The 63,318-nt window shown below is 37.1% G+C and overlaps 3 protein-coding genes across 3 annotated transcripts in view; 2 read left to right on the forward strand and 1 right to left on the reverse strand.

The window, feature by feature from the left end:
* The window catches only part of LOC108665489, a 21,720-nt gene extending 8,667 nt beyond the window's left edge, over positions 1-13,053 (reverse strand). Inside the window, exons 1-9 of the mRNA XM_047880754.1 lie at positions 12,831-13,053; positions 11,875-12,015; positions 11,510-11,631; positions 11,140-11,292; positions 9,404-9,655; positions 7,288-7,291; positions 5,773-5,952; positions 5,408-5,529; positions 5,050-5,202 (exon numbers count right to left, since the gene is read on the reverse strand). Coding sequence (XP_047736710.1) covers positions 5,050-5,202; positions 5,408-5,529; positions 5,773-5,952; positions 7,288-7,291; positions 9,404-9,655; positions 11,140-11,292; positions 11,510-11,631; positions 11,875-12,015; positions 12,831-12,960 — 1,257 coding nt within the window. The 5' untranslated portion in view covers positions 12,961-13,053. The remainder of the gene's footprint in view (positions 1-5,049; positions 5,203-5,407; positions 5,530-5,772; positions 5,953-7,287; positions 7,292-9,403; positions 9,656-11,139; positions 11,293-11,509; positions 11,632-11,874; positions 12,016-12,830) is intronic.
* Positions 13,054-28,916: 15,863 nt separating this feature from the next.
* LOC108665490 lies at positions 28,917-30,471 on the forward strand. Its single transcript, XM_018152246.2, has 3 exons — positions 28,917-29,267; positions 29,613-29,765; positions 30,286-30,471. Exons 1-3 carry the CDS (start codon positions 29,259-29,261, stop codon positions 30,469-30,471), a joined length of 348 nt encoding a protein of 115 aa, XP_018007735.1. The 5' UTR covers positions 28,917-29,258.
* Positions 30,472-47,935: 17,464 nt separating this feature from the next.
* On the forward strand, positions 47,936-57,791 carry LOC108665491 (the record flags this gene model as incomplete). The annotated part of the gene is made up of 4 exons (XM_047880762.1): positions 47,936-48,157; positions 48,402-48,523; positions 56,931-57,074; positions 57,597-57,791. Coding segments are annotated over exons 1-4 (591 nt in total), but the record flags the coding sequence as incomplete, so codon positions are not given.
* Between the last annotated feature and the right edge of the window lie 5,527 nt (positions 57,792-63,318).

The raw sequence follows: 63,318 nt of genomic DNA on the forward strand, positions 1-63,318 counted from the left end.
TCAGGTGGCAGAATTTTATCAGGAGGGTATTCAAAAACTGGTGCCACGTTATGACAAGTGCCTCAATATTTACAGAAATTATGTAGAAAAGTAGATTAAGGTACAGACTTTCATGTAAAAATAAAATTATTGCAATATCTTTGAACGTCTTTTTTAACTCTATAATGGTCCTTACCTTAAAAACATGACTCATATCTAACTTGAAATTTTTTTCACTTTTGATTTATAACATAATATAGGGAACCTCTCATATTGAGAACCCACTATATGAGATAACGAATGGGCAACAACCATAGGTAGAAGAAATTAAAAGGAAAAAACTGCACAAATTCTCAGAAAATTTCATCTGTGCCCATGTATCATAATGACAAGTTATGCACAACAGGCATGGAATATATCTACTAGGCAAGCCGCAATTGAATTTTTTGAGCCATGGTTTTATGGATTTGCCAGCTGTGATTCCATTTTTTCGAGCCATGAATTCCATATCTTGGCCATGAAAAACCATTTACAAGGCGCAAATTTATTTACAAAGTCCATGCACGTGTTACCCTAAATCTCTAATTTTACCCTAAAACAGTCAAACGGCAACAATAAAATTTGTCTTTACTGTAAGTTGAGCTGCCTTGAGCACGTGTAAATGCAGTCTGACCGCTTTGACATGACTGCAACAATGTGCAATCTTCCACAAAATTCCATGATGCTTTACTTGTCTTCTAATAGGACACAAAAAAGAGCAAAACTAGTCTCTCGTTTACCACTATGCGAGTTTATTGTGAAGGAACAAACTTAATTGGATGAAACTTATGACCAATTAATAAAAATGCGCCGCTGGAAGTATTTTGGAAAATTTTTAGTCGGATTCGTATTCGATAAGCCAAAATAAACTTCTAGCCTTTTGAAATTCATTTCAATAAGTAAAATGGTAAAGTAAACCAATTACGATGGTAAATATACTTTAAATTTCCTCCATTTTATTCAGAATCATTGAAGAGGCGAGCTGAGAATTTAAACAAGTTTCACAAGGTTCGCCGCCTTGAACAAGAATACGCGGAGAAGAAAAGTCGCTATGAAATTAATGATTTTTACTTCATCCTCTGCCTGGTCTGCGTTTCACACAAAAAACACTTCCGTCAAAAATAAAATTTGAAAGCACCTGGAATAACATTTGTTATATGAGCCCTGCCAGTGGCAGCACGGCAAAAGCTAACATTTAAACAGAACTAAAACGGAAATATATCCGCGAAAGTACAAAGTTACAGTGAAAGAGTTTTCCCTAAGCAAAAATTTGCAATAAAAGTCAAGCCAGGATGGACAGAAGGCGGCAACCACCACCGCAGCAGCTGCAACAATTGATGCCAGGCTGACAATCCCCAAGAGCCGCCAGTCCCTCTGACAGTTGGTGGGCAGAGCAACAAATTTACTCTCACTTCTCCCTCGAAGCTGAAGCTTTGTATGCTGTAATCCTGCCCCTAAGTTAAAGCCTTGTATGCTGTAATCCTGCCCCTAAGTTAAAGCCTTGTATGCTGCAATCCTGCCCATAAGCTAAAGCCTTGTATGCTGCAATCCTGCCCCTAAGTTAAAGCCTTGTGCTGCAATCCTGCCCCTACGTTAAAGCTTTGTATGCTGCAATCCTGCTCCTAAGCTAAAGCCTTGTATGCTGCAATCCTGCCCCTAAGTTAAAGCCTTGTATGCTGCAATCCTGCCCCTACGTTAAAGCTTTGTATGCTGCAATCCTGCTCCTAAGCTAAAGCCTTGTATGCTGCAATCCTGCCCCTAAGTTAAAGCCTTGTATGCTGCAATCCTGTCCATAAGTTAAAGCCTGGTATGCTGCAATCCTGCCCCTAAGCTAAAGCCTTGTATGCTGTAATCCTGCCCCTAAGCTAAAGCCTTGTATGCTGTAATCCTGCCCTTAAGCAAAAGTCTTGCATGCTGTAATCCCACCCCTTAGCCGGGTCCCTGTATGCTGTAATCCAGTCCCTAAGCTGAGGCCTTGTATGCTGCAATCCTGCCCCTATGCTAAAATCATATAAGTTGTAATGCCGCTTCCAAGCTAAAATCTTGTATGCTGTAATCCAGCCCTTAGATGAGGCCTTCCACAATGTAATCCTGCCTCTAAGCTAATGTCTTGTATGCTGTACTCTCGCTTCTAAGCTAAAGCCTTGCATGCTGTAATCCTCCCCCTTAGCTGAGGCCTTCCATGCTGTAATCCTGCCCTACGCCATAGCCTTGTACGCTGTAATCCTGACCCTAAGCTAAAGCCTTGTATGCTGTAATCCTGCCTCTTATCTAAAATCTTGTATGCCGTACTCCCGCTTCTAAGCTAAAGTACTGTATGCTGTAATCCTGACTGTAATCTAAAAACTTGTATGCTGTACTTTTTCTAAGCTAAAGTCTTGTATGCTGTAATTCTGCTCCTAAGCTAAAGCCTTGTATGATGTAGTCCTGCCCTAAATTAAAGCCTTGCATGCAGTAATCCTACATCCTGCTCACGAATGCATACGGAGAATATGTCGATCGAGAAAGCGACGTTGGACGCAAGAATATTTACACTTAGTGCAGCCAAAAGGTTTTTGTGCTGAATGCTTGGAAAGAATGTGTAAATTTAGATCGCGTTTTTTGACGCAAGCATATTTACAATCAGGACAGTTCAGGGGTTTCTCTGCTGAATGTTTATAAAGAATATGTTGCCTGAGATCTTTTTGTGTGACACAGGCAAATGAGCATTCAGAGCAGGTGAAAGGTTTCTCTCCTGAATGTTTGTAAAGAATATGTCGACTTAGTTGTTGTTGCGTGATGCAAGCATATATACAGTCAGGACAGTGCAGAGGTTTCTCTGCTGAATGCTTGAAAAGAATATGTCGACTTAGTTGCTGCTGTGTGACGCAAGTATATGAGCACTCAGAGCAGGAAAGAGGTTTCTCTGCTGAATGNCTACAAAATGTTCCGATGATTCTACAATAGCTTTAAGCCCCAGTAATAATAAGTAATATTATTCAGTAAACCATTAATAAGAGAAAGCTAAAAACCTTCCCACGCGGCTTTTGGCAACATCGGCGATCGAGCTTGAGAACCGTTACAGGTTCTATTCAAAATTAAGGCGTGCTGCTGTTCGGGCAACTCTAAAGATACTCTAGGATATCTTTCATATAACCACTGGGTGAGTGTAAAATTATCATTAATGATGTAACCTTGTTGTTGATAAATGTTCTGTGTAGTTTATCCTAGCATTATATTCTAAATTGAGCTATAGGATAACTAAGAAATGTGTCCTGCTGACCCAAGTACCTATAGGGGCCAGACTAGCTGAACCCTCTGATGACCCAATCTGGCTTAGCCCTTAGTTCAAGATGAAGGAAGAGTACCTTAGAGTATCACAGTATTAAACTTAGTATTACTAAATATCAATTTAATTAACCAAATAGTAATCCCTTTTAGCTCCTTTGATGTTGAGCAATTCTCATGTTAATAATCTTAATTCTTCTGATGCCCTCGTGAATATGTAATGCAATGCTGTTCCATATTATTAGGACTATTATCAGTCTAGAGCAGTTGAGTGGACTGGATTTGCATAACCCTTGTGAGACCTAATGTTCTATTTGACTAGAGTAAAGATCAGCAAAAATTAGGGTTGCTTAATCAGAAGGAAAATAAATGTAAAACATGCCAAGATGAATCAAATCACAGACGCATAAAACATTGAGTGGCAGCACTAGATTCAGTCATCATTGTCACTGTTGATGGAAAGTTTTGGAACATGCTTAATAGTTGATGAATTGAAGAATTACATGAATTTTGATTAAACTTAAATTGTTTATTGTTGAGGAATTTGACTTGATTGAGTTTTAACAAGAGGAATTTGGATTTGATAGAATGAACTGTAATTTAGACCGTGATTTGGAAATTGACATAATTAGGAATAATAACTATTTAATTGTATTTTGAATTGATAATAATTATATTTGGCTATATAATTAAATTATATTTCAAATTGATATGGAGTTGTGATATTTTGGATATTTAACTAATAATAAGTAAATTGAGCATAAGCCAACCATTGAATACCACTTTAATCGGATTTATGCGCTGGAATGTGAACAGCATAGATTTTCTATTTTGAAGATGTTGATAAAACAACTCCATGTTATATTCATAATTGGGAGACTAATTAATCTAGGTTTGATTCATTGTATATTGAAATTTTGATCTATTTCGATTTTTGATTATGTAATATTGATTGCTTATTGATTGATATTGATAAATTGATTATTGAGCGATTACTGATTATTCAATCATTAGTTGTTTATTTATATAATTATTCGATTAGTGATTTTGATTCAGTTAGATTCATTAATATTGAAGTCATAATATTCATTAGTATTGTTCAAATGAGAGATATTCAATTAGATAAACTTAATTGGGAAACCTTAGGAAACACTAAATGGAATGAATTTTTGGGTTACTGATTGAAACATTAATGATCTAAATTATTGTTTTGATAAAATGTAAAGATAAGTTGGTCCACCCTAATATTAATTAAAATAACTTATCATGAATTTAAATTATGCGGATTTGAATTTAAAATGCAGATTATGAATTATTTAACCCATGTCATGTACTAATGCTCAACATTGTTCACAGACCTTTATTATCATACCTTATTTATACAAAGCAAATAAACCCTCAAAACCTTGGACTTGCACACTTCTATTATCCTACGATCCTCAAGGAAAGTAACTACCAGACAATTAAATCGCCAGCTAACTCAATAACGACCCCAGTACAATAACCTTCCCTTAAACTTATTGTGGAGCTGGCGTGCTTTAAGAAGATTAGCTTGACAGAGATAATTTTCATGGGTATTATATATATGATAATAAAATTTCAACACAAGTCAAGGATTGAGCAGCTAAGAGATCCACAGAGTCACTAATTATATTCCTGATCTTCATACAAAATTCACTCAAAATAAGTTTTAATTTCAATTCAACAACACAGGAGATGCACCCAACACAATTAAGATTTTACCCCCTGACTAACACTACCCACCCGTTTTTTAGTAGCCCCTGCCAGAGCTAAGGGTTGTTGGGGGGCGTGGAGGGCCTCATGAGCCTCAATTGGCGCTTTTTTCTTGCAGGGCACACACAGTGGGGAAGGGGGGACTGGCGGGTCCCCACAACCAGGGCTGGGCAGCTCATGGGCCTGCCAAGAAAGATAAAGAAATATTTCTGTTATTAGGAAAACCAAATTTCTGGAAAATCTTGTGTTTGACACTTAGATTCATTAGTATAAAACATTGTTCTGCAAGATATATCTTATAATATATCAAATTTACATTTCTTACATTCAGGACTTTGTTGCTTATAACAAAAGTTAAAAGTTTTCAGATGACAGCTAACATGTGTACCTTTTCATCATAATTGAATGGTTCTTCCTTTACACTTATAATCTCCATTGCATCCAAAAGTTCCTCCTTGATGTTCTCCATTGGAACTTCAGGGGCTGAAGAGGCAGCCCCAGCATCCAAAACTGCAGAAAGGAAATAGAGAAGTTAGACAAAAAATGTTCCTCAGATATAAATGTTTTCTGAATATAGAAAATTTGTATTAATTTCCAAAATAGGTTAATGCTACATATTATTTGCAATGGAAATTGTCTGGAAATATGTTAATTACATAACCACGGATTCAATTTACAACCATGAACAGAGCTACTACATACAACCATGCCAATTAACTGTAAATGCAGGATGCGGCAAAATGCCAAGCTCACCTTCACACTTCACGTGTACCTCTTCGTCACAATTGAATGACTCCTCCTTCACATGAACTGGCTCCATGGCTTCCACTAACTCCTCCTTCACATGAACTGGCTCCATGGCTTCCACTAACTCCTCCTTGACGTACACAATTGGAACTTCAGGGGCTGAGGAGGCAGCACTAGCATCCAAAGCTGCACAAAGTAAATAGTGAAGCAGGGTGTAAAATGTTCCTCAGAATATAATGTTTCATCCACATAGAAAATCATTATTCATGTTCCAAAGAGGTTAGATGTTACATTGTAAGTTTCTAATGGAAATTTCTGTCTATCCATAGCCTGTTTGTCCGAGAACCTGTAATTTTCAAATATTATCTGATTAATTTACAGTCAGGTAATCGGAAGTTACTAATTGTTGATAGTATCAATTAAAAATGTGTCTTGGACTTGGTGCAGCAAAACCCGGCACTTGAATGCATTGCTTGCCATGATAGTACCATATGTGATGATTGTAGGTTTCCAATAAATGATAAAAATGAAATCTTCAGGCTATGTGACACTTTATTGAGAAAATCTGTGTATATAAATATATCTGCACAAAAAAATCATCAAGCAGTTACGCTTTTAAAACCTCCCAGGGAAATCCATTAGCTGACAAGTCCTTTGCTGCGTAAGTTTAAATGGGTAAAGTTTGAACCCTTCTTGAAATGGTTGTCAAATGCTCTATTTTATAGAGGCCAAGCAAATTTAAACTCAGACCTTCCTTAAAAACAAGAAAAATCTTTTGTCATATTGCATCAAAAATTTGTTTTCAACTGAATGATGTTGCTTTTAATTAATTTACATGAAATGGCACAATCAAAAACAAGTGTTAGGAATAATATTTTGGATATCATAATTTTAATGCAAAAGAGAATCTATCTACAAATTTTATTAAGCCATGCCCTAGTTTGCATATCATTAGTCATAGTAATAGCAGTTTGGGCATTGATTTGACTATTAGATCTGTCACCAATTCTCAACATTGCAGTATAGATTCACAGCCTGTAGTGGTCTCATACATGTAACTCGCTGCTCTAATTCTGCTGTGCTTAACGGCCAAGCTTCCTTGCTGATTTTGACCAGAAACTGTCATACAGAGCTGGGATTGAACCCGCACCTCACTGCCACAATCCTGGTACACTGAACTGTAACCAACCCACTTTATTAGTTATGACTAACTCTCACTACAATTTCTAGTTTTGGGAATATTTTCCAAAACTGCAGGTAACAGCAATCATTTCACAAGTGATTTTTAAAAACTGCTAGCAAAATAACAATTTTTCGTCTTATATTTAATATCATCTTATAATTAACCCTTTATCAGGGAAGTCCCCACATATAGTCACTTATAAGCTCCTTCCAAAAAGCTTATATAATTGCCTGTGTGCACAGGCAATTATTTTCCAGTTTGGCTCTCACTCACATTCTGAGTAGGAGAGGTTGCTCCTGTATTCCCATTTATGGGAGGCCAGTAGATATATTTCACACCTCCCTGCAATAAAATGGATACAATTTGTATCCATTGCTTTACAAGTTGGCATGTACTATATATATCTATCCTCTGAGGCACTATTAGCCAATTCTCAAAAAAATTGGGCAGAAGACACCTATCAATGAGACAAAAATGACTGCTTGCACTCAATGTCGCCCATTTTTGTGGCTTTTATCTAATTTATTCCATGATAAATATTCAAATTTGCCATATTTTGCAAGCAATTTTTCAAGAATGACCATAAATTAATAGCTTTTACCTGCAATTTTTGAAAATGTCTGCTCAATATTACAAATTGCTATTAGAGCTTTTGTACCATTTTTGGAGCAGCGAAATTCTGAGTAGATGAATTTTCTTCTATATACTGAGGTGGGCAGTAGCGCGCTACATGAAGCGGCCGCTACATTTTCAGTAGCAGTAGCGGCACTACATTTACAGCAATGTAGTGGTAGCGGTAGCGCCCACTACATATTTAAGTAGCGATGCGAGGTTTTGCGAGGTACAGCACTACTGCTACAGCACTACTGCTACATTTATAGATAAAGCCTTTAGATTTTACTTAAGGGGGGTATACCCTCCAGAAAAACTTCCACATTTACTAACGGATCTTTCTGAAATTTCACACATATATGTAAAACCCAAATACAAAAAACATTTGTTTGTATGATTTTTTTGGAAAAATTGAAAGAAAACGTGAAATTCATAGAAAACGGACAGAAAGGGATACTGCAGAAATCTATCTCCTCCTAGGGTTTTCAAGCTACAACATTGATACGCATACCATTCGATGCGTAAAGACCATACCTGTTGAGTTATTGAGCCCTTTTTTGATTTTTGCCTTAAATTTTTTACACGCATTTTTCCATTTTCTTCTCATTTTTTTCAAAATTTCCCCCCTCCCTCTCTTTTTAAATCCAAACTATGCACAAATCTAAAAAAGGCTCGATAACTCGATAGGTATGGTCTTAACGAATCGATACAAAACTAAACTTTATAGGAAATTGACTCCAGTCAAGGATGGTGGGAGCGACTGCATGCACACCTCCTCATACGATGCCAGGCGGGTAACTAAGGTGCACCTCAAGCCGACACTCTATTTAAAGTGCTCGCAGCAAATTTCCTCCTATTCTATTTGTTAAAGAACTCCCCCACCCCCCTCCCTTTCATGATCTGTCGCGAACGCATAAATCAATTTACAGAGATGGTAATGGTACCATTGAATAGGGTAGAATGTCAGCTTTAAGATGAGACTAAAAACCGGAAAAGCCAAATCCAAAAACTTTAGGGTAGACGCCCCCTTAAGTTGTTACCAGTTACCACTTACAGGTATTTTATCATGTTTTCATTTGCTTACAGTTATTTTTATGTTTCACCTTCCCTACATGGATGTCTACTTGAATCTATATATAAAAAATCAGTCTTTTATTTGTATATATATGTGGATACTTTTTGAGATTGGTACATTAAAGTAGACATCCATGTAGGGAAGGTAAAACATAAAAATAAGTAAATAACTAACTTCTATTTACTGTGTCTAACCACAGTAACCAGTACTAGTTTGGTTAGGTTAATTGCAATAAAGTTGAATTGATATGTTTTGAAAATGTTTTATTCTCATTTAATGTTTATGAGTAAATCCCAATAGCAGAACAATAAATATTAAGAGATTTCTAATAATTTTGGCCATTGTAGCGGCTAATATCTGTCTCTTATACACATCTAGATGTGTATAAGAGACAGCACATAAATATTCTGAGGGTCTTGCCTTGCATAAATATTCTTCTCTCTAACTACTCTTGGGCAAGTGTCAGGGAAAATACTTAGGAATTTAGTCATGAACATATCAAGGTCTTCAAATATGAAAGAAAAGAACACATTGTGGAGCTGCTGGGCTTTAAGAAGACTTTCACTCAACAGAGAATTTTCATGAATATTATGTACCGATATTAAAATTTTAACACAAGTCCTGGATTGAGCAACAGATATATCCTGGATTCAGTTATTAAATTTTCTATCTTCACAAAATGTTCACTCAAATTAATAATTTCATTTAAACAACACAGGAGATGCACCTTACAAAATAAGGAATTTTTTTTGGCAAACCCTCCCAACCTGTTTTTCTGTCACTCTTGCCATGGCTGAGGGTTGTTGGGGNGCTGCTGCAGAGACGAGGCCACCGCCACCAGCCGCTGCTGCAGAGACGTGGCCACCGCCACCAGCCGCTGCTGCAGAGACGTGACCACTGCCACCAGATGCTGCTGCAGAGACATGGCCACCGCCACCAGCCGCTGCTGCAGAGACATGGCCACAGCCACCAGCCGCTGCTGCAGCTTCCCCAGGCGTAGACAACTCGCCGCTGCTGCGCTGCTCACAACAAGACACGTCACTTCAACCCAAATAACAGCAGCAATTACCTTATTATTTATAAGCACAAAATTTTTGAGACAAAAACTTATTGGTAAAGTCTTAATTCATACTCAAATTGTAATTTTGAAAATAAAATGAATGAACATTAAGCCTTTCGTGGGCAAGTTACCAAAAGCCCAGCTTGTCCCCTGGTTTATGTATGATGCTACATTATCACGATACATTATGATACATTATCAATATCCAATCATCAGTTCATCCATCCATACAAATTCACCCCTGCCATGCCTTGGAATTCAAACATGAGCATATAAATTAAAGTTTTGACTCGGACAATAAAATTGACGTTCTTACGCATTTTTTAAAAAATTGGAAGCAGCAATAATAATTTGTTTACTTTAAAGTAGCTAGAGAAAATTAAATCAAAATGCAGCTTGATAATTTCCATTTGCTTTTGATGGAATATAATAAGAAAATTCCAATTTCTTTTAGGGTAGTGACCGATTTTTATGAAATTTTTGTTGGCAATTTCTCCAATATAATGGAAAATTTCTAGAAATCCATACGCGTAAATTGATTTGATAATTCTCTATAATTTTTAGTAGTGGCTCCACAAATCTGAATTTCTGCATGTTTCTATGCTTCCTGAAACAATTCCTGAAACAATTTTTTTGATATCAATTTTGCCATCAGCATCTACAAAAATAATAAAATCAAATAATGGCACAGAACAGATAAGAAAATATAAGTAACAAAATAAGTAGCAAGAAAAAATGGTACAAAAGTTTAACAGGAATAAAGTGTGCTAAACAAACAACCATACAAAATATGCACGCCAACACCCCACACTCCTGATGCACTGATGCCCATGACAGCCTCACTGGGAACATCCTTCCAAGGAGCTCATGGCTGACCAAACCCACTAACAAACTAGATTATAAGTTAATGACTGCAGGCATAGAAAAACAGCTTTTAAAAATAAGAAAAATGTGGTCATAATATTTTTTCAATAAATATTGTCCTGCTGAATGCAAGAGTCAATATGTGGAATGATCTCCTAAATATTCTGAGGGTCTTGCCTTGCATAAATATTCTGGGAGTCCTGCCTCAAATAAATATTCTGAGGGTCTTTCCTTGCGTAAATATTCTTTTCTTCAACTACCCTTGGGCAAGTGTCAGGAAAATTACTTAAGAATTTAGACATGAACATATAAGGTCTTAAAAAATGAAAGAAAAGAACTCATTGTGGAGCTGCTGGGCTTTAAGAAGACTTTCACTCAACACAGATAATTTTCATGAATATTAAATACTTGATATTAAAATTTTAACACAAGTCCTGGATTGAGCAACAGATATATCCTGGATTCAGTTATTAAATTCTGTATCTTCACAAAATGTTCACTCAAATTAATAATTTCATTTAAACAACACAGGAGATGCACCTTACAAAATAAGGAATTTTTTTGGCAAACCCTCCTAACCTGTTTTTCTGTCACTCCTGCCATGGCTGAGGGTTGTTGGGGGGCGTGGGGAGCCTCATGAACCTCACTTGGCGCTTCCCTCTTGCAGGGCACACACAGCGGGGGAGGAGGGACTGGCGGGTCCCCACAACCAGGGCTGGGTAGCTCATGGGCCTGCCAAGACAGATGAAAAATATTTCCATTATTATGAAAATGAAATCTCTGGAAAATCTTGAGGTGTTTGACACATACATCCATTAGTATAAAGCATTGTTTTGTAAGATATATCTCAAATATGTCAAATTATACCTTTCTTTCATTCAGGACTTTGTTGCTTTTAACAAAAGATTACATCATAATCAAGTTTCCATATGCCAGCTAACATGTGTACCTTTTCATCATAATTGAATGGCTCTTCCTTTACGCTTATAATTTCCATTGCATCCAACAGCTCCTCCCTGATGTTCTCAATTGGAATTTCAGGGGCTGAGGAGGCAGCCCCAGCATCTGAAACTGCAAAAAAGAAATAGAGAAGTTAGACAAAAAATGTTCCTCAGATATAAATGTTTTCTAAACATAGAAAATTAGTATTAATTCTCCAAATAGGTTAAAGCTACATATTATTTGTAATGGAAATTGTCCGGAAATATGTAAATTACAAATCCACGGATTCAATTTACAACCTTGAACACAGCTACTACATACAACCATGCCAATTAACTATAAGCTCAGGATGTGGCAAAATGCCAGGCTCACCTTCACACTTCACGTGTACCTCTTCGTCACAATTGAATGGCTCCTCCTTCACATGAACTGGCTCCATGGCTTCCACTAACTCTTCTTTGACGTTTACAATTGGAACTTCAGGGGCTGAGGAGGCAGCACTAGCATCCAAAGCTGCACAAAGTAAATAGTGAAGCAAGGTGTAAAATGTTCCTCAGAATAAAATGTTTCATCCACATAGTAAATCAGTATTCATGTTCCAAAGAGGTTAGTTGCTGAGTTGTAAGTTTCTAATGGAAATTTCTTTCCATCATTAGCCTGTTTGTCCGAGAACCTGTAAATTCTAAATATTATCTAATTCATTTACAGTTGGGTAATTAGAAGTTATTAATTGTTGACAGTATAATCAAAAATGAGTCTACACATGAAAAATTTCTATAAGCTAAAGCAGGTTACTTTTTACAACACTTCTCTTTAACTTCACTTCTTGTTGTTTGTCTGTTTGTCTGTCTGCTACAAATCTTATAATCAATATTTAACACACACTTCTAACCGTCCAATCGATCCAAAATTTGTCACACTTGCATAAAGTCAGAGACTATGCATGAATCAGTTGATGGAATAAATAATTTTGATAATTTACAAAATTTTGATTTAAAAAAAAATTGTGCAAAATACTTTTTTTTATATTTGAAAAAAAAAATTAAAAATTCATTGTACATGCATAACATCCAAGGATTCTTCAGAAGTGTTGTCTTTAAAAAGTAATTTTTAAATGCATATTATTATAGAAGAGGTATGATAGAAGACCTTCTTATTCATATTATTTGTCATTTATTTTCATTTTCTGCATTAAATTGACCATGACATCTGTTAACAATCAACAAATACATAACATCTGTTATCTATTTTTGATCAAAGACAGCACTTCTACATACAACCATGCCAATTAACTATAAGTGCAGGATGGAGCAAAATGTCAGGCTCACCTTCACACTTCACACTGCCAGCATCAGCACACACTTGAGCGAGGCTTGGCATGGCACACCAGCCCCTCCCCACGGCAGCTGCAGGGAGTTGGTGCAGCAAGACCCGGCACTTGAATGCATTGCTTGCCATGATAGTATGTGATGATTGCAGATTTCCAATAACTGATAAAAATGAAATCTTCAGGCTATGTGACACATCATTGAGAAAATCTGTATATATAAATATATCTGCACAAAAAATTCATTAAGCAGTTACAATTTTAAAAACTTACCAGGGGAAATCCATTAGCTGACAAATCCTTTGCTGCGTAAGTTTAAATGGGTGAAGTTTGAACCCTTCTTGAAATGGTTGTCAAATGCTCTATTTTATAGAGGATAAGCAAATTTGAACTCAGTCATTCCTTAAAAACAAGGAAAAATTTTTGTCCTGTACTTTTTGTTTGATGTATTGCACTCAATATTAGTTTTCAACTGAATGAGGTTGCTGTTAATTAATTTACATGAAATGGCATGATCAAAAACAAGTGTTAGGAATAATATTTTGGATATCATAATTTCAATGCAAAAGAGATTCTATCTACAAATTTTATTAAGCCATGCCCTAGTTTGCATATCATTAGTTATAGTAAGAGCAGTTTCAGCATTGACTTGGCTATTAGATCTGTCACAAATTCTCAACATTGCAGAACATTCACAGCCTGTTGTGGTCTCATACATGTAACTCACTGCTCTAATTCTGCTGCGCTTAACAGCCAAGCTTCCTTGCTGATTTTGACCAGAAACTGTCATACAGAGCTGAGATTAAACCCGCACCTCACTGCCACAATCCTGGTACACTGAACTGTAACCAACCAATTTTCTTAATTATGACTAACTGTCAATACAATTTATAATTTTGGGAATACTTTCCAAAACTGCAGATAACAGCAATCATTTCACAAGTGATTTTGAAGAACTGTTAGCAAAACAACAATTTTTCATCTTATATTTAATATTATCTTACAATTAACCCTTTATCAGGCATGTCACCACATATAGTCACTTATAAGCTCCTTCCAAAAAGCCTAGCTTGTCCCCTTGGGTGTGTGTGAGGCTTTGTTGGCTTGCCTCCATACACCTTCACCCTCTTCCATGCCCAAGAATACGCCTGCTCGTCTATAACGTCAGCGCCCGCACGTCATACTATATAAATAGTATATATATACTTTACTCAATTAAGCTAATTTAGGCCTCTAATTGCTAGTTTTTATGATTGTATCCGAAATTGTTAGACGAAAATAGCCTGCATGCCGAATTTCAGATCTCTAGAGCAATCAAAAGTGGTTTAATTTTCGTTGTCAATTTTAACAACAAACAAACGCGAAGCTAAGCTAAGAAAAACGTTTTAAAATACAAGCATTAAAATGAAAGTTTTGACTCGGAACAGTGAAATTGATGCTTCTTCCACATTTTTCTGAAAAGATGGAAAAAGAAGCAATAAAAACTTCAGGAATTTAAAGTAGCCAGATACATTAAATCATATGGCTGCTCTATAATTTGTCATTGCATTTGAATTTACAAAGGAAAACAATTTAAATTTCTTTTTGCGTAGTGCCTGCTTTTCATGGAATTTTCATCTGCAATTTACTACAATTTGTGCAAAATTTTGAAATTCCACATGAGTAAATTTATCTTATAGTTATCAATACTGCCTCATAGCGGCTCTAAAAATTCAAATTTCTGCATATTTTTATGCTTGTCTGCGAAAGGGTTCAATTAGGAAGGGGCTACGAGATAAGGTACCATCAAACGGGGTAATAAGGGACAGGCAGGGTAATAAGGGACAGTCCTCAGACATTTTGTAGAAATGTTATAGCAGCAAAACTAATGAAAATATTGCAAAACCAAAAATATTGGCATCAAGTTCAACATTTTCTCTATCTATGTAGCATAAAGCAAGTTGAGAAATCATACATTTACTACCTCTAAGAATCCTTGAAAAAAAGTGTGAAAAGTGAGATTTTGGAAAGTACCTCTGTTAAGGTCTGTAGCAAAAAACATTTCTCCGTATTAAAAAATTTTACTTACATAAAAGTCGCACACAGGTGTTGGCTCAAAAATGTGGTTGACAGAATTAGATTATCTCATTCCAGAAAAAATTGCAGCTATTTCCACACGACGGGGTAATAAGGGACACCAGGTAAAAAAATATATGAAACAACAAGGTATACCAAGTAAAAATCGCTGAAAATCTCATTTATTCTACATGTACATCATCTACAAAGGAAGAGGAAGTCTTCAGAGTACTGTTAGTAATGTATGAGCACACTTTGCATGTTTCAAACGTTTCAAAATTGAGTTTTATTTCAAGTGTCCCTTATTACCCCATTCTCAGGGTTAGTTCAGGAGGCTTTTATTTTGCATCTGACAACTTACAAAAAGCTTATGGAATTTTTGCCAAGTTGCCATACAATAGCCCTTGCAATTACCTTTCAAATGAGCCCAAACTCGTTTATGAAATGTTTAATGGTAAGTTATTAAGGAAAAACGCTCAAAACCGTCCATTATTACCCATTTTGACGGTATAATTGCCGGTTTGCACAGGTTTTTGTCTTATTTTATTTATTTAAGGTAGGAGGAATTATTATTAAGGAATTTTAGGGGTAGCTTCTGCCCAGTTTTCAAGTTTGGCTCTCACTCGCATTCTGAGTAGGGGAGTTTCTCCTGTATTCGCATTTATGGGAGGCCAGTAGATATATTTCACACCTGCCTGCAATAAAATGGATACAATTTTTATCCATAGCTTTACAAGTTGGCATGTACTATATATATCTATCATCTGAGCAACTATTAGAGCATTCTAAAAAAATTGGGCAGAAGACACCTATCAATGAGACAAAAATGACTGCTTGCACTCAATGTCACCCATTTCTGTGGCTCTTATCTAATTTATTCCATTATAAATATTCAAATTTGCCCAATTTTGCAAGCAACTTTTCGAAAATGCCCATAAATTAATAGCTCAAAAAATAAAAAATAATAGCTGAAAATTTCTGCTCAATATTACAAATTGCTATTAGAGCTTTTCTACCATTTTTGGAGCAGCAAAATTCTGAGTAGATGAATTTTCTATGATTTATTCTCATTTAATGTTTATGAGTAAATCCCAATAGCAGAACAATAAATATTAAGAGATTTCTAATAATTTTGGCCATTGTAGCGGCTAATATAGCGTGCTACAATTTACTGTAGCAGTAGTGGTAGCGCCCGTTACAATCTAGTGGATGTAGCGGTAGCGGTAGTGCCCACTACCTTTAGAGCAAGTAGCGGTAGCAGTGCTACATTTCAAAGTAGCGCTGCCCAGCTCTGTCTATATAATTGTAAACTAAAATTCATTATAAAGCTGTGAGATTTTAATTTTATTTAGAATATGCCACTTTGGAACCACAACATTTCAGCATTGAGTAGGATATTTATAATCTCAGTTGCATTTTATGATCCTAACAGCCTGTGCAGGCTAGTGAGGAAAATATTTACCCCCTGAACTGGGACTGGATTTTTTGAGCCGTTGTTTTATGGATTTGCAAGCCGTGATTCAATTTTTTGGAGCCGTGAATTCCGTATATTGGCCATCATCGACCATGAGGAGCCACAAGCCCTGAGCAGGTTTTACCCCCCAAATCTATAATTTTACCCTAAAAACAGCAACTTTAACATTTGTCTTTACTTTAGTGAGAACTTAATACCTGATGATGCAGTCAAACCGCTCTGATTTGACCAGGGCTGGCAAAGTCCTATTTTTTTCTAAAATATCATGGCTCTAAAATTGTATACATCAAATGGGATAATAAGGGATGGTTTTGAGTCAATAACATCTTACCATGAAACATTTCATAAACAAGTTTGGGCTCATTTTATAGCTCTTAGCAAGGGCTATCATATGGCATCTTCAAAAAATTTCACATTCTATTTGTAAGGTGCCAGGCACAAAATAAAAGCATTCTGAATTACCCCTGGGAACAGGGTAATCTGGGACACTTGAAATAAAATTTAATTTTAAACCACTTGAAGCATGCAGAGTGTACTCAATACTCATCTATTACTAACAGTAATTTGAAGTCCTCCTTTCCCTTTGTAGATGATGTAGATGTAGAATAAATGACATTTTCTGTGATTTTTACCGGTTTTTCTTTTATTGATATATTACCATATCCATACATTACCTTGTTGTCAGGGTACTGTCCCCACCACAGGCGAGGCAAACTTGTCACCTACCTTTTGAAGTTTCTTTGGCAACAACCCAGTAAGAATTGGAGAATGAAAGAATAACTCTAATTGAAGTAATTAGTTAAAACAGGATTTTACATTGCAAAACTTTTATTACAAAACCATGGTGGAAGACCCTGAGGTAAAATAGTTCAGGCTAACAATTAAGATTGAAGCAAGGGCATGAGTACCCACCACTTGCAAGGACCCATGTAAAGACAGTGTGTAATGAGGTACCCTGAGCAAGAGGTAAGCAGGGTATGTGAAGTAAAAATGAATTTAGAAGAATTCAGCTAGAGGGACCATCTACCCTAAAAATCAAAATTTTCAGCTTTTCCACTTTTTATGCTCATTTTAAAGCTTACTTTCTGTGGCATCAAGCGGTACTAGAACCATCTCTGTACGTTGATTTATGCGTGCTTGACAGATCCCGAAAGGGAGGAGGTGGGTGGAGTCCCTTAACAAAACTCTATGGGAATTAATTCCAGCCTGGCATTATAAATGTGCTCTCAGAGGACCTGCAGCTCAGTTACCTCCCAGCCATCTTGTGGAAAGGTGTTCATGCAATCATTCTATGCCCCTCGGACTGACTCAAGTGAGATAATGCTTAGCTCTGGCATCTAAGCTATGTTACATGCCTTTACATAGCGCGTGCGGCGCCTGTGAGCGTTTTTGGGCTCTCCTGTAAAATTTGAATTCTCGTTTTTTTTTGCCTAAGGAAATTCATAACTCCTCCTGTATCTAAGCTACAGCAATGAAAGACATACCATTCGATTTGTAATTAGAATATCTAGCAACTCTAGAAGCCCTTATTTCGGATTTGTGCATGCCTTGACATGTAGCATGTGATTTGCAAAAGTCATGAACTTTTTTATGGTATCCCCTATTTTGCCGTTTTCTATAAATTTCACGTTTTCTTTCATTTTTTCAAAAAATTCACATAAACAAAAAATTCTTAGAATTCTGTTTTACATATATGTACCAAGTTTCAAAATGATCCGTCTGTAAACAAAAAAGTTTTTCGTTTGGAGGGTAGATGGTCCCCTTAAAATGTGGGTTAAGGAGCATGAGCAGGCAAGGGGTTGCTGAACAATAACTGTAGGGAAAATAGAAAACGTTCATCAAAAACAGCCCACTCAAGCCTATTACTGTAAGAAAGTTGTTAAGATAAAACAGTTGCCAAGCAAGTGGACAGATGCAGCTCAAGGTGAAAGTGCACTGCAAACCACCAACCAGGCCAAACATAAACCAATTCTTACCTCAATCTCTAAGGAGTTGTGGGAAGCAGAAGAATTAACTAAATAAGAATTATAACACTCATGAACATAACTTCAACATCATCAGGTCAATTAAAGGGTAAACAATTGAATGCTAAATGAATGCGTAATAAAAGTCAATAATTGTAACCAAAACTTAGGGGACTATGGAACCGCAGCGTTGAGCTGATTTCTAGAAAATCTAGATTAAAAATTATTGGGAATACTAAGTAATTCAGATTAAGCCATTATTAGCAATTAAATAGTTACTGAGACAGGTTTCTAAACGCATTAACCAAAGAATATTGCATACAGACCTACTAATACTCACTCTTTAGAGTGATGCAGGAAAGCCTGTCAGTTCTGGCAGCATACTCCTTGATGAGGTTAAATGAGGAAATCACTTGGAGAATTAATAATTATAGTAATGTAATTTACTTATATTGTCATCGCTTAGTGCCGCTGAAACAAATGGAACAAAGAGACAGAAGTGAATTCATGTAAAAATGAATAGGTGACAACAATTACTATGCAATAAGAGGCATGAGGGTTGAGTGGCATGGGATCAGAAGCCTCATAACAACAACCTTATTATTGATGTAATATTACCGTATCCATGAACATGCCACTGAGCATTTACAATTACCTTGTCCACTGCAAGCTTCATATCAGCAGCCATATAGTACTTTTCTGCATCTGTAAACTTACAGGACGGCTTGTAATTTCACACTGTTTTAATTGGGTCACGTGAATTCACTATAACAAAAAAATATCGTAAAAACATACCTGAAACAGAAAGGAATATTCTAATGACAACCATAATATTTTTTGGATAAATGAATCATAGTTTATGTTAATTACTTTTAATTTTATGTCACCCGGTGCACAATTCTATCAATGAGAGTCTCTGCATAATTTTGTGATGACCAATGCATTAATTTTCCTTTAAGCAAAATTTTTTTGCTGAGCGAGGTAAATATAGTCAAAATTTTTTGTTATTAATATTTTTGTCAACTGGAGCCTTTGCTAATCAAGGTTCTACTGTAAATCTATTTTTAGAGGTGTCCCTTAGTACCCTGGGGGAAAAGATGAGATGACCCCTATTACCCCGTCTTGCAGCAATGGCTGCCATTATTATTTTTTTTTTGGAAGAGATGCAAATTCTGTCAATCACGTTTTTAAGCCAACACCTGTGTGCAACTTTTATTTAAGTAAAATTTTTTGATAAGGCAAATATTTTTTTTTCTACAGACCTCAGCAGAGGTATGTTTCCAAAATCTCACTTTTCACTCATTTTTTCAGGGATTTTTCAGAGGTAGTTAATGTATGATTTCATAATTTGTTTTATGCTACATAGATAGTAGAAAGGTTGAACTTTATGCCACTATTTTTAGTTTTACAATATTCTGATTAGATTAGCTGCTACAAAATTTCTATAAAACGTGGGATGACTCCCAATTTACCTCGCCTGTCCCTTATTACCCCGTTTGATGGTAATTTCAGTAGGTGTGAAATCTCCTGGCTCCAATGTCATGTATTTTTGTCTGATCAAAACAATTTGTGGTTTGCACTTTACAAACAAGTCGTTTTGTAAAATTTTCAACATCCCCCACAATGGCGCAATCCACATTACTTCAACACTCCTGCCAAAATATTCAGCGCAAGATAATAACAACATGTCAACCCAAAATGTTTCCTTGAAGATTGCATAGCTGTGGTTACATCAGAGCGGTCAGCCTGCATTATCAAGTGTACAGTTGCCACTTAAGCAAGTTAAGTGAACACAAATGTCAGTTTTGCTGTTTGACAATCTTTATGGTAAAATTAGAGATTTGGGGTAACATATGCAGGGATTTTGTAAACAAGTTTGTGGCTCATGAATGGCTTTTCATGGCCAAGATATGGAATTCACCGCACAAAGAAATGGAATCACGGCTCAAAGAAATGGAATCACAGTTGGCAAATCCATAATACCACGACTCAAAAAATTCTGTCGTGGCATGCCAAGTAGACACATTACATTCCTGGACATGACCACAACTATGCAATCTTCAACAAAATGTTTTTGATTGACTGGCTATCAATATCAGGATTCAAATTTTTCTACTTGTATCTGAAATCTTGTGGCTCCAGCGTGATCAAATTTTAATGCAATTGGAATCTCGCAGCCCGATTGTGCCTTTTTGTTAACTATTAGGCAGGAGGTAATTCATCTGACAGAATTCTTGCGGTTCTGGAAATGGCAGGAAATTTCTAGTTGTGGACCTGAAGGTACATGTTTTCCATGCTTATATATCATAATGCTATGCAGTGATATTTTGGCAATAAGCCATTGTGAAGTGGGGAGAGACTGTCTCTTGCACCCAGCTTTCTTAATTAGTATGCAGGTAGCACATTGATTTGTTGGTTAACCTAGGGCTGGAAAGATCAAATTAGAAAATCAGCCTCAGGCACAAGCCAACTGCGAATGAGATAAAAATACCCTTACTTGAAGACAATTTTACAAGTTTCTGAGCCCCTTGACTAATGTCATCAATAAATTTTGGTAAGAATGGTCCAATTTCCCCTGTGTATTTTTCAATTACCCCCAAATGATTTTTTAACCTAAAATATTTGGAAAAGTCTACCTAATATTTTACATAAAGTTTAGCCTGTAGCTTCAGCTCATTGAGGAATTCTAGAGGTCAATTGTCAATGTTATGTTGCACAGTGTGGAATTCTATTTAGGTAATATATTCTCATGTTTACATAAGGAAACAGATTGAAAAGCCTACCATGTTACACCTTCTGCGGTTTCACTGCAGTGACAATTGATACACTGAGCTCATTGTAAACTGCTGCGGTTACATTATCTAGCATAGTTCAAAATACAATACCATGTCGATGATGCCTCTCTCGATTCCAAAATAATAAATATAACTCAGTACTCACTGAAATGAGTGACAGAAAACACATTTTCTTGTCAACAAAAACGTGAAGTCACTGATGGACGGACAGACATGGCAAGCACATTAGCGCCTTTTTTCCATAAAGGAGAAAATGCTCTAAAAATATATATATATCAACTTTTACAAAAAATTGTTATAAAAAAATTGTAAAATCAGTTATAAAATTGTCTCTCTATTTCACTGATACCAACGAAGTATTCAATACCACACAAAATGAAATAATAAACTGCAAATCTTTTATGGTATATGGGCACATTGTGCTGTCATGTAAACATTTGACAAGACGGTATCACACACCTTGTTTTGACCATGTCACGTTTAATTTCACAATAAATAGATTTAATCCACATTCCACAGTGAGATTTAAGGGGAGCATCTGGGTCCAAAATCGGAATTTTTGGCTTTTCCAGTTTTTATGCTTTTCTGGCTTTTCCGGTTTTTATGCTTTCTGGTTTATCCCAAAAGGGAGGAGGGGGTGGAGTCCCTTAACAAAAGTCAAGGGGAATTAATTCCGGCCAGGCACTATTGTGCCATCACTGGACCTGCAGCTCAGTTACATCTCAGCCATCATGTGGGAAGGTCTTCATGCAGTCGTTCTATGCATCGCTGAATGACTTTGAAGTGAGATACTGATTACTTTCGGTATGTAAGCTACGTTGCATGCCTTTACATAGTGTGTGCATGCCAGTGGGCAGTTTATTGCCTCTATGGAAAACCTCCTACCTCTCTCATGGCAAACCTATCTCCTGCTACACTTTTGAAGCTACAACAATGAGACATAAACCGTTCGATTTGTAAAGAAAAGATCTATAAATGTAGTGGCACATTTTTTTATTTTCGTTATAGTTTGGATTTTATTCTGCAAAAAAGGATGGTGGCAGGGGGTAAAATAAGAAAATTTCCAAAAAATTTACAAGAAGTGCTCCCACACCCACAAAAATTAAAATTTCAAAAACTGCAAACTACAGTTTTAAATATTACGCATCAAATGATATGTGTCTCAATGTTGTAGCTTGAAAATCCTAGGACTAGGTAGATTTCTACAGAACCACTTTTTTTGGCTGTTTGCTAAGAATTTCTCGTTTTCTTTAATTTTTTTTTTAAAAATTAACATGAACAAAAAAGTCTTAGATTTCTGTTTTACATACATGTAACAAATTTTGAAGTGATCCGTCTGTAAATAATCACGTTACAAAAAGACCCAGACACTCCCCTTAATGATGGAAGATTGTTTCAAAATTTAAACAACTATTGATACACATCCAGATATGAATTTTTTCAGGTTTTTGCCCTATTGTGTTGATATTGTCTTGAAAACTTCACTTCGAATTTTGAATGATTTCATCTCCCATCACGAGTTTTCAAACGTCTCGTGTCTTTAATTAAACATTCGTCTAAAATTTTAATTAAAAATTTTAAATAAAAATTTTGTTAATATAATTTAATTAAACAGAATTTACCATGTGGTGTATTAAAAATGAAATTAAATTTTAATAAATGTAATTTTAATACATTTTTAAAATTAAATTTATTTCTACAGCTGCAGCCAGTTAAAATGAATAAGAATGGAAATATTGCTTCTATTTCAGAATCTTTTCTTGAATACAATAGTGAAACTACTGTAATACTTATGTTAAATGCCATAACTGTAATATTACAATGCTTACATTAGTTACATATCATAATATTGCATTGCAATGTCATACTTCCGGCAGTGGCACTGGCTTTACTAACCGTAATTTGAAAACAAAGCAGTTGCTTGTTAGCTTTCACTGAGTGAACACATATGAGATTTTGCTTTCTGGAAATAGCTTCACAGTTCATCATGTTCAAGTTCCCACTGTGCAGAGAGTGGATGAATATTTCAAGATCTTTGGCGATGCTTCAGTAGCAAAATTTGCGCCTTCCAAAGATCGTGCCAACACATTAAGATTGAAATTCTTGCATTTAAAATATATGTCAGTCTTCAGCCAACTATTTAGAAAAAAGTAAGGTTTCCGGCACATTGGATGGATCAGGATGCAGTAAAGCTTGTCCGGAAATCAAGTGCGATGAGTTCCCGCCAAAATATCCTAGGTAAATGTAAACAACAAGTTTACGATTGCGTAGTTGCAAAGTTGCGGTCACATTAGAGCGGTCAGACTGCATTATCACAAGTTCAGTTGACATTTGCTATACAATCAGACTGTTTTTAGGGTAAAATTAGTTATTTGGGGTAACACGTGCATGCAACCTTGTAAATAAGTTCGTGGTTTGTAAATAATTTTTCATTACTCAGCGTAAATGGCTTTTCATTAAAAATTACCGGCGACGCATCTTGAAAATGGTTGGCGACGCATTGGGCTTAAAAACCCATATATTGGCAATGCTGCTTCCACCTTCTGCACCCTGGTGTTCAACTCTTATTGGTGGCGTAATTTGTTATTAATTCACAAATGTTAATTTGTTGTGTAGACCTGACTTAGAGACAAATTGCTAATGAATTAATATTTAGTCTAATTTAAATCTCAAAGTATTGCAAGTTGCAATGTTCATTCTTGATTCTTTCAAGTGTAACTTTAATTGTTGATATCCTATCTTTTTATCTTAACTAAAGTTTTTGGACCAAAAAAAGTGGTGGAGGTGGATCAAAAATGATATATGAACCCTAATTGTTAGAATTCCATCTGATGTTGCAATTATGCAATATTCTGAAGTATAACATAACACAGTGACACACCTTCTGGCTAGGAAGTTGGACATAGATTTTTAGCTAACCTTAAATTGTACCTTCTGAAGGAAAATACTATATATCTATATTAAATTTATTTATCAAATTCTATATTATTATATTATCAAATTCTATATTAAATCTATATCAAAATAAAAATGGGATATTCAATTTTAGTTTCAAACCAAATATAGGGTTTGGCAAGTTCAAGCTTGCAGTTCAGAGTTCACCCAATACTGCAGGCTGCAGTGGATTTTTCCAACCTAATTTAAGTCTTTACAGTTTACACTTCTATCATATCATGCACAGTTAAACCTCCAGCTATACTTTCTGTCTTCTGCCGTCCAACTTCCTACTCATCTTACTGATTTCCACTATATATTCTAAATTTAAATCTTCATTCATTGCAACCAGCAAATTACTGCTTACCGGTAGCCACTGTGAAAATTCTTGCATTTAATATATTTGTCGGTCTTCGGCCAACTATTTAGAAAAAAGTAAGGTTTCCGGTACGGGTGGTACGTTGGATGGATCAGGATGCAGTAAAGCTTGTCCGGAAATTGGTTGCGATGAGTTCCCGCCAAAAAAATGTAAACAAAATGTAGTTGCGGTCACATTAGAGTGGTCAGACTGCATCATCACATGTTCAGTTGACACTTGCTGTACAATCGGACTGTTTTTAAGGTAAAATTAGTTATTTGGGGTAACACGTGCACCTTGTAAATAAGTTCGTGGCTTGTAAATAGTTTTTCATTATTCAACGTAAATGGCTTTTCATTGAAAAATACCCGGCCACGCATCTTGAAAATGGTTGGCGATGCTTTGGGCTTGAAAATCCATATAATGATATATTGGCAATGCTGCTTCCATCTTCTGCACCCTGGACCGGTAGGCTATTACACTGGGCATTAAAAACTTCAGGTTGGTTGTTTACTCTAGCTTTGATTCAAATATCAAAATAATAGCTGCACATAGCCTATTGACATACATTACCAGTTTGACATTTGATTGGAGTGTAATTAAATTTACATTTCCTAGTCTTTAGTATCTTCATGTTGCACCCACCCCACCTGGACAGCTGTGGTTGACGGCTTGATGCTGCTTTGATCATGTGTGTACTATATAAATTGATGTATTCATTGCGTCACATTCATGTCACCTAACTGAACTGAGCACCTGAGAGCCAATCCAACCTGAAGCCATCAAATTAACCTTACTTGCAATTGAATGAATCGATCTACATTATACTAACAATTGAACTGCTGTGCTGCTACAGGCATGGAATATATCTACTTGGCAAGCTGTGACTGGATTTTTCGAGCCGTGGTTTTATGAGTTTGCCAGCCGCAATTCCATTTTTTTGACTGATGATCCCATTTCTTCGAGCCATGAATTCCATATTTTGGCCATGAAAAGCCATTTACAAGCCGCAAACTTATTTTCAAAGTCTCATGCACTATTACCCCAAATCTTTAATTTCACCCTAAAAACAGTCATCAAACAGACACACTAACATTTGTCTTGAGTCTTGACTTTAGTGACAACTGAACACATGATATTGCAATCTGACCATTCTGACATGACCGCAAGGTAACATTTTGGATGTTGAAACGACGCAATCTTCAAGGAACCATTTTGGATGTTGAAATGACATGTTTGCGAAGTGCAAATGGCAATTTTTTCAATCAAACAAAAATACATGACATAAGAGAATAAGAAATGACATAAGAAATTTCATACCTACTGAAATTATATATAAGAGCCACGATATTTCAGAAAAAATAGGACTTTTCCAGCCCTGTGCTGCTACAATAGTGGCTGTTGGCTTTTTTTGAAAAAACTTTTAAACTTGCCCTATTGGATCATCCTAACATTTGTTTTGGACAAACCTTGCACTATGCTTCCAAACTTTCCTGTTTGTTTGTTTGTTGAATAAAATATTTGATTTTTTTGATTGTGTAAATTCCTTGCAATTGGACTCATCTTCCAAATAATTGAATTTTCGATACTAATATGATACGCAGGAATGTTGCTCCCACACCTCCCAATAGAGTAGCTAATGCTATTTTGCGCATCTGGCATTTAACTGATGCAAATTCCTTGCTTCAAACTTTGCACGGATTTTGTTTACCATATTGCGTTACTCTGTAGCGGCTACGTAGTTCAATTTTATCTCATTTATTATTTTGTGCATCTTGCAAAATTATTGGCAATTTTTGTGGCTTAAATAACCTGCAGACTTCCATACCAGGCACATGAATTCATCTGAAATACTGTTTTATCAACTCAGAGGCTGGGAATGGACATAACTTAGGTTATTATTGAACTTGCCCTTGGGCCTTGGGTATTACAAATTGACCTACTTCATAGCTTTCTCAAGTTTCACTTCCACTCACAGACAAATTCAAATTTATGGTATATCAAGTTTACTACTTGTAGACCAAACTGGAAAAACAGGCAAAACCCACTCTTGAATGAGATAAAATCACCCTTATTCAAGGACCAAAGATAATTTAATCTATTTCTCTCGCACCCTTTGCCAAATTTATTTTGTGAAAATTAAGAAAATTTACCCACTTTGGTGTGAATTTTTGGAAAATTCTGCCCCATATTCCTGATGGGCTTGTGGAAGGCTGGAAGCACAGCAATTATTTATGATGTATGATCCAGGGTGCAGAGTTTGATAAATGCTTTGCCAATATTTGCATTTGTTGACCAAAAATGTTACCAACCCACATGACAAAGCAGAGTTTTTATACTGTTCCTCAAGTTTGAATCCTATAAGTAGACCAGTATCATGGATACCACTCATACATGGATACCACTCTTACCAGCATTATCATACATAAGATTTTGGTTTAAATCCTGATTAAATGAGGAAATTATAAACAAACTGATTCAAAAAAATCTCTGGTTTTCACTATGCATACCCAAGATGTGTCACCTTGTCACCTGCAGTCGTCAAGATGCATTGCAAATATAATTTGCATAAAATTCCTACAGAACCAACTTTGATGAGTGTATCTGTATTCGATCACCTCCCAGGTATTGCAGCAGACAATTGCATTGCAACTGAAATTACCACATTGTGGATTGTGCATCAATTGACAAACTGGAAATTAGAACTTTAAAAACTATGCAGCACCTTGTGTACCTCCTGCTCTGCTATTAGCATTGCCAAATATTTGCAACTATCTAAAAGGCAAAGATTTCAATCCAAATGTGCTGGCAAGATCTTCTGAAGGCATAAATTTTGCTGCTGTTGAGTCACAAAAGATCTTCAGATATTCACTCACTTTCTGAACCTTGGTATATGATGACATATTAGTTGATGGGATCATAGTCATGAAGATATTTGTATTCACAGTGTAAGTTTTTGACCTGTGCAGTTGGTCAAAATATGTTTGGAAAATGATCTGTCATATCATAACATAACATAGTGATGTTGGTGCTGAAGAGTAGGCCTGATGTTGCCTGTTGCCTATTTTTGTATTTTTCGTGACTTGTCCGCAGGAGATCTAAAAACAGGTCCTCCATCCAGATCTTTTCCAAACTGACAATAGTTTTGTGTAGCTAGTATACCATTGGCTTAAACTAAAAATATTCTAAACTCGGATGTACTTCTGCGTGCTGCTAGCCTTAGTGTCTTGAAAACTTTGCCCTATCCTCCCCCCTCTCCCTAGTTGTTACTTATAGGATCCAATAAAAATCATGGCATGTGGGCAATTGTGTCCAACATGTTAGTGAAAAAGTAATTTTATATACAATTTTCAAAAAACACCTATGATATTTCCCAAGAAAAAATTGTCAGATAATTTGACTGTTATTCCTCCTCTAGCTATCTATCATCCATTTTGCTTGGTTTCTGTACTGTTTGTATGGTATTGTAGTCTCTGTCAATTGCAATTGGCAATATTGGTCATGAATTTATGTTATGGTATAATCAGCAACCACCAACTACTGTCTACTATGTTTGAACCTTGATGTCTTTAAATCCATGAATTGGCAACTTCAAAGCAATATGCATCTTCAATCTATGTTGTGCATAACTTGACATTCTTAGACATGAGCACAGATAGAATTTTCTGTGAACTTGTTCAGTTTTTTCATGTTTACTGCCTCAACCAGTCAACCTAGGGTTTTTTGCCCATTTTTGCAGCTCATATGGGGTTCTCAGTATGACAGGTTCCCTATAGTATGTTCTAAATCAAAAGTGATAAAAATTTTCAAGTTAAATAGCTACAAAAAATATTTTAGTTAATTTTGAAGCCTGAGGCTCCAAAGTCACAAGTTTTTCTTAAATCTTTAAACTGGTAGTTTGTGAACATCTTGGTGAGGAATTTTTTGAAATCTTTCTCTGATAACAATGACATCAGAAGGCCGAGACCTCATCAGCTAATGTGCCTTTAAATTGAAGAGAAAAATTTGTTTATTTATATTCTTGGGGTAGAATTGGTAATTTTGATGAAGAACCCACCAAGTTATTAGCTCGGACATTTGTATGAGGTGTATATTCTTTGCTGCTGGAAGATAAACATGCATGTGGCTCAGGATGTTTATACATACTGTCCAGTAGGAATTTCACTTGTAGCTATTGTTTGGACTTTAGAGTGTCAAATGTATCTGCACTTTGTTATGCGCAACTATCAGTCAAGAGAAATTAAATAAGTTCTGCCCATATTTAGGAATAAATAAATTATAAATATGTAAATGATTGATGAAAATCATTAAAATCTTATAATTATTTACTGCATGTCAGGTTAATATGCTTTTTCATGGCTTCTAAAGCTGTATATGAAAGTTCAATAAATTGTCAAAACTTTCTTATGCAGATTTTCTGGTAAAAAGTATTTCAGGTGTTGGTAATCTGCCATCATTAAATACAATCCTGTCCCGTAATATATTTGAGTGCTGGGTTTTGCTGCGCCAACTCCCTGCAGCTGCCGTAGGGAGGGGCTGGTGTGCCATGCCAAGCCTCGCTCAAGTGTGTGCTGATGCTGCCATGGTTGTATGTAGTAGCTCTGTTCATGGTTGAAAATTGAATCTGAGGTTTTGTCCATTTATATCCAGGCATAAATGTCCATTTAAAACTATATGTACCATTAACCTATTTGGGGAATGAAATAAAATTTTCATAGTTGAGCAAGCATTTTTCCTGAGGAACATCTATCACCTTCACTATTTCCTTTTTGAAGGTTTGAATGCTAGGGCTGCCTCATCAACATCTGAAGTTCCAATTGAGAACATCAAGGAGGAACTGTTTGATGCAATGGAGATTGTAAGTGTAAAGGAAGAAAGGAAGAGCCATTCAATTATGATGAAAATTTTCACAAATTAGTTGGCATCCGGTGTCTTGAATATATTCCAATCTTCCATAAAATTGAATAAAACAGTGGATGCAAGAATGTATATATTTATGATAGATTATTTATATGATTGTAAAGAAAATTAACAAGTGATTCCAAGTGAATCTTCAAAAATGTTTAAACACATAATGGTAGTTGATAAGCACTCACAAAATGAGGAGCATCAAAATTGATTAATAAATTTTCTCAATTATTTTTGGAACAAAATTTCCTATATTAATTCTTATGAGTGCAATTATTTTCACCTGTTGGGGCAGGCATGTGAGCCGCCCAGCCCTGGTTGTGGGAACCCGTCAGTCCCTCCTCCCCCGCTGTGTGTGCCCTGCAAGAGAGAAGCGCCAAGTGAGGCTCATGAGGCTCCCTACGCCCCCCAACAACCCTCAGCCATGGCAGGGGTGAAAAGACAAAAGGTATGTACTGTTTGTCAGGCGGAAAATCATCATTTTGTGAGGTGTTGACCCTCAGTTAACATTGTATGAAGGAAAGATTATAGGTAATTAATGAATATTTATAATCTCCTTGCTGCTCAAATCATGACATGAAGTTTCAATATTAGGTACAAGTCATGAAAATGTCATGTTCAGTTGCTCAGCATTACTGAGCGTAGCAGTTCATTTACTTGTTTTACGAAGTTTTCATGTTGCTTGAATTCTCAAGGGATTTTTTTCTGACGCTCATCTTAAGGCAGGTGGCTTTAAGACAAATTTCTGAGCGGCCTTGGCAAGCATAGAAAAATTTAAAATGACTCTCGTTTCTTGTATATTGAGGATATTCAATACACCTGGACAACATTGGAATAAAGATTTTATGAATACATTTTGCTTTGTATAATTTTCTGTTCAAATTATGCATTTGTTGCCATCTGCTTACAAGTAACCAGATAATTGCTGAAATTACCTGCCATGAAGTGACCTGTCTCGGTGTGAGCAGCGCAGCAGCGGCGCGTCGTCCACGGCTGGGGGAGCTACAGCAGCGGCTGGTGGCAGTGGCCACGTCTCTGCAGCAGCGGCTGATGGCGGTGGCCAAGTCTCTGCATCATCCAGCTCCAAGCATTTCACCCAGCAGCTGCAGCACCATATTACTGTAAATATGGGTGCGTCACACAACAGCAACTAAAACTTCATATTTTATCCAAACATTCAACAGAGAAACCTTTCAACTGTACTGAATGCTCATATGCTTGCGTCCGAAAACGAGATCTAAGTAGCCATGCCCTTCGTAAGCATTCTAAAAAATATTGATAACTGCTGGATATTGTCATGGTGCTAACTGCTGGATATTGTCATGATGCCATCTGCTGGATATTGTCATGGTGTCAACTGCTGGATATTGTCATGGTGCCAACTGCTGGATATTGTCATGGTGCCAATTGCTGGCTATTGTCATGGTGCCAACTGCTGGATATTGTCATGGTGCCAACTGCTGATTATTGTCATGGTGCCAATTGCTGGCTATTGTCATGGTGCTAACTGCTGGCTATTGTCATGGTGCCAACTGCTGGCTTTCGTCATGATGCCAACTGCTGGATATTGTCATTGTGCTAACAACTGGACGTTGTCACGATACCAACTTCTAGATATTGTCATGGAAACTTTTGCCAACTGCTCACTAGTAAGTATTAGTCCGTTTGAAATATATAAAGACTTTTTTGTGTGGACAGAAGGGACTTTCAACAATACGCACAATTGAGGTCCAGAAGACTTTAGCTTAAGAGCTGGTTTACAGAATAATAGGCTTAAGTTTAGGGGCAGGATCACAGCATACTAGGCTTAGCTTAGGGGAAGGATTACAGCATACAAGGCCTCAGCCAGGGGGCAGGATTACAACATACAAGGCTTTAGCTTAGGGGCGGAATTACAGCTCAAAATTCTTTGTCTGAGGGGCAGGATTAACAACATAAAAGGCACTAGCTTAGGGCGGGATTACAGCATGCAAAGCTTGAGCTTAGAGAGAGAAGTGAGGGTAAATTTGTTGGTCTGCCCACCAATTGTCAGAGGGACGGGTGGCCCTTGGGTGCGGTTCATGGGAATTGCCAGCCTGGCATCAATTATTGCAGCAACTGCGGTGGTGGTTGTTGCCTTTTTCCATCCTGGCTCGACAATTTTTTTGTAAATTTTAGCTGAGGAAAAACTCTGACTGTAACTTTGTATTATTATGAATATATTTTAGTTTTAATTTCATTTGAATGTAAGTGCTTGCCATGCTGGATGCTGCCAATGGCAGGGCTTATATAACTGATGTTATTCAAGTTAACTTCTAGTTTTAGTTCTGACAAAAGTGTTTTTGTGTAGAATGCAGACCAGGCAAAGGATGAAATAAAAAGACCTAATATCATGGCGACTATTCTTTTTTGCATATCCTTGTTCAAGGCAGCGAACCCATAAGTGCGAAGCGCATAAGTTCAATGATTCTGATCAGGTAGGTATGGATGAGATGTAAAGTATTTTTACCTATGCAATTCTTGTAGTTTAGTACATTAAAGCAAATTTTTTTAAAATGCTAAGAGAAGTTTGTTTGACTTGGTTATTTGTCAATGTGACATAATGAGTTTACTTGAGCTGGTGCAACTTAACCCTCTTAATCTAACCTTATGAAAAATTTGTTTTTATATAATAGTTACCTGACTAAAATATTTTGACTATTCTTGTGTCAGCACATTTATATTAATGCATTTTAATTTTCAACTCCCTTGTCAGATGTATCGTGGAAATAAGACAGGCGTATTTTGGTATAATTAACCTGGACTAATAAGAAATGATCTGGACTATTAGGGCGGGATTACAGCATGCAAAGCTTGAGCTTAGAGAGAGAAGTGAGGGTAAATTTGTTGGTCTGCCCACCAATTGTCAGAGGGACGGGTGGCCCTTGGGTGCGGTTCATGGGAATTGCCAGCCTGGCATCAATTGTTGCAGCAACTGCAGTGGTGGTTGTTGCCTTTTTCCATCCTGGCTCAACAATTTTTTTTGTAAATTTTTAGCTGAGGAAAAACGCTGACTGTAACTTTGTATTATTATGAATATATTTTAGTTTTAATTTCATTTGAATGTAAGTGCTTGCCATGCTGGATGCTGCCAATGGCAGGGCTTATATAACTGATGTTATTCAAGTTAACTTCTAGTTTTATTTTTGACAAAAGTGTTTTTTGTGTAGAATGCAGACCAGGCAAAGGATGAAATAAAAAGACTTAATATCATGGCAACTATTCTTTTTTGCATATCCTTGTTCAAGGCAGCGAACCCATTAGTGCGAAGCACATAAGTTCAATGATTCTGATCAGGTAGGTATGGATGAGATGTAAAATATTTTTACCTATGCAATTCTCGTAGTTTAGTACATTAAAGCGAATTTTTTTAAAATGCTAAGAGAAGTTTGTTTGACATGGTTATTTGTCAATGTGACATAATGAGTTTACTTGAGCTGGTGGAACTTAACCCTCATAACCTAACCTTATGAAAAATTTGTTTTTATATAATAGTTACCTGACTAAAATATTTTGATTATTCTTGTGTCAGCACATTTATATTAATGCATTTTAATTTTCAACTAGAACGACCAAGGAATTGACAGAGTTTTGCCATAGGCACTTGTGCAGAACATATGCTTGAGTTTGCTGGTGAGTTCAGAGAAATGAAGAATCAGTGTTAATACAAGAAATTTGATACTTATAATTTATGTTGTGTTTTGGAGGGTATACAGCTTAATTGGGCTGAGTGCTAAAATAGGAGCAGTAAGTTTTGAGTTTGATCCCAGCTTCTTGTGACGGTTTTGGTCAGAATTGGCATGGTAGCCCGGTTTCTCATAACCGCTAAATTTGAGCACTGAATTGCGTTTCTGAAAGCATAGCAAATTGTAATTATTAATTGGTGACAGGAATGAGAAAATCAGTTATTGGAATGATTCAAGATTTAGCCTCTTCACCGCTGATATTAATATTATGACAGAAAGTTTAAAATTGAAATGGACATTATTATTATGGGGATTTTTTATTTTGAAATATAAATGTGAGAATATACTGCCTATCCATAATTCCACACTGCTGATGAGACTACAGATGGTGAGTTGCCTCTACCAGACTTGTCATTCCCAGATGGACCATCAGTTGAGAAATGTCAGTAGGAGAATACCCACGACTGATACCAGTTTTTAGAGTCCCTCAAGTTTGTAAATGAAAAGCCAAAATTACTAAGGAGCAGTCAAGCCGGAGGAGGAATAATTACACCTGTGGATTTCAAGTAGACCTTGAACATGCTGTTGGGCTCAGTTCAGTTGGACAAAGTACCAGCACTAGTGGATCAGAACAATCAGCCCCAGTTATACAAAACTTACCAATATCTACCCCATTGCTTTAAACTCATTGTCAAAATTTGCTGAGATATTAGACAGCTTACTCAAGACCATGTTGATTGAACCAGTGGATATGCCTGAGAAGTTAGGAAGTTCTTTGCAAATAATATTAGATCAGATAGAGAAATAGATAAATCTCCATTTGGCAAAGAAAAGATATCATCAGTCAATAAAAATTAAGCCAGAGGTTTACTCGTTATAACCTTGTGTGAGTTAAGGAAGAGGAATTTTTCAATCTTCTGTCAGTTACATCTATTGGGAATAAGGTTTTAAGATGCTGGCTGCCATAAATAAAATTACTGACTCGTAGAGTTATTGTCCCAGTTGGTATGGAGACCATGGCAGAGGGAATTTTTGAAGAAATAAAAAACTTCATTCCAATGTACTGTCAGTCAGGCAAAGCATGATAGATAAAAACCAGGATCCTACTCCTACTCAGTGTATGCAGCGAATTTATGCAGGTAAACAGTGGCCTGAATATTATGCATTGGGTACCAGAGTTTTCAGGTGCGGCTCTGCAACTAAATGTGGGATTTGCTTAGGTGCCCACGGATACCAGGATTGCCCAAACAGAAACACAGGAAGCCCCAAGTGTGCCAACTGCCAAGGGAGCAACACAGCAAGCTATGGAGGATGCCCTAAAATGAAAGCAGCCAAATCAGTAAAGTGAGGGCAGAAGAAAAACTTGTACAACCTGGCATCAGCATAAGCTGTTCCTGCTTGTACTGATGCTCAATGCCCCGTGCCTGAACACTCAAGTGGATCCCCCATAGTAATTATCTGCATCAGATTTGAAAGATGCCCACTAACTAATTATTTTGTCTATTCTACCTTGCAGCCTTTACCAGTTGGTGAGAGTGTGTCAGAAATTAAGCTAAAACAAAAAGTGGTGAGATAATATAAAGACTTGACATTAATAAAGTTGTGCACAGGCTGAGCTGGGAGGTGTCAGGATTGGAATATTCCAACTTATGAATTGAATCTTGTGGCTCTAAAGTAAGAAATTTTTTATACATTTGAAATCTTGGAGCCTGATCATGCTCTTATATTAACAATTAGACATTACAATTGTTAACAATTAATGTAGTGGAAATTTTTTTGCCCCGAAAGTGATGGGAAAGCTCTGGTGGAGTCACAAAAGGTGGTGGAGGCATATATCTTGCCAGGGAGGGCATATTCCTAAATACTTATATATTTATTTATTAAAGTGATATTATTCTCATTGGAAAATGCAAATTCAATTCAAATTCAATATAGTGTAACCTTAGTGTGAGTTTGAGTGAATAATCTATCTCACAACTGTCATTTTCAGTTAGAATCTTGATTAATAACTGATTATATGAGCATAAATCTTAGTGGGCTTAGTCCTCATATCCTTACAACCCACTGATGGCCTGGGCCTTTATTTTTCCTTAATGAAGTCTTAGAAGTGAAATTACATCACTTAGCATTAGAATTTTTTACTTATTGCTAAAATACTGCAGCTCTGAAGTGACAAATGTTCAATACATCTGGAAATTATGATGCTCATGAAGATATATGTAACAGCATTTTCCAATTTTCAAAAAACCCCATTGAAATTTCCCAAGAAAATTTTCAGATAATTTGCCTGTTATTCCTCCTCTAGCTCTCTGTCATCCACTTTGGTTTCTGTACTGTTTGTACAGTATTGAAGTCTCAGTCATTTGTCATTGCCAATATATAGCATGAATACATATTTAGTTTATGGTGTAGTCAGCAACCACCAAATACTGTCTATCATGTTTGAACCTTGATTTCTTTAAGGCTTTAAGGCAATGAATTGGCAACTTCAAAGCAATTTTCATCCTCAATTTATGTAGTGCATAACTTAAAATTTTGAGACGTGGGCACAAATAGAATTTTCCCTGATAACAATGACATCAGAAGATTGAGGCCTCATCAGCCATTGTGCCTCTAAATTAAAGAGAAAAATTTGATTATTTATGTTCTTGGGATAAAATTGGCAATTTTGATGAGAACCCACTGACTTATTAGCTTGGACATTTGTTTAAGTTATATGGTTGTTCAAGGTATAGGCATGTGGCTCAGGATGTTTATGCATACTGCCCAGTAGGTATTTCACTCATATAGCTATTGTTAAGAGAGGCATATTTTAATCTGCACTTTGTTACGTGCCTCGATCAGTCAAGATAAATTGAATAAGTTCTGTCCATGGTCGGAAATACATAAATTCTAAATAAATAAATGATTAAGGCAAATTATTTAATTCCCTCAAACGTTTCCTGCATACCAGGTTAAAGTTTTTTCTATGATGTCCCTAAAGATATATATAACAAGTAACAACTCANTCCCTGCAGCTGCCGTGGGGAGGGGCTGGTGTGCCATGCCAAGCCTTGCTCAAGTGTGTGCTGATGCTGGCAGTGTGAAGTGTGAAGGTGAGCCTGGCATTTTGCTCCATCCTGCACTTATAGTTAATTGACATGGTTGTTTGTAGTAGTGCTGTTCATGGTTGGAAATTGAATCCACGGTTTTGTAATTAACAAATATTCAGGCAAAAATTCCCATTAAAAACAATATGTGCCAGTAACCTATATGGGACATTAATAAAAATTTTCTACGTTGAGGGAACTTATTTCTGAATAACATTTTCCACCTTACTTCACTATTTCCTTTTTGCAGTTTTGGATGCTGGGGCTGCCTCCTCAGCCCCTGAAGTTCCAATTGAGAACATCAAGGAGGAGCTGTTGATGCAATGGAGATTATAAGTGTAAAGGAAGAACCATTCAAATATGATGAAAAGGTAAACATGTTAGCTGGCATATGGAAACTATATTATGATTTAAATATTTTGTTAAATGCAACAAAGTCTTGTATTAGAGAAATGTAAAATTTTACATATTTTAAGATAAATCTTACAAAACAATGTTTTATACTATTGAACGTATGTGTCAAACTCAGCAAGATTTTCCAGAAATTTGGCTTTCTCATTTATGGAAATATTTTTCATCTGCCCTGGCAGGCCCATGAGCTGCCCAGCCCTGGTTGTGAGAACCCACCAGTCCCTCCTCTCCCGCTGTGTGTGCCCTGCAAGAGGGAAGCGCCAAGTGATGCTCATGAGGCTCCCCACGCCCCTCAACAACCCTCAGTCATAGCAGGGGTGACAGAAAAACAGGTGGGGAGTGTTTGCCAAGGAAAATATATTTTGTTTGTAAGGTGTATCTCCTGTGTTGTTTTATTGAAATTATTAATTATGAGTGAACTTTGTAAGAAGACAAGAAACATAATTAGTGAATCTGTGGATTACTTGGTTTCTCAATCCATGATTCGTGTTGAAATTTAAAATCAAGTGTATAATCTTCATGAAAATTATTTATGTTCAATGAAATGTTCAATGTATTTATGTTCAATGTCTTCTTAAAGTCTAGCAGCTCCACAATAAGTTCTTTTCCTTTCATTTTTGAAGACCTTGATATGTTCATGACTAAATTCCTAAGTACTTTTCCTGATGCATGCCCAAGGGTAGGTAGAGAGAAGAAATATTTATGCTAGGCAAGACCATCAGAATATTTATGTGAGGCAAGACCCTCAGAATATTTATGGGAGGCAAGACCCTCAGAATATTTTTGTGAGGCAAGACCCTCAGAATATTTTTGTGAGGCAAGACCCTCAGAATATTTATGTGAGGCAAGACCCTCAGAATATTTAAGGCATCATTCCTCATATTGAGTCTGCATTGACCAGGACAATATTAACTGAGAAAATATAATGACCATATTCTTTCCATTTTCAAAAGTTATTTTTCTCGGCCTGCAGTCATTAGCTTGTAATCTAGTTTGTTAGTGGGTTTGGTCAGCTATGAGCTCCTGGGAAGGATGTTCCCAGTGAGGCTGTCTTGGGCATCAGTGCATCAGGAGTGTGGGGTGTTGGCTTGCATATTTTGTATGGTTGTTTGTTTGGCTACACTTTTTTCATGATGTTAATATTTGGTAACATTTTTCTCGTGATACTAATTTTGTTAATTTGTATTTTGCACATCTCTTATGTTATTCATACTATCATTGTCAGTTTACTGATGTAATGGCGAAGCTTATCTCTAAAAAATTACTTCTAACATCTCAATATTTTCTCGATTTTCTTGCAAAATTCAATTTCTGTACATAAAACTTAACTAATAAGTTATTGTTTGCCCTGCATTGCGTTTGCTAAGAAGTAACCTGTTAAATGCTGCAATTATTCGCCTTGAGCAGCGCAGCAGCGGCGCGCCGTCCACTGCTGCAGCAGCTGGTGGCGGTGGCCACGTCTCTGCAGTAGCGGCTGATGGCGGTGGCCACGTCTCTGCAGCAGCGGCTGGTGACGGTGGCCACGTCTCTGCATCATCCAGCTCCAAGCAGCTCACCCAGAGGCTGCAGCGACATATTCCTGATAAACATGCACGCAAGAGAGCATATAACTGTGCTGATTGTGATTATGTCTGTTTTTTTAAGAATAACTTGAGGCAACATATTCTCCATAAACATTCAGCAGAGAAACCCCTGCACTGTCCCGACTGTAAATATGGGTGCGTCACTCAACGGCAACTAAGACAGCATATTTTATTCAAACATTCAGCAGAGAAACCTTTTTCCTGCTCTGAGTGCTCATATGTCTGCGTCACATAACAAAATCTAAATAGTCATATTCTTTATAAACATTCTGCAGAGAAACCTCTGCACTGTCCCGACTGTAAATATGGGTGCGTCACACAACGGCAACTAAGACTGCATATTTTATCCAAACATTCAGCAGAGAAACCTCTTTCCTGCTCTGAGTGCTCATATACTTGCGTCACAAAATTAGATCTACGTAGACATATTCTTTATAAACATTCAGTACAGAAACCTTTTACCTGCTCTGAATGCCCATATGCTTGCGTCACACGAACCGATTTAAGTCGACATAGCCTTTCCAAGCATTCAGCTGGGAAGCCTTTTGGCTGTTCCCGGTGTGAATTTTCGTGCGTCGATCGTCGCGATCTCGATCGACATATTCTCCGTATGCATTCTTCAGCAAAACATCACCCAATGGAGTGAAATTCTTGATTAATTTACGATATAAACGAGTAAATCTCCGTTGCTAGGTGCTGTTCCCGGTGCCCCAGGCTCAATTTTCTTGTTGATATTGGCATGGTGCTGTCCGGTGTCAATCAGGCGTCTCATTCTATTCATTATAATTGAGACGTAATATTCACTAGACGTGATACAGATTGATGTAAAAGTACTAGACATGAGTCAGCATGGGCATCATCACATGAAAGATCACGCGGTCAAACCTTCAGTAGTGGGCGGAAGCCGTAATTCTATAAAAGGGCTGGGAACCTTAGTAAGGCCCCCGCAGAAGCTGACAAGTACACCCGCCGCGATGTTAACTCGCGTTAGAACTACTCCGACCTAAAGGTCGACGTCTTAGCTTTACCTGTATCATATCACTCTTGTCTTACCACCCCGTATCAAGATAGGTTCTCTAGACAGATGGTGTTTTGCTTATCTCTCACGAACTTAGTCACGAATCCCTGTTCTCAGGTTTAGGAAGAAACATAAAAAGTCTGAAGGTGCGTATACAATGATCCGGGACATTACCAACAGCTGGATATTTTCATTGCATAATTAACCAACTGCTCGCTAGAAACCACGAGACAATTTTAAAAATCTTAAGACGTTTGATGCGTAAAAATTTGAACTTGTTCTTGAATGTTTACATGAAAATTGTCATTGCATAGAAATACCTCTTTTCAATGCATATTATGTACTTCTTAATATTTTCTCGCGATTTGTCAGGGTTTTCAGTATTTTTGGACAACAAGGATCAGAGTATGGACATTGAGATTTAATTCAGACGTATTATTGGCTAGATGCTGAAGAGATGAACGGAGACGCTGAGTTAGTATCAGCAAAATCGCACGAGCGAGACCGCCTCATGACGCTCATCCAGGGTACAGCATACAAGGCTTTAGCTTAGGTGCAAGATTACTGCATACAATGCTTTAGCTTAGGTGAAGGATTTGTTACTCTGCCCACCAAGTGTGGGAGCGACGTGGTGGCCCTCGGGCGCGGTTCATGAGAATATCCAGCCTGGCATCAATAGTTGCAGCTGCTGCCATGGTGGTTGCCATCTTTTGTCCATCCTGGCTTGACCCTATTTACGAATTTGAGTTTAAGGCTAAAGTTTTCTATGTAACTTTTATATAATCGCGTCTATTTTGTTTTCTGAAGTTCATTTCAATGTAATCCGATTTCTCTGCTGTCTCTTTCAGGGTTCAAATAACTGATGATATTTTAGTTAAGTTCCTGTTTTATTTTCCACGCATATCTCGTGTGTTTGGAACGCTGACCAGGTGGAGGTTGAAGTAAAAAGCATTGATTTCATATTGACTTTTTTTTCCTCATATCTTTTTCAAGGCGGCGAACCTCACGAAACTCGTTTGAATGAACAGCGTACAATTATAGTTATTCTGAATAGAGATGGTTGAAATTTAAAGTATTTTGCCTTCATTATTTGTTTACTTTGCTATTTCTTATTAAACAGATTGTTTCAAAAGGCTAGGAGAAGTTTGTTTTGACTTGGCTTTTGTCAATAGGACGTCATAACATAACCTGAACTGGCTCCACTTAACCTATCCTAACTTAATCTTTAGGAAAATCAATTCTCATCAAATACGTTGCCGACTAGAAAATTTTGACTATGCTCCAGGTGGCGATCACGAATTGACTTAGTTTCATGATAGGCACTTGCATAAAACGTGGGCTTGAGTCTGATGATGAGTTCAGCGAAATGAAGAATCAGTGTTGCTACAGCGATTCTGTTGACACGTGCCATATTATGTTGCGTTATGAATTGTGTACAACTTCAAGGGACAACGTAGCCCAATGATTACAGTTCAGAGTACCGAGATTTGAGCAATGGATGCGTGTTTGAACCGAGCTTCTCGTTACAGTAATGGTCATAATATGCTTGGTGGCCGTGTGGCTTAGAACAGCAAAATTTTCGCAGTGAATTGTGGGTCTAAAATCACACTAAGCTTTAAACATTCTGCTATGTAGAGAATCAGCAATGAGCAAGATTTGGCCTCGTCAATGCTGACAATAATATTTGTAGAAATGCTTTAAAATTGGAATGGACATGATTATAAGCGTTTTGATGTGCTGGAATTCAGGGGTATTTGTTCTTATAAAGTCCATAGTAATGACATGTAATGCAGTAGCGACTTGCCGGCGCCTTATGCCTATTCCTCATTAAATTTTTCTGTTAAGAACAGTCTGAATTATGAAATCTAATATGAAATACGAGCAAGAAATCTACTTTCATGAATGGATTTTGATCATTTAGTTATTATGAACATAGAATCACACAATAATGCACCATACATGGTACCTGTGTTGAATCTCTGATACTCATTCAGAAACTGCTACGTTTCGTATAAAAAATCCAGAATCTATATTTTCCGCGCCTTATGACAGATGTATTTTTCGCCGCATGTTGAAGTTGAACTCGCCGCCGCTCTCCAAGTACTGCTTCCCCGTCCGGACGTGAGGCAAGTGGTGAAGAATCAAGTCCTCAGAAAGTGGACAAAAGAAGAAGAAGTACTGGGGCGCCAGTACCTCCGTCGGTGACGCGCCTCATCTTAACAAACTCGCATAGTGGTAAACGAGATACTATTTTTGCTCTTTTTTGTGTCCTATTAGAAGACCAGCTAAGTATCATAGATAACTGCATCATGTACATGCCTTACATGAGAATATTAAACAAACTAAGACTGTAAGTCACATAAGTGGCAACTAAAGAGCCTGTCATTGTGAAAATGCTGCATATTTATGCCTGTGAAAACTAAAATTGTGGAAATCCATGTATTTCTGTCTAGTTAGCTATAATTAAAGATTGCTTCTCTTTTTCAATAATTCGTGGAGTATTGAGTTAGAGCTTATAATTTATTTTTCATGCTTAGCAAATTGTGCACGAAAAATGAATTGATATACATGAAATGGGGTGACTTGGACCATTTTTAGCACCTACATTTTTGTGATGCATATAATCACACAGTAATTACTAAATATATAAAAAAAATTGCACTGCTCCATCAGAAACACCAAGAGTGCAAGCCTCAAAAATTGCAGTGTCATTCGACACCCGTTGCCACTTGCGCAATGCCTGGTCTGGGCGTCAGGCTGTGTGGTTGCTTCAGAAACCATTGTTATCTTATCTGATATATTGTATTTGTATAGACTTTTTCAGGTGTCAAAAGTTGAACTTAAACATATCTTTTAAAGGTGATTTACAAAAAAGGCATGCAAAAATGTGTTGCATTTCCTAAATTTTTCTATCATAATTAGTCAAGGTTTTCAGAAACATCTGAAATTGAATGCAGCATGCAGGTATGATCATTTGTGTCTCATTAACAGGTGGCTTCTGTCCTGATTTTCCAGTTTGGATCTTTCAAGAGTCCTGACCAGACTTGCTGATAAACCTGTCAATGCCACCTGACCGGCTGACTCCAGGGTGCAGAAAGTGGGTGAATATTGGAAGATCTTTGGCAATGCATTAGCAGCAAAATTTATGCCTTCAGAAGATCTTGCCAACACATTTGGATTGAAACTATTGCATTTTAGATATTTGCCAGTCTCAGCAATGGGCACTGCTCACGTACTTGCACCAGTGGCAGGAGGTGCACCAGTGGCTGCACTTTTTACAAATTTCCAGTTTCTGGTTGGTCATATGAGACTGCAAAGCACAATCCACAATTTGGTAATTTCCGTTCCAAATAAAATTGCAATTGTCTATTGCAATGCCTGCTGTGTCAAAGATGCATTCTACAAAGTTAGTTGCATAAAAATTAAAAAAAAATGTTTGAAATGCATCTTCCTAAGGGGCCAGAAAGACCACTGGCCACTCTCTATGCCCATTGGACTCCTTGCAATCTACAACTTGCACATTTTTTTACCATTGTCATCTCCACTCATGTATACCACTCCCCACTCATGGTGTGGTGTGACTCTTACATCATGAGTGTGCAATTTTTACATTGTTATTGTCCTAATATCATCCTCTGGTTGTATTAAAATTCTTATAGGCTGGCCTCTGACTATAAGAGATGAGCGCGAGATTGGAAAGCAATCACATAATGAGTTCACTTCCTTATATTTTCTTTTCTATTGCAACCAAAATGATTTGATGAGAAATAAAGAACATTTTCATTTACTGTATTCAATTATCAACTCCAATCAATTGTCTTTATAATCGTCAAAGTCATAAATTTCTTACCGCAGATTAGATATGCAACTAGATACCTATATTTCATGTAACTATCCTACCAGAAAATGTATCTATTATGGATGTACTATTAACATAGGTGCATATCTATTCTGTATTGTTAGAATTTTATGACTCTGAATATCATAAAGACAATTGATTGGAGTTAATAATCAAAATTGCCACTGTAGCAACATCCATTGATCACTTGATGCTAGTGTAAATCCAGGAAATTGAAATATTACTGCATTATTTTGATTTCAATACATAAGCAAATATTATGCAATTGCTTTTATCTTGCACTCATCTCTATAGTCAAAGGCTTGCCTAAGAATTTTAACATGAAAAGAGGATGATATAAGATATAGTCCCCAATGTTATGGTTGTACTGGAAGCCGCTAAATGATCATGTGGCTGGAATCAAACTATTGATGCGCACTTCAATCAACCTTTATCAAGCCTTTGCTGTTGTGGTCAAAAAATCCCACTCATCAGAAATATGATCAGTTCACACTTGCTGTTTGTTTGCTAGTAGTCGTTTTGTTCATTTTGGTGATGAGCAATGGTTTTGAATACCTATTGATTTTCCCGTCTTCATAAAAATATGCACATCTTTCCATCAATCAATGTCATCAATCAAACTTACCATCAATAACCATCAAGCATTGCTTCAAGCAAAGTGTCCAACTGGTTCCTACACTGTCAACTATGCTGAAGTTAATTGATTGACACAAGCTTTTGATCAAGCTGCTAGATTATTTGCGTCTAGTTTTGGACAGTGTTGTATTGCCGATACAATACTTGACTGTCTTATCTAACTTACAATATTAACCACACATTGAGAGTTTTCAAAAGGTTTCTCTTCAACAGTTTTATTCTATAAGTGAGCAACAAAGAAATTTAAGCTGCTCTAATTGTGGCGTGAGAGAAATTATAAGCAGAGTTTGTATAACAATCCAGTAAATTGTAAATACAATAAGCATGCATTGCTTAATTGGATTTAAGAAACCTCTCATTCTGGCCATTTCAAAAACGCAGCATGAAAATAAATTCCTATATACGTTTTGTTAGTCATAAGCAAAATAATGATAAATTATTGAAATATTGCTATTAGCACTGCATTGCAAAATAAAACCTGTATTAGTTAGGCCACAGTACATTTCAAATTGCTGGAATTTGGCATGGTCACCTATTGCATCCCATTTATCAATAAAAATGAGACCAAAAAATTGATGACATAATTGAGGTGTGCTCTACTCTAAAATGAGCAGTTTTGCTGTTTTAATGAAAAATTTGATGATGTTAAATAAGAGAAAAAATTTGCTTCACTATTGCTCCATTGTGCATTAAAGGTATCCATTTAATTTCTGAACTATAGCCACCATAAGAACATAAACATATATATTTTTTGTCCCAGCCATTGCGGCCCCTTCAGCATTATATAATTTCTTTCTATGCTGTTGGTTCAATGTAAAAAAACATTATACAGATACATCGGCCTATGAATCAAGCCTTTGCTGTTGTGGTCAAAAAATCCCACTCATCAGAAATATGATCAGTTCACACTTGCTGTTTGTTTGCTAGTAGTCGTTTTGTTCATTTTAGTGATGAGCAATGGTTTTGAATACGTATTGATTTTCCCGTCTTCATAAAAATATGCACATCTTTCCATCAATCAATGTCATCAATCAAATTTACCATCAATAACCATCAAGCGTTGCTTCAAGCAAAGTGTCCACCTGGTTCCTACACTGTCAACTATGCTGAAGTTAATCGATTGACACAAGCTTTTGATCAAACTGCTTGATTATTTGGGGCTAGTTTTGGACAGTGTTGTATTGCCGATACAATACTTGACTGTCTTATCTAACTTACAATATTAACCACACATTGAGAGTTTTCAAAAGGTTTCTCTTCAACAGTTTTATTCTATAAGTGAGCAACAAAGAAATTTAAGCTGCTCTAATTGTGGCGTGAGAGAAATTATAAGCAGAGTTTGTATTATATTCCAGTAAATTGTAAATACAATAAGCAAGCATTGCTTAATTGGATTTTAAAAACCTCTCATTCTGGCCATTTCAAAAACGCAGCATGAAAACAAATTCCTATATACGTTTTGTTAGTCATAAGCAAAATAATGATAAATTATTGAAATATTGCTATTAGCACTGCATTGAAAAATAAAACCTGTATTAGTAAGGCCACAGTACATTTCAAATTGCTGGAATTTGGCATGGTCACCTATTGCATCCCATTTATCAATAAAAATGAGACCAAAAAATTGATGACATAATTGAATGGGGTGCTCTACTCTAAAATGAGCAGTTTTGCTGTTTTAATGAAAAATTTGATGATGTTAAATAAGAGGAAAAATTTGCTTCACTATTGCTCCATTGTGCATTAAAGGTATCCATTTAATTTTTGAACTACGTATAGCCACCATAAGAACATAAACATATATATTTTTTGTCCCAGCCATTGCGGCCCCTTCAGCATTATATAATTTCTTTCTATGCTGTTGGTTCAATGTAAAAAAACCATTATACAGATACATCGGCCTATGTCATGGCTTTGTTGTTAAAAGTATATTTTCTCATAAGAATTTGTGTGAATACTAAACAAAATTTTTGAATATTTGTCTCTTAGTAGCAATTAGAATGATGACATACTGATTTGTGGTGTAATAATCAAGATAATTGATTATTATTTCAATTACAAGGTATGAATAATAACAGTAGTTTGTAAATATTTTTCATCAAGGTTTATTATGTTAAGGAGGTTAAAAAAATTATTTGATTATATAGGATGTATTTAAAAAATAGTTCAAAATCTGAAAGACTGCAAGTGCACACGGTAAGGTTTCCGGTACATTGGATGGATCAGGATGCAGCAAAGCTTGTCCGAAAATCAGTCGCAATGAGTGTAAGTGTTGCAGTGTGTGGAGAGTAAGGGATATACTATTAAAGTTGTTAGTAGCATTTATTTATTAAATATTACCCAGTGATGCATCTTGAATATGGCTGGCAGCATTTTGGGCCTAAAATCCATATCTTGACAATGCTGGTTGCAAACTCTACACCCTGGCCACCTGTAACCTGGAAGGCTGTAACCTAGACTTGAATTTTTCCTCCTACTACTGAAAGATTGCAGCTCCAAAATAACATATAAGATAATTTCCGAATCTTACAGCTGTATGATGCCCTTCAGTCAATAATTATGAGATAATTAATTCACTCTACTGGAAATTTAGTAGCTCCAAACATGGTAAAAAAGATCTAGCATCTGGCTGAAATTTTCAAAAATTGCTGGTGAAAATTTTTGTTTTATGGGTAATTTAAAAAATTGATTGCACAAACATTCTGATTATCTTATTTATAGGATTTTTTAGCCATTTTTTATGTATTTGCAAGCCATGATTCTATTTCATTCAGCTGTGAATTTCACATCCGTACCATGAGCCATTTATGAGCTGCAAAGTCCTGTGCATGTGTTACCCATTATCTCTAATTTTACCCTAGAAACATCAACAAGTACATTTTTCTTTACTTTAGAGGCAACTGAACATGTGATAATGTATTGTTTGTGTTTTTGTTGGAGAATAGATGCAGTTGTAGTAACAGTCTGACTGACCACAACTATGCAATCTCCAACAAAACGTTCTAGGTTGGGTCATTATGCAAGATATTTAGGCAGGAGCATTGTACTAAGCACCATGGAAGTTGAAAATATTGTGAAATGATATGCTTTTGAACCGCAATTCAATCAAACAAAAACACATTACAATAGAGCCACACAATTTCATACCCACTGAAATTATATGATATTAGAGCTGTGATATTTCAGAAAAAGTAGGACTTTTCCTAACTAGACTGTAAGTGGGGATATTTTGCCACAGTCATGGCTAGCTTATGTCCCATTTACCAGAATGGTCTGATAGAAGCTCGGAAACTAGATGAAGCTCATCCATGGATTTTCCATGTGAGCTTGCAACACAATGGATACAAATTTTATCTTTTTAATATAGGCAGGCATGGAATATTTCTGCTGATCTCCCATAAACAAGAATAGGTACAGCAGCTACCTCCCTCACTCCAGATGTGAGTGAGAGCTAAGCTTGGAAATTAGGCAGATGCTACCTTTGAATTAGATAGAAACACATGGCTGTGCAGACAATTTCTCATCTTCCTATAGCCCTTTTCTAATTTAATTTGTAAAAATTAGAAAAAAATTTTAAATTTCTTCCTTCAAGTTTCAAAAATTGCCTGGAAACAATCATTGTCACTGGCAAATTTAAGAAAATTATGCTTGATATTCCAGATTAAAGTGACAATTCAACTGAAAAATTGTGCTAAAGCCACCTGTTAACAATAGACTAGAATGATCATGATCTCAGACAATTTTACCCATCCCTATGTCCCCTGTTCAATTTATCCTTGAAAAATTAAAAAAATAGCATGTTTGGCCTGCAGTTTTGGAAAATCATTTGCACAATGATTGATTTTATTGGTGATTTTGTAAAATTTTCACATTAGTCAAAATTAATGTGGAGTCATTCAAGTTCCTAACTAAAAATGATAGGCAAATGATGTGCAAATCATGGCATTGTTTTATTAAGATTATTGGATTGAATCTCCAGTATAATGAAATTAGGTAGATGATACAACTTATCATTCCAAGCACTTTATTTTAATCATGACATTTGGAAATAAATTAACATCAACCTCGTTCATTTGAAAACAAATTTTGAGTGCAATTCATCTAACAAAAATTACAGTAAAAATTTTTTTCCCATTATTAGGGAATGAATGATTTGCTTTGCTTCTATAAAAGAAAACATTTGACACCAAGCATCTTCATTTCAATAAGTATTCAAATCTTTCAACTTCACCCACTTCCACATGCCAGCTCAATTATTTCCCTAGCAATGTTCTAAAGATATAACTGCTGAATGAATTTTTAAAACTTTTGTGTACAGATATACAGCTGATTTTTATAATTTGTCACACAATCTGAGGGATTTTGTGTGTATTAGGTGTTGGTAAGCTGCAGTAATCCCAGTCAATAATCATGTCCCATAAAATATCCAAGTGCCAAGTTTTGCTGCACCAACTCCCTGCAGCTGCCATGGGGAGGGGCTGGTGTGCCATGCCAAGCCTCGCTCAAGTGTGTGCTGATGCTGGCAGTGTGAAGTGTGAAGGTGAGCCTGGCATTTTGCCACATCCTGCACTTATAGTTAATTGGCATGGCTGTATGTTGCTCTGTTCATGGTTAGAAATTGAATCCAAGGTTTTTTTCAATTTACATATTTTCAGACAAGAATTTCCATTACAAATAATTTGTACCATTACCCTATTTGGGAAATTAACAAGAATTTTCTATGTCAAGGAAATATTTATTTCTGAGGAGCATTTGTGCCCAACTTTTCTATTTCCTTTTTTCAGTTTTGGATGCTGGGACTGCCTCCTCATCCCCCAAAGTTCCAATGGAGAACATCAAGGAGGAGCTGATGGACGCAATGGAGATAATAAGTGTAAAGGAAGAACCATTCAATTATGATGAAAAGGTAAACATGTTTGCTGGATCCAATATCTTGAATTTATTCTAATATTTCCTAAATTTGATCAACACAGTGGATGCAAGAATCAAGAACTGTTTATTTATGATAGATTATTTATAGGAATGTAAAAAAATACACAAGTATGATTCCAAGTGAATCTACAAAAAGATTTAAACACATCTTAATATTAGTTGATAAGCACTCACAAAATGAGGAGACTTGAAATTAGTTCACAAATTTCCCCAATTATTTTTGAAGCTAAATTTCCTAGATATATTCTTATGGGTGCATGTATAGTTTTCACCTGTTGGGCAGACACATGAGCCTCCCAGCTCTGATTGTGGGGACCTGCCAGTCCCTTCTCTCCCGCTGTGTGTGCCCTGCAAGAGGGAAGTGCCAAGTGAGGCTTATGAGGCTCCCCACGCCCCCCAACAACCCTCAGCCATGGTGAGGGTGACAAGACAAAAAGTAGGTAGTGGTTGCCAGGACGAAAATCTTCATTTTATATGGTGTTGACTCTCAGTTGACTTTGTATGAAGGAAAGAATGATAATTTTTGGAAATTTTAATCTCTTTGCTGCTCAAATTACTGAGCATAGCATTTCCTTTACTTGTTTTACAAAGTTCTCATGTTGCTTGAATTCTCAAGAGATTTTTTTGTGATGTTCATCTTATGGTAGGTGGCGTTAAAATTATGAACATCTTTGGCAAGCATAGAAAAAATGTGAGGCGACCTCCCAGTTTTTTTCTACAATGACGATATTCAATACGATATTAGAAGCTAGATTTATGAATACATTTTGCTCCTTTGCTTAAGTTTTTGTGCCAATTATGCATTTATTTCCATCTGCTTACAAGTCACCAGGTAATTGCTGCAATTATCTGCCTTGAAGTGACGTGTCTTGGTGTGAGCAGCGCAGCACAAATTGGTAAAAGAAAGATTAGTTATGCTCTTTTTTGTGTCATATCAGAAGGCCAGTAAAGTATCATGCATACAGTGACCAGGATACCTGCATTATCATACATGTCATAAATGAGACAGAGTCTAAGAAGTGAATGGTGACTAAAATGCCTATCATTGTGAAATACTGCATATTTACGACTGTGCAAATTGATATTATTGCAATCCTCTTATTTCTGCTCAGTTGTACTTTGTAAATAAAGATTGCCTTTTTTTCATTTCATTTCTGGAGTATTGAGTTAGAGCTTAAGCCTTTTTTTGTGCTATGGAAATTGGGCTTAAAATTGTATTACTCTTTCATGCTCAAAGGTGTCTCTTCAATAGTATTATTAGCCTATTAGGCCTTTTTAAGTTACAAGCTATTAATTATTTCAAGGGAATTTAGGATTCTTTAATACATTTTATAGGCTCTGTAGGAATAGTTTATAGTTTCCTCAAGTTTAATTTCCACAAAATTATAATTTATTGAGTTTACTAAAAAAAACTTGTATTCCAAACTAGAAAATCAGGCAAAAGTGACACATGAATGAGATAGAACTAACCCTTATTTAAGAATAATTTAATCTGTTTCTCTAGCAGACCTTGCCTAGAATGTTTGTGCTTCATGTACACCGACGACACCAAGATGTATAACAGCGTGGAAACAGACGCCAAGCAACAAAGGCTTCAGAGTGATTTAGATAATCTTGTTGACTGGGCAGACACTTGGCAGCTTAATTTTAATGCTGACAAATGCAAAGTGCTACATTTGGGAAGGCAAAATAGACACTATAAGTATAATATGCGAAAGCACGGGAGTACGGAGCGCATTGAATTACAAGCGACGGAACTTGAAAAGGACTTGGGTGTGAACGTGGACACAAGTTTGAAGTTTTCTCAGCACGTTGAAATTTAGGTGAACAAGGCCAACAGACTGTTGGGTCTCACCAGGAGATCATTTGTGTACCTGCAGGACTCTCAGACTATGAAGATGCTTTTTTAGCAATTGTTCGTCCGCACTTAGAATTTGGAGATATAGCGTGGTCGCCGTTCTTGGAAAGAGACAAAAAGCTCATTGAGAGTGTGTTACGTAGAGCAACCAAAGTAATACCAGGTTTAAAAAATCTTGAATTATAAACATTCAGCAGAGAAACCCCTGAACTGTCCTGACTGTAAATATGCTTGCGTCAAAAAACGTGATCTAAATTTACATATTCTTTCCAAGCATTCAGCACAAAAACCTTTTGGCTGCACTAAGTGTAAATATTCTTGCGTCCAACGTCGCCTTCTCGATCGACATATTCTCCGTATGCATTCGTGAGCAGAATGTAAGATTGCAGCAGACAAGGCTTTAGCCCAGGGAGGATTGCAGCATACAAGACTTTTGCTTAGGGGCAGAATTATAGCATACAAGACTTTAGCTTAGGGGCAGGATTGTAGCATACACGGCCGCAGCTTCGAGGGAGAAGTGAGAGTGAATTTGTTGCTCTGCCCACCAACTGTCAGAGGGACTGGCGGTTCATGGGAATTGTCAGCCTGTCATCAATTGTTGCAGCTGCTGCGGTGGTGGTTGCCGCCTTCTGTCCTTCCTGGTTTGATTTTTTGTGCAAATTTTTGCTTAGGGAAAACTCTTTCACTGTAACTTTGTATTATCGCGAATATATTTCAGTTTTAGTTCCGTTTAAATGTAAGCGTTTGCCGTGCTGCCACTGGCGGGGCTCAAATAACTCTTGTTTTTCAAGCTACTTTTAAGTTTTATTTATGACGGAAGTGTTTTTTGTATGGAACGCAGACCAGGCAGAGGTTGAAATAAAAATCATTAATTTCATAATGACTTTTCTTCTCCGCGTATTCTTATTCAAGGCATCAAACCTTGTGAAACTTGTTTAAATGATCATCTCGCAACTTAGGTGATTCTCAATAGGGATGGAGGAAATTTAAAGTGTTCTTATCTTCACAATTTGTTTACTTTGCCATTTTACTTATTGAAACGAATTATTTTAAAAGGCTAGAAGTTTATTTTGTCTTATCAAATACAAATCCGACTAAAAATTTTTGAATATATTCCAGTGGAGCATTTTTATTAATTAGTCATAAGTTTCATCCAGATCGACCGCGAATCAACTTAGTACAGGATAAACACTTGGAAAGAAACATGCTCATAAGTCCACTGGTGAGTTCAGAGAAATGAAGAATAGGCGTTATTACAAGATATATTTGATACTTGTTTTCATGTTGTGTTCTGAATGATATACAACGTTAAGGGGCAGGGTGATCCTGCGGTTACAGTTAAGAGTAGCAAGATTGAAGCAGTGAGATGCTGGTTCGAACTATGCTTCTTATGTCAGTTCATGTCAAAATCGGCGAGGTGACCGGGTGGTTGTGAACTGAAAAATTTGAGCACTGAATCGGGTTCGAAACCACAGCGAGATTCAAGAATTCTGTGATGTCTAGATTCGCCAACGGGCAAAATTTGGCCACGTCAATGCTGACAATAATACTAAGAACGCTCTAAAATAGAAACGGGCATTATTATAAGCGTTTTGATGTGATGTAATTCATGAATAGTTGTTATTATTGAGTTCATTGTAGTGACTTTCAGTGCAATAGAGTCATGCCGGTGCCTTATGTCTACTTATCACTACATTTTTTACGTTGAGAAAAGTTCGAACGTAGTTCATGTGGTGAATCCATATTGAAGTTGCTCCGTTCCATATCAAAGTCCGGAACCTCTAGATTTTCCGCGCCGATTGATGGATGCATTTTTCGCCACTTGTTGACGTAGAGCGCATCGTCTGGGTCCGTCTCTCCCAACCCCAAGTACTGCTTCCTGCGGCGCCAGCACCTCCTTTGCTGACTCGCTTTATCTTAACAAACTTGCAAATTGGTAAAAGAAAGATTAGTTATGCTCTTTTTTGTGTCATATCAGAAGGCCAGTAAAGTATCATGCATACAGTGACCAGGATACCTGCATTTTCATACATTTCATAGGCTGCACAACGCATTATAATATGTGTCTTACATGAGACAGTCTAAGATAAGTGGCAACTAAAAAGCCTATAATTGTGGAAATGCTGCATATTTATGTCTATCAAGCAGGTTTCATTGAAGACCAGAAAATTTGTTTTATTCGCAATTTTCTTATTAGATTTTCAATATATCGAACAATATTTTTAGTTTGAACTGGCAAATCGAAAATCAGGTTACCGATGGACATTTTTATTTCGTTAACGACGTTTAGAATGTTTTTATTATTCATTATCAAGTTAAAAGGCGCATTGAGTGATGAAATTAGCGTTGACATAAGTCATAAGGTAAGTACAAAATCAATTAAATAGGATATTACTTAAAAATCAAAATTGTTAGGAATAATTACAAAATCACAAAATAATTTAGAATCAAAGCACTGAAAATTACTCTGAAAAAATGAAACCTGCTTGAAAGGAGAAATTCTGCCAACCTATACTAATTTATGTCTATGTAGGTATACAGTATATTGAAATTATTTAAATCCTTGTATTTCTGTTCAGTTTGAAATAAAGATTGCCTTTCTTTTTCAATTATTTGTGAAGGTATTTGTCTATTGGAGTAGGAGTATTGAGTTAGAGGCTGACTGGCTGAGTGACTGCTGTCTGCTGACAGACTCAGGGCTGGAAAATTCCTATTTTTGTCTGAAATAGGGTAAACGCGGTATATTCCGAAATCGTAGGTAATTCCGTCACCTCTCCAGCTTTTCCCTTATATTAAGCTTTGTTTTAGTTCCATGCGTTCATTGATGGTTGAAATGGTGAAAGGCACAACAGAATCGGCAACAGGCTGTGGAAGCCTAACATCTGATGCCGAGATCGCTATGCTATGCTATGCTTGCCAATTTGATCTTTTTTGTGTGCAGTTTTGCAAAATTCTGCTCAATATTCCGGATGGGCATGTGGGCATTAGTTATTTAAAATTTCTGTGGAGCCCAATTGTGCCCAACATGTCAAGTGTATTAGCAGTTTTTTATATGAAATTTTCAATAAACTCCTTTGAAATGCATGTTTTCTCAAGAAAATTCAGATAATTTGCCTGTTATTTCTCTAATAAATTATAATACAGATAGCTATCTGTCTTTGTTTTAATTTGTTTCTGTATTATTTATACCATCATCACTCCGGCTGATAAATGGTGATGTAGTCTCAGTGTTACCCCAAATCTCTAATTTTACCCTAGAAACAGCATCAATAATATTTGCATTCACTTTAATGGCAGCTGAATACATGATAATGCAGTCTGACATGACCGCAACTATGTGATCTCTAACAAAACATTTTGGTTGACTTGTAATATCACTTTATGGAGGATATTTTGGTGGGAGCATTGAAGTATTGCGGAAGTTGAAAATTTTATGAAATGACATGTTTGCATGTTAAGTGCAAAACTGTGATTTTTTCAATCAAATAAAAATACATGACATTAGAGCTGTGAGTCTTCATACCTACTGAAATTATATGATGTTAGAGTTGCAATATTTCAGAAAAAGTTGAACTTTTCTCAACTAGCATCTGTGTGACAGCATAATCAGCAACCATCAAACACTGTCTACTATGCCTGAAACTTTATGTCTTTAAGTCTATTAATTGGCAACTTCAAAGCATTTTTATGATTTTGCATCATTAATTTATGTTGTGCAGAATTTTTCATTTTGAGACATGGACACAGATGAAATTTTCTGTGGACTTGTGGATTTTTCCTTTTTACTTCCTCTACTTATGGCTTTTTCCCCATTCTTCAGCTCATGTAAGGGGTTCCCAATATGAGAGGTTTCCTGTAGTATGTTACAAAGAAAAAGTGATCCAATTTTCTAAGTTAGATTGCTCCAAATAATATTTTAGTCTATTTGAAGACCTGAGGCTACAAAGTAACAAATTTTTGTTAAATCTACTGGCTTATAGTTTGTGGACATCTTGGTGAGAAAATTATAAATTTTTTAATCTTTCTTTGATAACAATGACATCAGAATAGCTGAGGCCTTATCAGCAATATGCCTGTAAATTGAAGAGAAAAATTTGATTATTTATGTTCTTTGGGTGAAATTGGTAATTTTAATGAAAAACCCACTGAGTTATTAGCTCGGAAATTTGTTCAGGAAATGTATTGTATAAATAACTTGAAGTATAGTGAGTGAGTATAGTCCATTCTGTTGGCATCCACGAATTTTTTTCTTCTGGCCTTGCTGGTTGACAGACAGATTTTTTGTGCTCTTCCAAAAATTTATTGCAATCTAATGCCAGGGGAATATTATAAAAATTTCAATTACCTATATATGACCTCTGCATCCAAAATTATTTGATAAGGCTTGAAACAAAACTATAACAAACACTCATACTGCTCGTTGAGCAATACCCTTGGGTGTATTGCATGGTACATTCAACGTAGGCATGGGCCTTTGTACGAGAATTATAACGTATTGAATTACTCATCCTTAGGACTAAACTGCCAATAAAATCAGTTCTGATAGGTGACAAAGGGTATAATACTTATATAAATTACTGAGGATCTTGCTGCTGGAAGATCTACATGCAAGTGCTCATGATGTTTATACATACTTTCCAGTAGGGATTTTACCCATAGCTATTGTTTAAAGGGGTACGCAGCCGTGCACCACCAAATTTGTGCACCAATCAGCCTTGAAAGGAACGCCTAGCATATTTCCGGATGACCACCAATCAGCCGCGGATTACAGCCCGTGACATCATCTTGCTTTAAATATTAGGAGCTTTACGCCACCACATTCTGAAGCGAATAGCCCAGAGAGTAATGGTTATGCACCACTAAACATTGCATCGAATCATCACTTCATACCCTGACTTTAGCTTGTACTGTAACTTGCGGACAACGGACTGCGACCAACCAGCCCAGGTCGCCAGTGGAACTGCATGCATCCTGCCGTGCACCACCAGACCGTCACTTTTAGCTCAACATCCGGGATTAGGTTTCAGAAAGCATAGTTCTGTTCCAAACTCTATCGTCCGCCGGCGAGGGACTTCCGCAGCTTCGCTATATTACGTAACTTTTAGCTCACAGCATCTGGGGTTAGGTTCCAGATAGCATAGTTCTGTTCCAAAATTTATCGTCGTACGACGCGTGGCCGTTCGACCGTGGGCTGATTCGACACACGGGACAGATACGGACGGCTCCGGCGCGCTCCGTCCGGGTGGTGTAAAATTTTTTCGCGTGTTGGCAGACGACGCTGGGCCATACGACGCCAGGCTTATTTTCCTGTGGGCTGATGGATCTCATTCAATGGATGTGATCTGTCTGGTGGCGTGCAGCTGATAATGTTGCAGTCATGAAGTGTTGTAGGCTACGTTCTTCAGGGACGGGATCATGATAGTCCATTCGAAGCACGGCAGTGGTGGTCACCGACAGGCGTCCCGTTTAAAGTGGCAAATTTTCATCCCATCTTTGTTATGAGCACCTATCAGTCAGGACTAATTGAAAAAGTTCTGTCCATAGTCATAAATACATGAATTCTGGATAGATAAGTGATTAATGAAAATTATTTGAATCCTCCAAACATTTGCTACATGCCAGGTTAAGGTTTTTCCTATGAGGTTCCAACAGCTCAAAAATTTTTCAAACTGTTTTTGTTGCAGATTTTCTGGCAACGAATATTTCAGGTGTTGGTAATCTCATCAGTAAATGCAATCATGTCCCGTAATATATTTGAGTGCCGGGTCTTGCTGCGCCAACTCCCTGCAGCTGCCGTGGGGAGGGGCTGGTGTGCCATGCCAAGCCTCGCTCAAGTGTGTGCTGATGCTGGCAGTGTGAAGTGTGAAGGTGAGCCTGGCAGCTTGCTCCATCCTGCACTTATAGTTCATTGGCATAGTTGTATGTAGTAGCTCTGTTCATGGTTGTAAATTGAATCTGATGTTTTGTAATTTACATATATTCAGGTATAAATATCCATTAAAAACTATATGTAACATTAACCTATTTTGGGAATGAATTAAAATTTTCTATGTTGAGCAAGCATTTTTCCTGAGGAACATTTACCACCTTCACTATTTCCTTTTTGCAGGTTTGAATGCTGGGGCTGCCTCATCAGCATCTGAAGTTCTAATTGAGAACATCAAGAAGAACCTGTTGGATGCAATGGAGATTGTAAGTGTAAAGGAAGGGCCATTCAATTATGATGAAAGTGTGCACTAATTAGTTGGCATCCAATATCTTGAATATGTTCCAATCTCTAAAATTGAACAAAATAGCGGTTGCAAGAATGTGTATATTTATGATAGATTATTTATATGAATGTAAACAAAATGAACGAGTGATTCAAAGTGAATCTTCAAAAAAGTATATAATGGTAGTTGATAAGCACTCACAAAATGAGGAGCATCGAAATCAATTAATAAATTTTCTCAATACTTTTTGAAACGAAATTTCTTAGATATATGCTTATGGATGAAAGTATCATTTTCACCTGTTGGGGCAGGCATGTGAGCCTCCCAGCTCTGGTTGTGGGGACCCGCCAGTCCCTCCTCCCCCGCTGTGTGTGCCCTGCAAGAGGAAAGCGCCTCATGGGGCTCCCCAGACCCCCCAACAACCCTCAAACAATGTGGGGGTGACAAGACAAAAGGTATGTAGTGTTTGTCAGGCGGAAAATCATCATTTGTGAGGTGTTGACCCTCAGTTAACATTGTATGAAGGAAAGAATTATAGGTAATTATTGAATATTTAGAATCTCCTTGCTGCTCAAATCATGACATGAAATTTCAATATTAGGTACAAGTCATGAAAATGTCATGTTCATTTGCTCACCATTACTGAGCATAGCAGTGCATTTACTTGTTTTACGAAGTTTTCATGTTGCTTGAATTCTCAAGTGATTTTTTCTGATGCTCATCTTAAGGCAGGTGGCATTAAAACAAATTTCTGAGCATCCTTGGCAAGCATAGAAAAAATTTAAGGTGGCTCAATCGTTTCTTGTATATTGAGGATATTCAATACACCAGGACAAAATTGGAATCAAGATTTCATGAATACATTTTGCTTTGTATAATTTTCTGTTCAAATTATGCATTTGTTGCCATCTGCTTACAAGTAACCAGATAATTGCTGAAATTACCTGCCATGAAGTGACCTGTCTCGGTGTGAGCAGCGCAGCAGCGGCGCGTCGTCCACGGCTGGGGGAGCTACAGCAGCGGCTGGTGGCAGTGGCCACGTCTCTGCAGCAGCGGCTGGTGGCGGTGGCCACGTCTCTGCAGCAGCGGCTGGTGGCAGTGGCCACGTCAACCGACAAATTCCTGATAAACATGCACGCAAGAGAACATATCACTGTGCTGATTGTGATTATGTCAGTTTTTTCAAGCATAGCTTAAGGAATCATATTCATTCCAAGCATTCAGCACAGAAACCTTTCACTTGCTCTGAATGCTCATATGCCTGCGTCATACAACAAAATCTAAGTAGACATATTCTTCATAAGCATTCAGCAGAGAAACCCCTGCACTGTCATGACTGTAAATATGCTTGCGTCGAAAAAGAGCAACTAAGTCAACATATTCTTTCCAAACATTCAGGAGAGAAACCTTTCACCTGTTTTGAATGCTCATATGCCTGCGTCACACAACGAGATCTAAGGCAACATATTCTTTTTAAACATTCAGCAGAGAAGCCTCTGCAATGTCCTGACTGTAAATATGCTTGCGTCAAACAACAGCAGCTAAGTCTACATATTCTTTCCAAACATTCAGGAGAGAAACCTTTCACCTGCTCTGAATGCTCATATGTCTGCGTCACACAAGGAAATCTATGTCGACATATTCTTTTTAAACATTCAGCAGAGAAGCCTCTGCACTGTCCTGACTGTAAATATGCTTGCGTCACACAACAGCAACTAAGTCAACATATTATTTCCAAACATTCAGGAGAGAAACCTATCACCTGCTCTGAATGCTCATTTGCCTGCGTCAGACAAGGAAATCTAAGTCGACATATTCTTGCTAAACATTAAGCAGAGTAACCTCTGCACTGTCCTGATTGTAAATATGCTTGCGTCAAAAGATATGAACTAAATTTACATATTCTTTCTAGGCATTCAGCAGAAAAACCTGTAGGCTGCACTAAGTGTAAATATTCTTGCGTCCAACGTCGCCGTCTCGATCGACATATTCTCCGTATGCATTCGTGAGCAGATATAGGATTACAGCATACAAGGCTCTTGCTTAGGGGCAGGATTGCAGCATACAAGGCATTAGCTTAGGGGCAGGTTTACAGTAAACAAGGCTTTAACTTGGGGGCAGGATCACAGCATACAAGGGTTTAGCTCAGGGGCAGGATTACAGCATGCAAGGCTTTCGCTTAGGGGCAGGATTGCAGCATACAAGGCATTGGCTTAGGGACAGGTTTACAGTAAACAAGGCTTTAACTTGGGGGCAGTATTACAGCATACAAGGGTTTAGCTCAGGGGCAGGATTGCAGCATACAAGGCATTGGCTTAGGGACAGGTTTACAGTAAACAAGGCTTCAACTTGGGGGCAGTATTACAGCATACAAGGATTTAGCTCAGGGGCAGGATTGCAGCATACAAGGCATTGGCTTTGGGACAGGTTTACAGTAAACAAGGCTTTAACTTGGGGGCAGTATTACAGCATACAAGGATTTAGCTCAGGCGCAGGATTACAGCATGCAATGCTCTAGCTTAGGAGCAGGATAACAGTATACAAGGCTCTACCTTGGAGGGAGTTTCTCAAGCTAGGCCAGTTACTGTTAATGACCAGTAATCGCTACGAGTTTTGTGCCTTTGATATTCAATTGTAATCCGTCAAACGTGTGTTCAAGTACAGTAGTCACTTGAATATTATTCATAAAGTTCACAGTGTTGTCATTACCCTAGTCTATTCTTTGGGAGCCTTGGGATGAACTCTGAACTTTAGGATCAAAAGTCACAAAGTTGCTAGCGACTAGAGTAACTTTTGCAGGCGACTGACCTGAAATAGTTAGACTTGACTTCTGCCCTGAAACATGTCAGAGCAGCACTTGGAACGAACGCTGCCCGCGCTCCTGTTAATTTCTGAGTTGCTATGCAAGTCTTCAGGCCAGGTTTGGTGCTCAAGCAACAGTGAAAAATTGCGGCAACTTTTCCATCGACCGCCTGTTCTAAGATGGCTTATAATCACAACTAATATCATCAATATAGAACGCTTTAGCTTGCAAATGTAACCTAAAGAATCATTTTCGAGTCTAAACTCTTTGAAATTCGAGATTTTAATTTCATTTCAGTTCTGCATCATTTAATTTGTTAAATTTATTATAAGAACCAGTATATATTTATGGTTATTTCTTGTGCATTGTATTAATTGTACTTCAGTTCAGGGCAGGAATGGAGTGTAATGTGATAAGCAATGTATCTGAGAATCAAAAAAATAAGAAAGGGAACAAAATATCATGCTTGTTCTTCGTGGATGTTTGTGTATAATGTTTGATCGTTAGAACGCAAGCTCCCTTGTACATGATGTAAAATGTTGTGAATTTTGCCCTTTTTGAACTCATTAATGTAAAGTATGAAATTTATGGAAAAATCTTAGAAGCGTAGAACTTAAAATATTTTAATTGTGGACCTCTCTTGTTGCTCTAACCAACAACTGTCAGAGCGACGGGCCCTCGGGCGCGGTTCATGGGAATTGCAGGCCTGGCATCAATTGTTGCAGCTGCTGCGGCGGTGGTTGCCGCCTTCTGTCCATCCTGGCTTGACACTTTTTCTAAATTTCGTTTAAGGGAAAACTCTTTCGTTGTAATTTTGTTTATATTATCGCGAAAATATTTTAGTAATAATTCCATTTAAATGAAAGAGCTTGCCCTGCTGCCAATTGCAGGTCTCAAATAACTGATGTTATTCAAGTTAATTTCAAGTTTTATTTTTGACGGAAGTGTTTTTCGTGTGTAAAGCAGACCAGGCAGAGGCTGAAATAAAGAGCATTAATTTCATAGGGACTTTTCTTATCCGCATAATCTTGTTCAAGGTGGCGAAACTTGTGAAACTTGATAAAATGCGCAGCTCGTAACTTTGTGATTCTGAATAGGGATGGAAGAAACTTAAAGTATTTTTATCTTCGCAATTTGTTTGTTTTGCCATTTTCCTTATTGAAACGAATTATTTCAGAAGGCTAGGATATGTTTATTTTGGTATATCAATTACTGATACGACTAAAAATTTTCGAATGTACTTACAGTGGCGAATTTTTATTAATTAGTCATAAATTTCATCCAAATTGTTTGCGAATTAACTTAGTAAAGGATAAGAACTTGGACAAAACATGCGCCTAAGTCCGCTAGTGAGTTCTGGGAAATGAAAAATCGGCGATACTACTAGTGATCATTTGATAATAATTTATGTTGTGTTCTGAATGGTATACCACTTTATGATTTTAAGAGGTAGGGTGGCCCAGGGGTTACAGTTCAGAGTACCGAGATTGAAACAGTGAGATGCTGCTTCGTACTAAGCTTCTTATGGGAGTTCTGGTCAAAATCGGCGAGGTGGCCTGGTGGTTGAGAACCGCAAAATTTGAGCACTGACTTGTGGGTTTGAAACCACAGCAAGGTTCAAGTATTCTGTTATGTCGAGAATCGCCAACCGGCAAAATTTTGCATCGTCAATGCTGACAATAATATTACTATTAACGCTCTAAAATCGAAATGGGCATCACTATGGGCGTTCTGATTTTTTTTGTAATTCAGAAGTATTTGCTTTAATTGAGTGCATTGTAGTGACTTGCAATGCATTGGCGTCTTGCCGACGCCTTATGTCTACTCATCACTACATTTGTTATGGGCAGAACAGTTCATACATAGTTCATGTGCTGAATTTTCAATATTCGCATTGATGTGTCTCCGTTTCATATTAAAAAACTGGAATCTCTTGATTTTCCGCGCAGCATGATGGATGTATTTTTCGCCACATGTTGACGTCGAACGCTAGCACCCAACTTTGTATCATGTATCATCGTCGTGTGGTCACCGAAACTTGAAAAGGACAAAAATTTAATAGGGAGTGTTCAAAGACGTGGAACAAGGATAATTCCAGGCTTGAAAGGCAAGTCCTATGAGGAAAGATTGAACATTATGAAGCTTCCAAGCCTCAGTTATCGACGTCTGCGTGGGGAACTCATTGAAGCATACAAGTATACTCATGGCTTATACAAGGTCCCAGAAGGATTACTAGAATTTGAAACAAGAACCAACACCAGGGACCACGGCTATAAACTAAAAAAACTGCATAAAATGCCTAGCAAATTACGGACCAGGCAATAAGTCCAGCAGCTACTCAATCAATCGTCAGTTATGGAAAGATCGGGTTCCAAAGGCCGGATCCCTTGTGAATCTAGTCACGCAAAGTTCAAGAATCTGCAACAGGCCATGGGCCTATTTCTTCAGAGCCGACACTTCTATTCTATTCTATGTACCTCATCTATGTAGTCAACTCGTTTGAACTGTGATAGTGAGTGGTTGTTCGTTAACATAGCTCCTGCTTTGAAACCGGCGTTTACAAAAATCCAGATTTTCATTCAAATTAGATTGTGCTATCACCTCACTTGAAAACCTAGTTAATCTAACCTTGTGTGGTAGGAAAGTGAATAACATGAAAGAAGTGGGACGCAGTATAGACCCCTGCATAGCCCTTTCCCAAAATTCAATATCTATTCCTTTCCGAGCTTAATCACGCTAGAGGGCATGGCGTTATAGGGACGGCGGGTTGCGCTTTAGCCTGTGGAGTAGAGCGCGATGAAGCAGTGGCTGTGACGTAACGGCGCTGTTATGTCAGGCGCTTATTTTCAAAAGCCATGATTACGCCAGGCTGTGTTTAATACAAGCACGCAACAGTTTGGCTATTTGCCCACGGCTGTTGCTTCGGCGGCTTGATGTTATCTGGCTGATTAATTCATTTCCAGGAAGGGAAATGGCACCTATGGCTTTGGGCACTTAATCACACAGGCTAATATGCCCTCTAGCGTGATTACGACCGGAAAGGAATAGATATTGAATTGTGGGCAAGGGCTATGTAGGGGTCTATACTGCGTCCCTCCGGCGCTATGTCTTTGGGCACTTGCCTTCATAGGTCGTTATGCACTTTAGCGTTCTTGCCTATGGAAAGGAATATGAACTAAGTTTGGCAAAGCTGGCTTCCGGCATGCGCCCCGTGGCGAACGACATCTCATGTAGAGCTATGCGCTACGGATGTGATGGTCCGCGCATCAATTGACATTACTTGCCTTGAAAATTCATAACGGGAATTTCAAAACTTATTTAGTTTCAATCCCTACGCGCGACACCGAATGAAGCCAAGGGCACGCTATACAATGCGAGTGCATAAGAACGCTCAGCATAGGATACTTCTGTTTAACTCGGGCCTTGCGACGCGAGTCTCAAAAACTTGTGTGTGGAAAAACCATTCCACTGCGCTGAATGTAAGTATGGGAGAGTGCAGTTTCGTTACATAGCCAACTGAGAAAAGTTCCTAGATATATGTAAAGGAAACATTGTGGTATTTTTTGATAGGTAATATCCTTTTCTTTTATGTGTGAGGAGAAACTTTGGTTCAAATTATGGAAGTATGATTACATTTAAAAGTCAATGATGTGAAAAATATTATGAATATCACTAATGGAATGAGAACTTATATAACTCTTTGATGGGTGACTGCATTGGAAACAAATATCAGGCTACTCATCTCTATTAACATTATAAGGTGGCAATATACATCAAATTAGTTAGCAAATTTTGACACTACCCATAGTATTATTGCGGAAAATTTGAGCAAAAACCACATAATCATCGTAATTTAACTGAAAAGTAATACGGTTCGCATGCCGGTGGGGGGCGGA

This window comes from Hyalella azteca, unplaced genomic scaffold (assembly GCF_000764305.2).
Source record: "Hyalella azteca isolate HAZT.00-mixed unplaced genomic scaffold, Hazt_2.0.2 contig712, whole genome shotgun sequence".
In the NCBI taxonomy this organism is placed as follows: Eukaryota; Metazoa; Arthropoda; class Malacostraca; order Amphipoda; family Hyalellidae; genus Hyalella; species Hyalella azteca.

What these genes read in the sequence shown, in the direction of transcription:
- LOC108665490 (XM_018152246.2), top strand. An exon ending in CAGGGGTGAAAAGACAAAAG is followed by an intron (nt 29,766 to 30,285) that starts GTATGTACTGTT and finishes CGGTGTGAGCAG; the next exon opens with CGCAGCAGCGGCGCGTCGTC.